The sequence below is a fragment of the Rhinatrema bivittatum genome, chromosome 1, assembly GCF_901001135.1.
Source record: "Rhinatrema bivittatum chromosome 1, aRhiBiv1.1, whole genome shotgun sequence".
In the NCBI taxonomy this organism is placed as follows: domain Eukaryota; kingdom Metazoa; phylum Chordata; class Amphibia; order Gymnophiona; family Rhinatrematidae; genus Rhinatrema; species Rhinatrema bivittatum.
Window position 1 is genome coordinate 829,720,161 of NC_042615.1, and position 62,951 is coordinate 829,783,111.

The 62,951-nt window shown below is 47.3% G+C and overlaps 1 long non-coding RNA gene across 1 annotated transcript; it reads right to left on the reverse strand.

The window, feature by feature from the left end:
* Positions 1-31,585: 31,585 nt before the first annotated feature.
* Positions 31,586-59,547, reverse strand: LOC115082540. The gene is made up of 5 exons (XR_003854192.1): positions 59,513-59,547; positions 56,947-56,976; positions 35,488-35,520; positions 34,574-34,603; positions 31,586-31,615 (listed from the first exon to the last, which is right to left on the reverse strand). It is a non-coding gene; the product is annotated as an uncharacterized LOC115082540 (long non-coding RNA).
* Between the last annotated feature and the right edge of the window lie 3,404 nt (positions 59,548-62,951).

The following is a 62,951-nucleotide window of genomic DNA, read 5'->3' on the forward strand; positions in this document are numbered from 1 at the left end:
CTCCTCTCCTGCGGTCCAAGCCACCGCCAAAGCCCTACATGCGGTTTGGGTTTGTACGACCACGATGCTCTAAGAGGCCAACAACTGCACCAAAAGGACCAAGGTTGCTCACCGCAGACCAGCACCTGTCTTCCACCTGGAAGATAACATGTGGCTGAGCACACTCCACATATGCCTGAAATTGCCATCGCAATGTCTGGCCCTCCAGTACATTGGACCGTTCCCGGTCACCAGACATGTGGGATCAGTCACCTACCAGCTCCGTCTTCCGCGCTTCTTGCACATAGAAACATAGAAACATAGAAATGACGGCAGAAGAAGACCAAACGGCCCATCCAGTCTGCCCAGCAAGTTTTGCACTTTTTTTTTTCTCATACTTATCTGTTACTCTTGGCTCTTAGTAACCTTTTGATTCTATTTCCATTCCACCCCTGCCATTAATGTAGAGAGCAGTGTTGGAACTGCCTCTAAGTGAAATATCTAGCTTAATTAGTTAGGGGTAGTAACCGCCGCAATAAGCAAGCTACACCCATGCTTATTTGTTTACCCAGACTAAATAATTCAAACCTTGTTGGTTGTTGTCTGTATATAGATCCACTTTTCTTCATTCTCCCTGCCGTTGAAGCAGAGAGTTATGTTGGATATGCATTGACAGTGAAGTATCTGACTTTCTCCCCTGCCGTTGAAGCAGAGAGTTATGCTGAATATGCATTGAAAGTGAAGTATCTGACTTTCTCCCCTGCCGTTGAAGCAGAGAGCTATGCTAGATATGTGTGAAGTATCAGTCTTTCTCCCCTGCCGTAGAAGCAGAGAGTTATGCTGGATATGCATTGACAGTGAAGTATCTGACTTTCTCCCCTGCCGTTGAAGCAGAGAGTTATGCTAGATATGTGTGAAGTATCAGTCTTTCTCCCCTGCCGTTGAAGCAGAGAGTTATGCTGTATATACATTGAAAGTGAAGTATCTGACTTTCTCCCCTGCCGTTGAAGCAGAGAGCTATGCTGGATATACATTGAAAGTGAAGTACCAGGCTTATTTGGTTTGGGGTAGTAACCACCATAACAAACAAGCTACTCCCCGCTTTCCTTGTTTCTCTATTCAAACTGCTGATCCTTTCGTGGCCGTCTCGCAAACCTCCCGAACATCCTCCGCTGTCCTCTGAACCAGATCCTATCTACCAGGTGTGTGAAGTCCTCTATGTCAGGAAGATGGGACGAAGGTGGGAGTAGCTACTCTCCTGGGAGGACGATGGCCCCAAAGAGAATTCATGTGAGCCAGTCTCCAACATTCTGGACACAGATCTCTTGAGGAAATTCCATGCGCTTCACCCCCAAAAGGCCCGTCCTCACCTCTTGGCACCCAGCTCGGGCCTCAATCTTTTTCATCCCGGCGGCATCCGATGGACTCAGTTGTGACTCTGCTGCTTCCTGGCTCAGCTCCAGCCAGCCCCTCAGCTCCTCCATAGCAGAGGGATGCTGCCACATTGACCTCCACGTGGGGCGCCCCCCATCATTGCAAGGGAGCTATGCCACACCGCATCATCTGGTTCAAGCCCCTAGGCACACTCAAGTGCAGCTGACCCAGATTCAAAGGGGTGTGGCGGGAAACCTTGCCGTGGCCCCTAGTAATGAAGTTGCATGCCCCAGGTATACAAGGCAATCTCTGACACTCAGAGCTTGCCTTGGCAATGGGTCTCCTCACTCTCACTTGCTCGAGTTCCTGTTGTTGCTGTTCCAGTTCTCCTGTGCCGGCTGCCTGTTTCTGACCTTGGACCGGATCTGACCTTACTTACCACTGACTGCCTCTGACCCTTGGACCATACCTGACTTCGCTCATCGCTGCCTGCCTCTGTTCTCCTGGACCAGACATGGCCATGCTCTCTGCTTAGCCTGGCCTACTGGACTGGATCACTGCCGCCCTTGGCGCAAGGCCTCCATCCTCCCTCTCTCCTGGTTGCCACCGAGCTCTCTCATCTACTCCCTGGGATCATCCATGCAGAGGTCCACCTAAGAGCAGCTGGTACTGGTAACCAAGGGCTCAACCTACGGGGATCATGGGATGGTAGTGGTGAAGCTCCAGCTGGCCTCTGATTCCCATTCAGCCTCACCACATGGCAGGTGGCAGCAATATCACCTCCGGCCAAGGGTCCATGGATGCAACAGTTATTTGCAATGTGTATTGCCTATGTTATCCATCCTTCAACGTGGATCAATGGAATGTCTTATGGAATTTTTGAGATCTTTCTAACCATTGAGATCGTTTATTTCCTCTTGATGTTTTCACCACTTTTCTTTTTCTTATTTTCATATTTTTCACATTTTTTCTTTATTATTTTATTTATTCTATTACTGTCTTTTCTCTGTTTTTGTCTTTTTTGGCTTGTTGATAGTCTTTATAGTCTGTTTATTGTTCTTTGTGAGAATGTTTCTATTTAAATAGATTTTTTTGTGAAGTTTTAATTGTTAACTTGATGTGTTTGCACTTATTGGGGCACGTTCGTAAAGCGCGATGCAACATTTAAATTTGGGGTCATGCAGTCAAGGAAGTGCTAGGGTTGATTAAGTGACCCTGGCACCTCCTTGACAGCAGAGGCCCGCGAGCTGTTGTTGCACGCCATGTCCACACTCGGCCCGTGCATGGGTCAGCTCACCTCCCTGGCTCCTTTGTTAGTCGTCGGTCAGCCTCCTCTGCAGCGGCTGAAAGCTCCACTATATCTCGTCCTTCGGCGGCGCCAGGCCTTCCTCTGCATATAAGGCCTCTTGATGGAGCTCGGCGTCCTCCGTGGCATTGGCCCCGCCCCTAGGCACACACATGGGGACCGCGCAGTCCCTTATAGGGCCAGGGGCAGGTCCTAGCTTTGCAGCGCGCCCGTATTGAACGCTTTACTTAAGGAAGTGACTGCCTGCACTTCCTAGCCTTGGCATTCGGGTCGATACCTTGTGTGTACTAGTTTACCTCTTTGTCTCATCGCCTGTTCCAGTCTTGTTTCAGTCTTGTTCCAGTGTCCACCTGTTCCAGCGTCCTTCTGTTCCAGCGTCTGTCTCCTCCTTCATCTCCCCAGGTAGTACCTCTTGGACTGACTCTCTAGTACTGACCTCTGCCTGTTCTGATTACATTGATCGCCTCCTGGATTCTGACCTCTGCCTGCTCTTGACTACGTTGATCACTGCCTGGATCCCGACCTCTGCTTGCCTCCGTGACTACTCTCAAACTGATCTCTGGAACCTGACCTCTGTTTTGTTTGACTACTCTTGCACTGACCTTCAGAACTTGACCCCGGCTATCCTTGACCTCGTTTCCTTGATTCTGGCTCTGCCCTTAGCCTTGCCATCGCAGACACTGTTCTGGCCTTCCTTGTCTCCTCTGGCCTCCAGTCTAGATGTCAACCACACACCTTTTATCCTGGTGGGCACACCCTTGAACTTCCTTTCTGGGAGAACCTGAGAGTTCCACCTAAGCCCAAGCGGCCTGGGACCCCAAGAGCTCCATCCGGGGGGACCTCGGGCATCCAGTGATGATGCTCCAGCTAGCCTTTGTCACCTCCTGTGCTCCACCTCCTGGTGGCAGGTGCTTCCAGGGTCCGACCTGGGAGCCATCCCACACTGCTCCAGGACAAGGGTCCACCAGAAGCGCTACAGCTGTTGGCTATCCACCGGTTTAGAAAAGGACACTGACATTATCGGTGTCTGTTTTCCTAATCGGCGCATTGCCCACCGGCACATTTTTTTAAAAATTTTTGGACATTTATTTTTCCTCCAAATTAAAATATCAAAGATATTATGTAGGCGGATGTACAGAAAATCAGTTTTTCCTGCTTTTCTGTACATCATTTGAGAGTGCCCAGCAATTAATGCCTGCTCTAGGCGCACTTTTTTTTGCATCGGAGGTGACTGCTAATATTTGAATTTGATGAATGATATTATGTGGGTTGTGCAGGCATTAACTAATCCCCTTATGCAATAAGGAGATTAGCACCAACAAAAAGGGCCAGATTTTCAAAGGGGTACACATGTAATATACGCGTGTACCCCCCGAAAACTTGACCCAAGCTCCCCCTGCGCGCGCCGAGCCTATGTTGCATAGGCTGCCAGTGCGAGCAAAGCCCCGGGACGTGCGTAAGTCCCAGAGCTTTCCTGGGGTGGCGTGTTGCGGCTGGTGCATCATCGGGGGTGTGTCGTGTCTGGCACGTCATCGGGGGCATTCCGGGGGTGTGGCCACGGCCTCTGGACCAGCCCCAGGACCGGACCATGGCGCGCCGGTGGCTGGCCCGGCATGCGTAACTTGTGCAACAAAGGTAGGAGGGTTTAGATAGGGCTGGGGAGCTTTCTGAGACAGTAACAGAAATTTAAGCCTATGAACAGTTAATGTGAATCATTATCAGGAGGTAATGATAAAGCTTACCTTAAGAATCGTAGAGACATAATTACGATTCTAAATGAAAGAAAACAAGGAGTGAGATTAGGGAAGAAGCTTTCCTGGGAAGGTCACAGAGTTTCAAAGTCAGTTTATAGGGGAGACAAAAGTGTGAGAAGCAAACCATAAGTCACCAGGAGACTTCAGTCCAGTTTAATGTTTTGTTTTTGCATTGAAACCTTACCATTTAAAGCCTCCAGGTGAGAAAGTCACAGTGGGATCTGTGTTACAGTGCATGACATGATGTGATCTCCATGTAAAAGTAACATCCCACATCAGGTAATATCAGACCCAGATCTGAGGCTCAGAAGTAAAAACTCCCAAGATCCACAGTAGGCGCTCTTACCCTCTCCTGGTTTTCCTATCATCTTCCTTTGTATTCTAGGTCCCATTCTGATTTAGCCTTATATATTAGGATGTAAAATATTTGCAAAATAATTCTTTATCATATCTAACACTGAATACCTGTAGTAGCATAAATGGTAAAAGTGCTTGGTGGTATTACTCAATATAATAGACAGCAGCATGTAACATTAATTAAAAATAAAATATTAAGGTAAACAATCTTATGAAGAGAGGAAAGTAGAGTTCAATCTCATAACCCAGTCTGTATTTATCAGGCTCTGGGGCATTGTGGAAGATCCCTGTGAATTCAAATGGCTGCAGGATCAATTCACGTAATTCAACTCCATAATACACTGTACTAGCATGATGTCTTTGAGAGCCTAGGGCTCAATATATGTAAATTTATGCATAAAACCTGGTTTTATGTGAAGATAACTGTATTAAAATATCGAAAAATTAAGTTTGTCTAAATATATGCATGTAATCTGGTTTTATGTGCATAAATCTCTGTAATAAAATAGCCTAGGGCTTAGTTTGTATAAATGTATTCCTGTAGTGTTGCGCCTCTGACCTGTGGACCATCGCTGGCCGGCCCCCCACTTACCGCGGGTTGCCTCGCGGCAAAAGCAGCATCCATTAGGCCTGCTTGGGCCTGGCTGGCTTTTCTTCGCGGCACTCCCTCTGCAAGGAAGACGCTACCGACGTCCTCTGGCTCCGCCCTCTAGGGACCAGTGCGGGAACCTGCTGCTCCACCCCCGAAGGACGTCAGACACCATCAGGGATTTAAGCCCTGCAGCCAGTCCTGTTCCTCACCTTGCAACGAGCTTCTCTCTGTTCTAGAGCTTGTTAGTTGCTGTTTCTGGTTCCTGATTTCGGCTCGTCCACTAGCTTCTGACTTCGGCTAGTCTACTGGCTTCTTACTTGACTTGTTCTCTGGCTTCTGACTTCAGCTTCTGTTCCTGGTCCGTGACTTCAGCTTGCTCTCGGTGTCCTGTTCTGCTACATCCAGGAGGTCTCGCCTAAGTCCAAGTGGCTCGGATCTTCACGGGCTTCTCCTGGGTGGACCTCAGGCTTCCAGTGGTGAAGATCCAGTTGGCCTCCTGGCTTCAGCTTCGGTACTCCTCAGGATCCCGGGATTCCTCTTTAGACTCATCCACAGGAGACCGCACGTAAGTACAAGTGGCCTATGTCCTCAAGAGCTCCTCCCAGGGGGACCTCGGCTTCCAGTGGTGAAAATTCAACTGGTCTCCTGCCCCGTACTGCCTCCCGGCTTCCACCTCCACTGTGGGTCCTCACACAGTGCGCCATCACCTGTCTAAGCCAGCTCAAGGATTCACGAAATCCAAATTCAACAGTTTGCAAGGCCATGGACCTGGCGGATGTGGCTAGCCTAAAGGCCATCCCCGGAATTGCCCAGCATCTACAGCAGCAGCAGCTCTGCCTAGATGTCCTGATGGCGACAGTAGAGAGACTGGCCAACTGCCTGGATGCTACACCTGCGGCAGCCCCTCCTGCACTAGTTTCCTTGCCTGATTCCAGACCGGTAACCCCACACAACTGCCAGTGCCGCCGGTACTCGGGGGAAGCGAAACAGTGTCGCGGATTCCTCAACCAATGCTGCATATGCTTTACCCTGCTGCTTTCTCAGTTTCCGACTGACCTAGTAAAGACCAGCTATATCGTGTCCTTGCTTGATGGGAAGCCCCTGGTCTGGGCCTCCCCGTTGTGGGAACATAAGTATCCCATTATTGGAAACCTGGAACAGTTCGTTTCCACCTTTTGACACATTTTTGACAAGCCTGCCCACCGACCTACAGCGATTGCTGAGTTACTTCAGTTACGTCAAGGCACCCGTTCCCTCGCAGAGTTTGCGGTTGAATTCCATACTCTGGTCGCTGAACTGGACTGGAGGGACGATAGTTTACATGGTATATTCCTGGAAGGAATGTCTTCACGTCTCAAGGATGAGTTAGCGGCAAGGGACCTTCCAGATGATCTGATAGCTTGATCGACCTGGCAGGAAGGTTCGACTGTCGAATCCAACATCGGTTCCAAGAAGGGAAGTCTGGCCGAAGAACTGGTAACTCAGGGTCTAGATTTCCTCGATCTGTACCCTCTTCTCCTGCTTCCACCAGCACCCAAGGGGTCGAACCCATGCAATTGGGATGTGGCCCAATCTCGCAAGAGGAAAGAAGACATTGCCGCACTCAGGGTCTGTGCTTATACTGCGGTAACAAGAAGCACTTCCTAGCCCAGTGTCAGGAGCGGCTGGGAAACGCCAGAACCTAGGTCTTTTCAGGGAGATGACCCTAGGTAATACCGCTTCCGCCTCCCCATGAACTATACCGGTTACCTGGAGGTACCTTCAATATGCTGGCCTTGATAGACTCCGGAGCAGGAGGGAATTTCATTCTCTATGACCTTGTTCGGTAGTTATAGCTTACGGTCCAACCTTGACTTCCTCCACTCCAAGTTTCTTCAATCCACAGCACTTCTCTTCTGGGGAGCATCTCCACTTGCACCAAACCGTTGATTCTATGTACCGGTCTCTTACACTGTGAAGAGACCTCATTTCTCGTACTGGAGAAATCCATTCACCCTATCTTCTTGGGTTTACCCTGGCTCCAGAAGCACTCCCTGTCATGCACTGGGACACTCTCCAGATTGCATCTTGGGGTCCATCCTGTTTTACCTCCTGCCTGGCAATGTTTCCTCGACCCAGTGTGCCACTTTTGACCATGCCTGTGTCGCTTCCACTGCAATATCAAGACTATTGGGATGTCTTCTCTAAGGAGAAGGAGACACTGGTCCCCAAACATCGGGCTTTTGATTGTGCCATAAACCTGGGCCCTGGTATTATGCCTCTCAAGGGGCGGGTTTACCCCTTGTCGCTCCCGGAGACCCGAGCCATGTATTCTTATATCCAAGAGAACTTGGAGAGGGGCTTCATTTGGCCTTCCAACTCTCTTGCTGGAGCTGGGTTATTCTTTGTTGCTGGGTTCTTCTTTATCACTCCAACCCTGTATAGACTACTGTGGCATCAACACCATCACACGATGGGATAGATATCCTGTGCCTCTGATTCCTGAATTGCTAGACCGGCTGCAAGGAGCTAAAGTCTTTACCAAGCTGGACCTCTGGGGCGCGTGCAACCTGGTAAGGATGCGACCCGGTAATGAATGGAAGACCACATTCAATACCAGAGACTGGCATTACGAGTATTTGGTCATGCCCTTCGGCTTATGCAACACTCATGCAATTTTCCAGAACCTTATAAACGAGGTATTACGGGATATATTGCATACCTCATCATAGTATACCTCGACGATGTATTGATTTATTCTAAGGACCTGTCCACGCACCACACACATGTGTGACAAGTGTTACAGAAGCTTCGGGACAACTGTCTCTTCACCATGATAGAGAAGTGTGAATTTGAACAGGAATAGTTACCCTTCTCGGATATATTGTCTGTTCTACGGGCTTCCATATGGACCCAGATAAGGTAGCGGCCATCAAGGATTGGCCACAACCAGTAGGGATCAAAGCACTACAACGCTTCCTTGGCTTTGCCAATTTCTACCGTCAGTTCATACCTCATTACTACCGAATGGTAGCTCTGCTCACTGCCCTTACCAAGAACGGTGCCAATGCCAAGAACTGGTCTCCAGTGGCGTTAAAGGCCTTCCAGGAACTTAAGGAAGCTTTTCTTCTAGATGTCTGCCTTCATCACCCTGATCCTCAGCGTCAGTTTATTGTAGAAGTAGACGCGTCTGACCACGCGGTGGGAGCTGTCCTGAGCAAGATATCCACGAAGGGTAAACCCATACCATGCTCCTAATTCTCTCGGAAGTTTTCACCTGCTGAGAAGAATTACAGTATAGAAGACAAGGAGATATTGGCCATCAAGCTCTCATTTGAGGAGTGGTGCCAGTGGCTGGGAGGGTCTCAACACCCCATGATTGTTTATACAGACCACAAGAACCTGGAATTCCTGTGCTGAGCCCAGCATCTCAACCCTCAACAAGCCCGATGGTCACTCTTCTTTAGCTGGTTCAACTTCCTTCTCCGATACAGACCAGCTTTCAAGTACGTCCGGGCAGATGCCCTCTCTCACACTGCGGAAACAGAGGATAACCCCAATCCACCTTGATATATCCTCGACCCCGCTAAGGTCCTGCTAGCAGCCTCAGAGGTGGTCCCTATGGGTAAGTCAGTGGTACCGGTTTGCCAGCGCAAGAATGTTTTATCATGGGCCCATGATTCTTTAACCACCGGCCATCCAGGGATCGCCCGGACCTTGGACCTGTTGTCAGAATACTACTTGTGGCCACAGGTCAAGAAAGATGTCCGCCTTTACGTTAATTCCAGTCCAATCTGTGCCCGACAGAAGCCCCTGCCAGGCCGTCCCTGGGGGCTTCTCCAACCATTACCCATTCCCACGAGCCCTGGACCCATTTCTCCACCGACTTCATAGTGAATTTACCGCTATCAGAAGAGAAGACTGTGATATGGGTCACGGTTGATAGATTTTCAAAGATGGCCCATGTCGTGCCCCTCACTAAATTACCAACGGTGCCCGAGCTCACAGGTCTCTTCACCCAGTACATCTTTCACCTGCACGGACTTCCTCTCCATATTGCCTCCGACCGGGGCTCACAATTCATGGAAAAATACTGGAGAGCACTCTGCAAGAAATTTGGGGTCCAGTTAGACTTTACAACAGCTTTTCACCCTCAAGGCCAAGCAGAGCGCATGAACCGGACCTTGAAAGTTTTTTTTCCGAGCCTTTGTGGGAGACCTACAATATAACTGAGTGGCTTTATTGCCATGGCCAGAATTCTCCTACAATCATCATAGCCATTCTGCCACCAGCATGTCTCCCTTCCAGATCGTCTATGGGAGATGACTCAGACCTCCTTTGCCCCTGCCTTTGGCAGTGCCATCGCCAGCTGTACAACTCACTGCCCAACAGTTACGGAATCTTTGGGGCTCCACTCGAGAGAAACTACAATGCACGGCAGCCACTGCGAAGAGATACGCTGTTCGTCTATGACGCCCAGCTCCTGCATTTCTTCCAGGAGACAAGGTATGGCTAAGTACCAGACATCTTAGCCTGCAGGTTGCTTCTATGCGCCTAGCTCCTAGGTACATTGCTCCATTTGCAGTATTGGAATGGGTGGGTGCTGTCTCCTACTGCCTCCGTCTTCCATCCACGCTAAGCATTCATAACGTCTTCAATGTATCCCTGCTCAAGCCTTTAGTCTTGTTAGTCTTCCATAACAAGTCCCTGAACCCGCCAGCTCTGTGGCTCAGGAAGACACCATCTATCAAGTGAAAGAGGTGTTGGATGTGCAATTTCATCATAGGCATTGGGAATACCTCCTTTCTTGGGAAGGCTATGGCCCTGAAGAGAATACTTGGGAGCCTTCCTCCAATATTTCTGATAAGTCTCTTCTCCACCAGTTTCATCTACACCACCCTGATAAGACAAAACCCCCAGGAAGGGGGCATAGAAGGGGGGTACTGTTGTGCCTCCGACCCGCGGACCCCGTGGGCTGGCCCCCCACGTACTGCGGGTTGCTTCACGGCAGCAGCAGCATCCATTAGGCCTGCTCTGGCCTGGCTGGCTTCTCTTCACGGTGCTCCCTCCATGAGGGAGACACCGCTGACGTCCTCTAGCTCCAGCCATCTAGGCATGGACGTGCGCTGGGGCACAAGTTTTAAAGGGACCAGCACAGGAACCGGCTTCTCCACCCCCGAAGAACGTCAGACGTCAGCAGGGATTTAAGCCCTGCAGCCAGTCCTGTTCCTCGACTTGCAAGGAGGTTCTCTCTGTTCTAGAGCTTGTTAGTTGCTGTTTCTGGTTCTTAACTTCGGCTCGTCCACTGCTTCTGACTTCGGCTTGTCCACTGGCTTCTGACTTAGACTCATTCACTGGCTTCTGACTTCAGCTTCTGCTCCTGGTTTGTGACTTCAACTTGCTCTCGGTGTCCTGTTCGGCTACATCCAGGAGATCTCGCCTAAGTCCAAGTGGCTCAGGTCCTCACGGGCTCCTCCTGGGGGGACCTCGGGCTTCCAGTGGTGAAGTTCCAGTTGGCCTCATGGCTTCAGCTTCAGTACTCCTCAGGATCCCTGGATTTCTCTTCAGATTCATCCACAGGAGACTGAACATAAGTCCAAGAGGCCTGGGTCCTCAAGGGGTCATCCTGGAGGCACCTCGGCTTCCAGTGGTAAAGATTCAACCGATCTCCTGCCACGTACCAACTCCCGGCATCGAACTCCACTGTGGGTCCTCACACAGTGTGCCATCACCTGTCCAAGCTAGCTCAAGGGTCCACGAAATCCAAATTTAACATGTATCCTGGTTTTATGTGTGTAAATATCTGTACTAAAATAGCCTGGGTCTCAATTTCTGTAAATGTATGCATGTAACCTGGTTTTATGTGAGTAAATGTCTGTACTAAAATAGCCTGGGCTTAGTCTGTGTAAATGTGTACTGATGTGGACCCTTGGTCAGGAGGGTACTCACCACGGAACAGTCCTGATGAACTCTCCTCCGTGAGGTGGAGTGAACAAAGTCCAGGCAATGGTCACGGCAGGCGGCAAGCAAGGCAAGTTTGGGTCCAGGCAGGGTGAAGGCAGGCAGCAGGCAAGTGGAGTCAGAGTCTAGGCAGGGTGAAGGCAGGCAGCAGGCAAGCAGAGTCGGAGTCCAGGCAGGGTCAAGGCAGGTGGCAGGCAAGCGGAGTCGGAGTCCAGGCAGGATCAAGGCAGGCGGCAGGCAAGCAGAGTCGGAGTCCAGGCAGGGTCAAGGCAGGCAAGCAAAGAGAACACACCCAGGCAACCACGAGGAACCTTAATCACAAGGCATCTGTTAATTCCCAGGGAGAGGTTTAAATCTCCCTGGGTGCTGAAGTCAATTTCCGGGGCCGGCCTGGTCTTCGCGCCGCGGCCCCTTTAAGAGACGGGGCCTGCCGCGCTCTTGCCGATGCTGCATGAGGGAACGCCGGGGGAATCGCACAGTGGCCCGCGCTCTTTTCGCCGCCTCAGGAGGGGGTCCCGCTCCGGTGCCCGGGTAAATGTAGGGATCCTGAGCGGGAGCTGCCCCAGCCAGGAATCGCAACAGTACCCCCCTTCGTACGCCCCCTTCTGGAAGGACTGGGTTTCGTTTACATGAAAATGCTGGAGTAAAGCTTTATCCAAGATGTTTGCTGATGGCTCCCACAAGTTCTCCTCCGGGCCAAATCCCTCCCATGCAATCAGATATTCCCACCTCCTGTGGTTACGACAGACATCCTGGATCTCGCGGACCTGATGAATTGGATCATCCTCAGATGCAACAGTCGGTTAGCGAGGTGGATCAGCATGGAACCGAGAGAGATGCACTGGTTTCAGCAATGAGACATGGAAGGAATTATGGATTCGAAGACTGGCTGGAAGCTGCAGGCGATAGGTTACCGGTCCCAGGTGTTTACTAATGAAGAAAGGACCAATATACTTGGGAGTGAGTCTCATGGATGGAGTCTAGGTGTCATACACTACATTTATGCTGACGACATTCAATTAATTCTACCAATTGAAGAATCAATTGAAAAAACTCTAAACTTCGCAATGCTATACCTAGACATAATAAAACAACTATTAAACCAAATGGAACTAGTAATCAACATTGAAAAAACAGAATTCATACATCTTGAACGAAAAAACATTGAAAGAATTCAAAATCCCATTCGACTTAAAAATGACAAATCAATAGACTTAACTGATAAAGCTAGAAACCTAGGAGTAATTATAGACACGGAACTGAGCCTTAAGCAACACATATCAATAAAAACAAGAGAAGGCTACGCCAAACTAATGATCCTTAGAAGACTAAAACCCTTATTAAATCAGGAACACTTTCGTACAGTACTACAAGCTTTAATATTTGCCAGCACGGACTACTGCAACACACTTTTCTTAGGATTACCATACACCACTATCAGACCGCTGCAAATACTACAGAACTCGGCTGCCAGAATACTTACTGGTAAAGGCAGAAGAGATCATATCACCCAAACTCTTGCAGATCTACACTGGCTCCCAATAGAACAGAGAATTCAATTTAAAGCACTATGCACAGTTCATAAGCTAATAAACGACGAAAACTCGGACTGGCTAAACACCGCATTACGACTACATGTCCCCCAAAGAAACCTCAGATCAGCCAATAAAGCTCTACTAACCATACCCTCAATCAGAACAGCAAAGTTAACCCAAGTTAGAGAGAGAGCACTATCTTTGGCAGGACCATTATTATGGAACACATTACCACTAGAATTAAGACTAATGAAAGAAATAAAACTCTTCAAAAAAGGCTTAAAAACATGGCTTTTCAAAAAAGCATTTCACAGTGAGGTAGCGGAATAACACAGGAATTCACCAAGAAAAAGCAGTATTGCTTACTTTTGTTATTTTCTCACAATTTAAGTATAAATTATAAAGACAGTTAATAGTAAATGGTAATCACACCCTTTCCCATTTAGAGTATATTATCGAACTATGTTACCGTATAATAATGGCACCCTTTGGATAAATTAGAAACCACATATTTGTGCCTATCTGTAAACCGTTGTGATGGTGCTCCACTATACGACGGTATAGAAAAGTTTTAAAATAAAAATAAAATAAACCCAGAGACGTATGTGGCATGTACTGAGCCAGACACGGTTTCCCGTGTTAAACAGTGGAGAAGGTCGACGATGTTTGTCCGCCATCCGCTTGGTAGTCTCAGCCGCACGTAGAAGTTTGGCATTGGTGGCCTCCCATAGTTCGTGCAGCTGTAGTGCAGAAAGATGAGCTGCCGGAGAGGCAACAGAGAGGGATAGAGGAAGAGGAGTTCGTGGCAGCTAGCTGTAGACAATTTGGAATGGGGAGTTCCCTGTAGCAGAGTGCTTGTGGAAGTTATGCGAAAATTTGGCCCAGGTCAACAGTGTGGACCAATCATCTTGGCGGTCATTCACAAATAGGCGAAGAAACAACTTCAATCCTCTGTTGATCCATTCCCTTGAGGGTGAAAGGCTGTGGTAAAGTCCAACTGCACACCAAATTTCCTACATCGCGCACCCCAGTATTTAGCGGTAAATTGTGGCCCTCTGTCCGACGTTATGTGGCGTGGGAGACCATGCAAGTGTAACACATGAAGAGAGAAGAACCCAGCCAACTCAGGGGCAGATGGTAATTTGGGCAATGGTACGAAATGTGCCATTTTTGAAAATCGGTCGACCACGACCCATATTACCCAATTCCCAGAGGAAGGAGGGAGGTCCACTACAAAATCAGTGGAAACATGGGTCCAGGGTTCTTGAGGCAGTGGAAGGGGTTGGAGGAGGCCCCATGGCCGGCCAGGTAACGGTTTTTGTTGGGCACACTTCGGGTAAGAGTCAACATAGGCACGCACGTCCCGACACATCTGGGGCCACCAGTAGTAGTGAGATAACAGTTCCAACGTATGTTGTCTTCCAGGATCACAAGCCGTAAGGGAATCATGTGCCCAAGAGAGTACTTTAGTACACAGACGAAGGGGGACCACCGTCAACCCTGGTGGCGCCGTCTCCGTAGTGGCGAGTATCACTTTAGCCGGGTCTATAATATAGTTAAGGGTTTCAGGTGTGTCCTCGGTTTCGTGTAGCCTGGAAAGGGCATCTGCACGGATGTTCTTGGTTGCCGGGCGGTATCGTAATACAAAATCAAAGCGGCTGAAGAATAGTGACCAGCGGGCTTGGCTTGGGTTCAATCACTGCGCCTTGCTAAGGTATTCCAAGTTTTTATGGTCTGTGTAGACCGTAATAGTGTGTTCCCTGTACGTACCAGGATCAGTCCAGACTCCTGGTTTTGCCCCCCCTCTAGCAGATGGAGACAGAAGTTTATAAACAAAAACTCCGCCTATAACTAGGCTGGTGCCACCTACAGTCTGGCAGTATTCTTCTGTCTCCTAGCAGGTGGAGAGGGTGTAAAACCTACAGTCTGTTAGGGCCTAGCTTAGGTGTTGTGTAAAAAAAAAAGATAGAAAATTTTTGATCTTAGATAAAATAGGTAATTTGTCTCTGACAGGTAGGTCAGGAGGGGAGGACCGCAGAGGCTTGCCTGCTGGTCCCAGTCCCCGCCTCCCAGGGGACGGTAGGGTCCTGAGGGGATTTCTCCCCCTGGTAGAGGCAGCCCAGGAGTGGAGGAGCCCCATGTACCGGCAATTACAGGGCTGGGGGTGATACCGGGGGTCCCGGCTCACTCCCCCCAGCAGGCTCCGGATCCGAGGTACAGTGTTTGGTTTTAAAGAAAAAAAAAAAAAAGTTTTTTTTCTCTGTGTGTTCCTGTCTGTGCTGCGTCTGCTTTCTTCTTTCCTCTGGAGGGCTGGGGCTCGGCGATCCGGGGAGCTTGCAGGGGAAACTTACGTTTTTGTGGTTGGTTCTTTAGGCTTCCTTCTTCTCCGCGGCGTTTTGTTATACCCAGGCAGGCAGCCTGCAGGGCCTGCGGGTCCGCGGCGGCACGGCTGTCCAGAGACAGCCTGTGCTCCGGGTGCGTGGGCAGCGGAGAGGGGAGATCGGCACTGGCTCCAGAGTCCCGGAGAGGTAGGCAGTCACGCGCGGGGGCGTCATCCACGGTGTCTGCCTTTCTGGAGCGGTCGTCCTTGAGGCAGCCGGGGGCGGCCGCTATTTTGTCCGTGTTTTCGGCAGGAACGGCGGCCATTTTCTCGGCGCGAACCGCCGAGAACAGCACGGGCCGCCGCGGCACAGAGGACTTGGTACCACCGTGTTTGTCTCCCCAGCAGGGCTCCGCGGGGGGGGGGGGGGACAGGCCGACAGGGAATATGTTTTCTGATGTTGATTCCCCCGGGGAAGGGGGCGATGAGGAGGGGTCTTCGGACTCCTCCTTTAATTCTCGATTCATTTTATTGATGCACAAGGCCTTTAAGGCCCGGAGATTGGCTAGAAAAAGGCCGCAGGGGACCCCAGCTGAGGAGTCTGGGGCTCCGGCAGAGAAGGTGCGAAAACCCGGCCCGGGGGAGGGGGGGCCGGCTCGCGTCTGACCCCTTCGCCCCCGGGAGACCGAGGTTCCCCGGGACTCCTCGTCGGAGTCGGAGGAGCTCGGGGAACCGGAGGAGGATCTGGAGTTCCCATCCCAGCCGCCGAGGGGGATTGAGGGGGATGGGGAGTCAGGCACTAAAAGTTCCGGCCCTCATGGAAAGGAGGGGGATGACCCGAAGGTGGTCCGGCTATTCCATAAAGAGGAGTTAGGACCCCTCATTCTGGAAATCTTGGGGGAGCTGGGGATCCCACTTCCCCAGGTTGAATCTCGTCTTGGCCAGACGGATCCAGTCATCCTGGGGCTCCGGGGCCCGTCTTCGGCATTCCCGCTCCATTTTTCGGCATTGGACCTGCTTTTTAAGGAATGGGATACTCCGGATTTGGGCCACAAGGTTGCAAAGGCCATGGATAAGTTGTATCCACTGCCTGAGGACGTGCTGGAGCTCTTGCGACTGCCACGGATTGATTCCGCGGTCGCAGCAGTAACCAAAAAGACCACCATCCCGGTTACGGGAGGTACTGCACTTAAGGATATTCAAGACAGGAAGTTGGAGGTCCAGTTGAAGCGCATTTTTGAGGTTTCGGCGTTGGGTATCCGTGCAGCGGTTTGTAGCAATTTTTCGTTGAGAGCAGGTCTTCGCTGGGCTCAGCAGCTCCTGGCAAATGAGTCTCTGTCACCGGAGGAGGCAAGACAGGCCAGTCGGTTAGAGGCAGTTATAGCCTACAGTGCCGATGCTTTTCATGATCTCCTGCGCACTTCGGTGCGGACTATGGTCTCAGCGGTGGCGGCGAGGCGACTTCTTTGGCTCTGCCATTGGGCGGCGGATGACACCTCCAAGGCTAGATTGGGCTCCCTTCCTTTCAAGGGGAAGTTGCTGTTCGGTAAGGAACTGGAAGATTTAATTGAGTCCTTGGGGGAGATTAAAGTCCACCGTCTCCTGGAGGACAGACAGCGGTACCGGGGGGCGCCGGCCTCTCGTCCCCGTTTTCGTGGTGGTCGTAGGCCTCGGGCGTCTCGAGGGTCGAACTCGTCGTTCTGTCATGGAGCTTCCCGCCAGCAGTCGTATTCTCAGTCCTTTCGTGGCCGCCGTTTCGGCCGTCCGGGAGCCGGTCAATCGGCGCAGGGCGGTAAACCAGCGCAATGATGTGAGGCCGGTCCATTCCCCCGTTCCCAAAATTGGCGGACGATTAAGCCACTTTTACGAGGAATGGACCAAGATCACATCGGATCAGTGGGTGCTCGAAGTGATAAAACAAGGCTACGCGTTAGATTTTTCTTACCGTCCAACTCAGTGCTTCCTGGTGTCCCCTTGCGGTTTTTCAGAAAAGCGTCAGGCGGTAAGAGTAACCTTGGCTCGGCTACGCGAGCTCGGGGCCGTAGTGCCGGTCCCTCCCGACGAGCTCCGGCGGGGCCGTTTTTCCATTTACTTCGCAGTACCCGTTTCGTCCCATTCTTGATCTGAAGAGTGTCAACAAGAGTCTACGGGTGCCGCGGTTTCGGATGGAAACCTTACGGTCAGTAATCGCGTCCGTAAGAAATGGGGAGTTTTTGGCCTCTCTGGATCTTACGGAGGCGTATCTCCACATTGGTATTCGTCAAGAGCACCAATGGTTTCTCTGGTTTGCGGTGATGGGGCAGCATTATCAGTTTTAAGCGTTGCCGTTTGGATTGGCGACGGCTCCGCGCACGTTCACCAAGATTATGGTGGTGGTGGTGGCGAGACTCCGCGAAGAGGGGCTGTTGGTGCATCCATACCTGGACGATTGGCTGATTCGGGCCAAGTCGAGGGAGCTTTGTCATCTGGCGGTCCAGCGAGTTCTACAACGGTTACGCTCGCTGGGTTGGGTGGTCAATGTAGCTAAGAGCTATCTGGTGCCGTCTCAATCCCTGGAATATTTGGGAGCTTTGTTCGACACGTGTCAAGGCACGGTGGCTCTCACGCAGGAGCGGATAACAAAGTTGCAAGCTCAGGTTGTCCGGTTGTTACGCAAACCAGTACCGGTGGTATGGGATTATTTACAGGTATTGGGCTCTATGAACTCCACGCTGGAGTTAGTACCATGGGCGTTTGCTCATATGCGGCCCTTGCAGTCAGCGCTGCTCTCCCGCTGGCGCCCCGTCTCGGAGGATTTTTTCCTCAGCTTGCCATTGACCCAAGACGCCAGAGACAGCTTGCCGTGGTGGCTCTGCCAGGACAACTTGACGCGTGGGGTTTCGTTGGAGACTCCATCGTGGACGGTGGTTACCACGGACGCCAGTCTGCTCGGTTGGGGAGCAGTCTGTCTCGGGCAGGCGGTTCAGGGAACATGGTCGGCTCGGGAGGCGTCGTGGTCCATCAATCGGTTGGAAACTCGAGCGGTGCAGCTGGCTCTCTTGAGGTTCCTTCCCCTTCTTCGCGGTCGGGCGGTCAGGATTCTTTCGGACAATGCGACCACGGTAGCTTACATCAATCGACAGGGGGGAACAAGGAGTCAGCCGGTGGCGGCCGAGGCTCGATCGTTGATGATATGGGCGGAGGCCCACCTGTCCAGTATTGCGGCCTCCCACATAGCCGGTGTAGAGAACGTCCAGGCGGATTTTCTCAGTCACCATTGGTTGGATCCCGGAGAGTGGGAGCTCGCGGAAGAAGCGTTCCAGCTCATCTGCGATCAGTGGGGCACACCAGCGGTAGACCTGATGGCTACATTGAAGAATGCGAAAGCTCCCAGGTTCTTTGCTCGCCGAAGGGAGACGTCAGCAGAAGGCATAGACGCGCTGGTGGTGCCGTGGCCGATGAATGTGTTGCTCTATGTGTTTCCTCCGTGGCCCCTCATAGAAAGGGTGCTGCGTCGCATAGAGAAGCACCCGGCACATGTGGTCCTGGTAGCCCCGGAGTGGCCAAGGAGACCGTGGTTTGCGGATCTGTTGAATCTAGCGGTCGAGGACCCACTTCGGTTTCCGTTTCTTCTGGACCTTTTGCACCAGGGACCCGTCTGTTTCGACCTGGTTCATCGCTTTTGTCTAGCGGCATGGCTTTTGAGAGGCAGCGGTTGAGATCAAAGGGGTATGCTGAGTCGGTGGTTTCTACTCTGTTGCGTTCCCGGAAGAAGTCTACATCCATGTCTTATGTGCGTGTGTGGCGACTTTTTGAGTCTTGGTGTTTGGCGCGCAGCGTAGTGCCTACCCAAGCGGCTATCCCGGATATACTGCTGTTTCTTCAGGAGGGGCTAGCCAAGGGGCTTTCCTGTAGTTCCTTGAGGGTGCAAGTAGCGGCGTTAGGTTCCTTCCGTGGTAGGGTGCATGGCGTTTCCGTGGGGGCGCATCCGGATGTAGTGCGTTTTCTTCGGGGAGCGAAGCATTTGCGTCTTCCGTTTCGGCAGCCGTGCCCGTCGTGGAATTTGAATGTTGTCCTTAAAGCGTTGTGTACGGCACCTTTTGAGCCTCTTCGCCATGTTACCCTTAAGGATTTGACCCTAAAGGTAGTATTCTTGGTGGCCATTGTCTCGGCGCGGCGGATTTCTGAGCTTCAGGCTCTGTCATGTCGGGAGCCTTTTTTGCGGATTTCGGATTCGGGAATTTCGTTGCGAACGGTACTGTCGTTTTTACCCAAGGTGGTATCCTCGTTTCATGTGAATCAGACGGTAGAGTTGCCATCTTTTGGGCAGGTACTGTCTTCGGACCCTATGGCTAAGGATCTTCGTAAGTTAGATGTGAAGCGCGTGCTGTTACATTATTTGGAAGTCACTAATGCCTTCAGGGAATCCGACCACCTATTTGTTCTCTATGGTGGTTCCAAGCGGGGCAAGGTGGCCTCCAAGACTACGATTGCTCGGTGGTTGAAAGAAACCATTCGCTCGGCATACCTGTTGCAGGGGAGGTCGTTGCCTGTGGGACTGAAAGCCCACTCTACTCGAGCCCAGTCTGCTTCCTGGGCGGAATGCCACCATATTCCTACAGAGGAGATCTGTAGGGCAGCCACCTGGAAATCGGTCCACACTTTTGCCCGGCACTATCGTTTGGATGTGAAAGCTCCAGGGTCGTCGGGGTTTGGAGAAGGGGTGCTTAGAGCAGGTCTCTTCGGCTCCCACCCTAAGTAAGGTAAGCTCTGGTACATCCCAGGAGTCTGGACTGATCCTGGTACGTACAGGGAAAAGAAAATTAGGGTCTTACCTTCTGCTAATTTTCGTTCCTGTAGTACCGAGGATCAGTCCAGAGTCCCACCCATTGTTGGGAATTGTCTGCCGGGAGAGGATGTGTGGTCTGTCTCTGTGTTCTCCATATCAGGAGGTTTGTTTTTTGTTTTTGTTCGTTACCTCGAGTTCGGTACCCGGTTGGGTGGAGTGTTTCTTGTTGGAGTTAAAATTTTTGGCGTTCTCAGGGTTCTATGTTACGATTGGTCCTGCTGCTTTGACATTTAGTAATACTGCCAGACTGTAGGTGGCACCAGCCTAGTTATAGGCGGAGTTTTTGTTTATAAACTTCTGTCTCCATCTGCTAGAGGGGGCGCAAAACCCAGGAGTCTGGACTGATCCTCGGTACTACAGGAACGAAAATTAGCAGAAGGTAAGACCCTAATTTTCTTTTGTGCCCCCTCCAGCCATTGCCTCCATTCTTCGAACACCATCTTTATAGCCACAACTCCTTGTCTCCAATGCCATAATTCTTCTCAGCCTGAGAAAACTTACGGGAGAAATAGGAGCATGGGAGGAGTGTATCTTGGTTGGAGTGTTGGCTAAGTACTGCTCCTACGGCCACGTCCGAGGCGTCTACTTCCACAATAAATGGTCGAGTAGGATCTGGGTGATGGAGGCAGGGTTCTTGTAGAAATGCTGTCTTGAGTCTCTCAAAGGCCTGTATAGCCTCGCTAGGCCAATTCCTGGGATCCGCTCCCTTCTTGGTCAAAGCCGTGATGGGTGCCACAATGTGCGAATATTGTGGAATGAAATTCCTATAAAAATTGGCAAAACCAAGAAAAAGTTGCACAGTGCGGAATCCCACTGGTTGCAGCCACTCCAGGATGCTAGCTAACTTATCCGGGTCCAAGCGAAAGCTGATGGTGGAGACAATGAAGCCCAGGAATGGTAAAGATTGCTTTTCGAACAAGCATTTCTCCCAGGCATTGAAGAACTCTTCGGACATCGGTGTGATGTGTGGCCAAATTCTTGGAATAAATTAGTATATCATCCAGGTAAACTAATACTCCTTGATGTAACAAGTCCCGAAATACTTCATTCATTAGATTTTGAAACACCGCAGGTGCATTGCAAAGTCCAAATGGCATCACTAGATATTCATAGTGACCGTCGCGTGTGTTAAACGCGGTCTTCCATTCATCTCCCGGTTTTATTCGAACCAGGTTGTATGCGCCGAGCAAATCCAATTTAGAAAATACTTTGGCTCCGTGCAGACGGTCTAGTAGTTCTGGAATCAGTGGGAGAGAATAACGATCCTTGCGAGTTATTGCATTGAGTCCTCTGTAATCAATGCATGGTCTCAAAGACCCGTCTTTCTTTGGAACAAAAAAGAACCCCGCCCCAGCCGGGGACGAAGATGGACGAATAAACTCCTGTTCAAGATTCTCTTTGATATATTGAGACATGGCAAGCGATTCTGGGCTATATAGTGGATAGACCCTCCCTCTAGGTGGACTGGTATTAGGGAGCAAATTTATAGCACAGTCAAACGGGCGGTGTTCTGGGAGGATCTCTGCCCTCTCTTTGGAGAAGACATCTGCAAAATCTGCATATTGAGGAGGCAGTTGGAGTTTGGTGGTAGCTAATTGAACCTTGGGTTGTGGTCTCTGGTCCAAACAGGATGTGAAACAGTCTGACCCCCAGGCTGTAACTTGGAGTCCTCCAGTCGATGACGGGCACGTGTTTTTGCAGCCAGGGGAGGCCCAGTATAACTGGGTGGACCGCTTTTTCCAAAATAAAGAAGGATATCTCCTCTTTATGCAGAATCCCCGTATGGAGGATTATTGGGGAGGTACAGTCAGTGATTTGGCCTGGAAGATTCTCCCCCTGGATCGAAGAAATGTATAAGGGTGATTTGCGATGAAGTAGCGGTAATTGTAGCTGATGGACCAGTTCAGCTAGGATGAAATTTCCCCCTGATCCCGAATCGATAAGAGGCAATGTCGTAAGAGATCCTTGGTGGTAATGTAGCGTGACTGAAACAGTACAGTGAGGAGCGAGATTGCTCCCTAGGGTCAGCCCCTCAATGACGCCTAGGTCCAATAGTTTTCTGGACGTTCAGGACAATGGGCCAGAAGATGTCCCTTGTTTCTACAGTAAAGACAAAGCCCCATCCTTCGTTGATACTGCTTCTCTTCGGTAGTCAAGTGGCTCCTCCCCAACTGCATGGGTTCCTCTCTGCCTTCGGAAGATGTTTCAGATGTAGTTGGGATGACCATGGGGTGGGAGAAGGTAGGGGCTAACGGAACCACGCGTCGGGCTGGTCTAGATTCTTTATCACACTGTTGTAATCATCGATCAATGCGGCCTGCCAGATCAATCAATGCCTCCAAGTTTTCTGGTATCTCCTGTGCAGCTAACTCATCTTTAATGCGGGGAGACAACCCCTCCAGGAAGATACCTCTTAGGCAATCGGTATGCCATCCTAGCTCAGATGCCAAGGTACGAAATTCCACTGCAAAATCGACCAGGGTGCGGGTACCTTGGCGAAGGTTGAGGAGTTCAGAGGAGGCGGTGGATAGATGACCAGGCTCATCAAATACTTGGCGAAAGATCTGAACAAACCAAGGCAAGTCATTTAAGATGGCGTCTCCGCGTTCCCAGATCGGGGAGGCCCAAGCCAGCGCCTTCCCATCTAGTAAGGAGATAATGAACGAGGTCTTCACACGATCTGTAGGGAATTGTTGTTCCTACAAGAGAACCTGATGAAGCAGTGGTTCAGAAATCCTCAACATTGTTTAGCCTTTCCGGCGAATCAAGGTGGAGCAGGCATGTGTTTCATGGAAATCGAAGGATTAGGACTTGCTGGAGGATGAGCGGCAGCCTCTACTCCAAGCATCGAGTCAAGCCGGCTTACCAACCGTTCGACGGTGGCCGTCAGAGTCTCTAGGCACTGCTGTTGTGTTGCTGTTGTTGTCACTGTTGCATGAGTTGTTGAGCCAGGCCCGGAATAGCTTGGAGACCAGTCAAATCCACCGGGTCCATGGCCTTGTGGACCCTTGGTCCGGAGGGTACTCACCACGGAACAGTCCTGATGAACTCCCCTCCGGGAGTTGGAGTGAACAAAGTCCAGGCAACGGTCACGGCAGGCGGCAAGCAAGGCAAGTCGGGGTACAGGCAGGGTCAAGGCAGGCAGCAGGCAAGCGGAGTCGGAATCCAGGCGGGGTCAAGGCAGGCGGCAGGCAAGCGGAGTCGGAGTTCAGGCAGGGTCAAGCAGGCAGCAGACAAGCGGAGTCGGAGTCCAGGCAGGGTTAAGGCAGGCAAGCTGAGAGAACACATCCAGGCAACCACGAGGAACCTTAATCACAAGGCATCTATTAATTCCCAGGGAGAAGTTTAAATCTCCCTGGGTGCTGACGTCAATTTCTGGGGCTGGCCTGGTCTTCGCGCCACGGCCCCTTTAAGAGGTGGGGCCTGCCGCGCTCTTGACGATGCTGCATAAGGGAACGCCAGGTGAATCGCGCCATGGCCCGCGCACTGTTCGCCCCTCGGGAAGGGGTCCCGCTCCAGTGCCCGGGTAAAGGTAGGGATCCTGGCCGGGGGCTGCCCCAGCCAGGAATCGCAACAAATGTATGCATGTTACCTGGTTTTATGTGTGTAAATGTCTGTACTAAAATAGCCTGGGACTCACATTGTGTAAATGTATGCACGTAACCTGGTTTTATGTGTGTAAATGTCTGTACTAAAATAGCCTGGGTCACACTTTGTATAAATGTCTGCATGTAACCTCGTTTTAAGTGCGTAAATGTCTGTGCTAAAATAGCCTGGGGCTCAGTTTGTGTAAATGTATGCATGTAACCTGGTTTTATGTGTGTAAATGTCTGTACTAAAATAGCCTGGGACTCACTTTGTATAAATGTCTGCATGTAACCTGGTTTTATGTGCATAAATGTCTGTACTAAAATAACCTGGGGCTCAGTTTGTATAAATGTCTGCATGTAACCTGGTTTTATGTGTGTAAATGTCAGCAATAAAATAGCCTGGGACTCACTTTGTATAAATGTCTGCATGTAACTTGGTTTTATGTGCGTAAATGTCTGTGCTAAAATAGCCTGGGGCTCAGTTTGTGTAAATGTATTCATGTAACCTGGTTTTATGTGTGTAAATGTCTGTGCTATAATAGCCTGGGACTCACATTGTGTAAATGTATGCACGTAACCTGGTTTTATGTGAGTAAATGTCTGTACTAAAATAGCCTGGGGCTCAGTTTGTGTAAATGTATGCACGTAACCTGGTTTTATGTGTGTAAATGTCTGTACTAAAATAGCCTGGGACTCACTGTATAAATGCCTGCATGTAACCTGGTTTTATGTGCGTAAATGTCTGTGCTAAAATAGCCTGGGGCTCAGTTTGTGTAAACGTATGCATGTAACCTGGTTTTATGTGCGTAAATGTCTGTGCTAAAATAGCCTGGGACTCACATTGTGTAAATGTTTGCACGTAACCTGGTTTTATGTGTGTAAATGTCTCTACTAAAATAGCCTGGGACTTACTTTGTATAAATGTCTGCATGTAACCTGGTTTTATGTGCGTAAATGTCTGTGCTAAAATAGCCTGGGGCTCAGTTTGTGTAAATGTATGCACGTAACCTGGTTTTATGTGTGTAAATTTATTTTATTTATTTATTTAATTATTTTCTATACCGGCTTTCACGACCAGCGGTTGCATCAAGTCGGTTTACATTTAACAAGTCGTGCATTGAACATAGAACTAGAGGTATTGAACTGGTGTGGAAAATAATAGTTACAATGAACAAGGAAGTTGACAACTGGGATAGGAGGAAAAGAGAGAAAGGGACAGGAATATTTACATAGTAAAACGCATTTACAGTGAATATTTACATAGTATGCTATAATGGATCTGTGTCTAGAGGACGTCGAGGGCTAAAAGAAGTTGAGGAAGTGGTAGACTATTGGTGTGGAGGGGTTTACACTAGGTTTATCCTGGGACTCACTTTGTATAAATGTCTGCATGTGACCTGGTTTTATGTGCGTAAATGTCTGTACTAAAATAGCCTGGAGCTCAGTTTGAGTAAATTTATGCATGTAACCTGGTTTTATGTGTGTAAATGTCTGTACTGAGATAGCCTAGGGCTCAGTTTGTGTAAATGTGTGCATGTAATCTGTTTTATGTATGTAAATTGATGTATTAAAATACCCTAGGGCTCAGTTTGTGTAAATGTATGCATGTATCCACAGCCAGTCCAGGGATCAGAAGCCAGAGAATATGCCACAGCCAGTCCAGGGATCAGAAGCCAGAGAATACGCCACAGCCAGTCAGGAGTCAACACCAAAGATCAGGATCAGGAACCATGAACAGGAACAGACCAGGAGCCGAGAGGAAGTCAAGGCATGGTCTGAGGTGCAGGCCTTGCCTTTAAATAGCTCCCTGGTTGCTGGCACACCAGGGGAGAGTCAATCCCGTCAGAGGAGGCTTCCTGCAGCGAATCCTAGGCAGCAATGTAAGCCCCTGAAGGGATCAGAGCCAGCAACCCGGAAGAGAAGATGAAACGCCGCTGCCATGTTGTGCCGCGGACCGCGGCCCCGGACCCAAGACCCAGCACTTCTTTAATGAAAACGCGGCGGTCTGCCGCGCTGGTAAGATGTGGTTTCCGGTCGCGGGTCACAGCGACCGCAGCTCATAACACTGGGTTGGTGTCAGTAAGCAGGCCAAATAAAATTGGTGCTTTTTTTGAAATGGATTGAGCATTAAAGGGAAGAATTGCTATGGTAAAGAGACCTAAGAATTGTGCAAGGGGAGATACCATGATAGGTATGAGGTGTTTGCTGTGATATGGGGCACGGGGATATGGGGGGGGGGGTGGGTTTAAGGGTTTATTGGGGGGGGGGGGTTGATGTATACGTGGGATGGAGAGAGGGTACATTATAGTATAGTGCAAATTGGTGAGGGATGAGAAGAGATAGAGGTTAACAGCAAAGGTTGCTGCAATGCTGGTGCCAGATAGGTATAGTCAAATGACACAATTCAGTTAACAAGGTGGGTGGGGTGCGAGAAATCTGTAGGAAATGCGGTGAAGCAATTAAATAAGCGAGTAATAGGATTGGCAATACTACAGGAAAAACAGTGCAGGGAGATTATAAATAATTGAGGCTGAGCCTAAATAAGCATATCACAGAAATTATTAAAATACATAAGGCAGAGCTATTATTAGGCTGAGTATAAGTGAGAGGACTGCAACTAAATACTCAGCTAAAAAATAACCAAACTGTCAAAGTAGTAATATAAATACCGGTGATTAATGCAGCAAAGGGTACAGTGGAGTGTTCATTCAGAAAGTGGTGACAATTGTATGTTACTTGTTGGAAGAGAGAAACAATTCTTACTGTGGGCAGAGGCAGATAGAGAAGAGTCCGATGGGTTGTGGTTGCAGGTGGTGCACAGTGAAAGGTCAAGGTCTTAGAGTCAATTGTCGGAGATGCAAGAAAGGTCTGAAAGGCTTCTGCGGAGAGGGTTGTACGAAAGGGCGCACCAAGGGGCAAACTCCTTGGTCGCGCTCCTTAGGCACGCGACGCAGGCGCGCGACACCTGCATGAGAGGAGAGAGGTGAAATGCAGAATCTGTTAGCTTCTTCTCTGATGTGTTCCAGCTGGGGGAGAGGCTAGCAACCACGAGGTGGAGGAGAGGAATGGGTCCGACCGGAGGGCTGGCGTCTGCCAGTAATGAAAATGGCCACCAAATTTATCGGTGGCCATTTTCAGTACTGGCAGTTGCGCGATTATGAAACCGATGCCAAGTTTACCGGTGTCGGTCTTCATAACTCAGCAGTCTCCCGAGTTTTTTTTTTTTTACTTTAAAAAAGAGGTACAGAAAAGCTGTTTTTTTCTGCTCTTAAACGGCAGGGGAGAAGAAAAAAGGGTTCGCACTCACAAAGCGGGGAGTAGCTGGCTTGTTACGGCGGTTACTACCCCAAACCAAATGTACCTGATACTTCACTCTCGACGCATATCCAGCATGGCTCTCTACTTCAACGGCATCGGAGAAAGACTGATACATCACGAATTTCCAGCATAGCTCTCTGCTTCAACGGCAGGGGAAAAGAAAAACTGATACTTCACGCATATCCAGCATAACTTCAACGGCAGGGGAGATGAAAAAAGGATTCACACTCACAAAGCGGGGAGTAGCTGGCTTGTCACGGCGGTTACTACCCCAAACCAAATGTGCCTGATACTTCACTTTCGATGCATATCCAGCATAGCTCTCTGCTTCAACAGCAGGGGAGAAGATAAACAACCAATAAGGGCTGTATAACATAATCTGGGTAAAAACAAATAAGCATGGGTGTAGCTTGCTTATTGCGGCGGTTACTACTCCTACTACCTCTAACTAACTAATCAAGCTAGATATTTCACTTGGATGCAGCTCCTCCACCGCTCTCTACATTAATGGCGGGGGTGGAAGGGAATTAGAACCAAGAGCTAAGAGAAACAGATAAGTATGGGAGAAGAAATGAGGGAAGCTTGCTGGGCAGACTGGATGGGCCATTTGGTCTTCTTCTGCCGTCATTTCTATGTTTCTATGTTTCTATGTTTCTATGACATACTGGGTCAGACCAAGGGTCCATCAAGCCCAGCATCATGTTTCCAACAGTGGCCAACCCAGTCCATAATGTTATGCTCAGGCTTGTGAACCCTTGGGCCGACGGGAGGATGGTAAACTTTAGGAGGAAGATCCATAGGTTCTCCCATCGGGTGGCGAAGCAGGAACAGAAGACGTGACCAGCTGACCCTCGGTACTGGAGACTGGAGCGACTGTGGAGGCAGACAAAGAGTCAAGATGTCGAGGAAAGGAACCCTGTCTTCGCCACTGGAAGCCCATGGTCCCCCCAGGAGGAGCCCATAGGGACCCGGGCCGCTGGGACTTAGGTGGACCTTTGAGAGGTCAAGGATTCAGGCGTTTGGTGCAAGGGCTGACTGGAGCTTCACCCCTGGAAGCCCGTGGTCCCCCGGGAGGAGCCCGTAGGGACCCGGGCCGCTGGGACTTAGGTGGGCCCTTGGAGACGATGGTCCAGAAGGTCACATGCCAGAGGGTCGCTGCTTACCAGTCCAAGGTTGTATACCGAGGGATCGCCACTTGCCAGTCCGAAGTCACACACCAGGAATCAAGACTCGCCAGTCTGAAGTCACACACCAGGAATCACTGCTACCAATCCAAAGTCAGGAACCAGGAACACCAAGACAAGACAGGAATGAGGATCCAAAGCAAGGAAGACTCACCAAAGCAAGCAGACCTGATGAACGAAGGACGTTGCCAAGTCAGGGAATGAGCAGAGGAAGTCTCCTTTTATACGTCCTCTGCTCTGGCTCATAGGAAACAAGTGAGTGTAGTTAAAGGGATCAGGTCCCTTTAAATCTGACAAGGGGGCACGGCCTCGCGCCTAAGGATTGCGGTGGCCATCTTGGATTTCCTCCACGAAGGAAACACCACTAGATGCCGCGAGGGAGGAGCAGGGATGGCTCCCCACCCGGCGACCAGCACTGGGGTTCAATGCGGAGCAAAGGGCATCAGATCCGGGGCTTCTTCCGGAGTTTCCGCGGTGGGTCGCCATCGTGGGCATGGTAGGGGACCGCGGTCGTGGCCTTCCACGGCTGCGGAACACAACACATAAGACCCTGGCAATTACCCAAAAATGAAGTCTATTCAATGTTACTGTTGCTAGTAATAGCAGTGGCTATTTTCTAACAGGCCGATACAGTAAAGTGGGGCCGCGGTTACCCTGCTCCTAACCCACTTTCTACTCACTTTCCAGCCGCGTTAGCCCTTCCTGCGATACACTATCCCATTTAACCCATCCTTACCGCCTCTTTAAATCCCCGGGTAACCCCTTCCGCACGCGGCATGTATATCAGATGTAAACGATCAAATTAGCTATTCCCTCCCATACAGTAACACGTGCCCCAACTATCGCTATTTTACCCTGCCATTTTGCCCCGCGTTTAACCTGCTAACTTACCGCCTACCCTTACCCCTGCGTTAGAGGCAGGGGTAATGGTAGACGGCAAACTTTACCCCAAAAGGAAACCTCTAAAAACCTAAAATCCCCTCCTCCCGAAGCGACTCGACATTACTTTTTGTTCTTTTCTTACCTTTTGTTGCTTTTCAGCCCCTTCCCTTCTCTGCTGCCCTCCGGAGGGGACAGCCGGCGGCGAAAGGGGCTCGGAGCGGCCCCCCCCGCGCAGGTCCTGGTTCTCCTGGCTCGGCAACAGCAACAGCAGTACAACAGCTAGGGCTCCATCTACCCCAATCCTTCCTTCTTTCCTGGCTCGGCCAAATTGTGAAGCGGCTTACAGCGTCCCCCCCCCCCCGCGCAGGTCCCGGTTCTCCTGGCTCGGCGTGAGGTGAGAGCCCACTGTTCTGTGTCCTCTCCGGCACGAGCAGAGCGAAGCGTTCTTTCGTTGGCCGGAGCGCCCGTCAATTTGGGTGCTCCAGCCAATGAAAGTACATAGACAGGCGCGTGTGACGCACGCCATAACGTCACACGCGCCCGTCTATGTGCTTTCATTGGCTGGAGCGCCCAAATGGATGGGAGCTACGGCCAATGAAAGCAGATAGACGGGTGTGCTTTCATTGGCCGGAGCGCCCATCAGTTTGGGCACTCCAGCCAATTAAAGCACATAGACGGGCGCGCGTGATGTCACGGCGTGCGTCACGCGCGCCCGTCTATGTGCTTTCATTGGCTGGAGCGTCCAAATCGACGGGCGCTCCGGCAAATGAAAGAATGCTTCACTCCGCTCGTGCTGGAGAGGGCACAGAACAGTGGGCTCTCACCTCACGCCGAGCCAGGAGAACCGGGACCTGCACGGGGGAGAGGGGGGAGGAACGCTGCAAGCCGCTTCACAATTTGGCCGAGCCAGGAAGGAAGGAAGGATTGGGGTGGATGGATCCCTAGCTGTTGTACTGCTAGGGGGGGACCGCTGCGGGGGGGACCGCTGCGAGCCACTTTCGCTGCGTTCGCCGCCAGCTGCACCCTCCGGAGAGCGGCAGAGAAGGTAAGGGGCTGAAAAGCAACAAAAGGTATGTTGGCACATGTCGAGCCGCTTCGGGAGGAGGGGATTTTCGGTTTTTAGGTTTTCATGGGTTAAAGTTAGGATCCACTTCCTGGTGCCTGTCATTTCAAATGTCATTTGAAATGACAGGTACCAGTGCACCCAGGATACTGTATAGGCGCTGTATTAAGTGCCTACACAGTAAAATAGGTTGCCCGGGCCTAACGCTTCGCCTAACACTTTGCAGACGCGGCTTGCATTTGCAAGCAATTTAAATAGAGTATCGAGCAGTGTGTGATCAGAAATGTGCGTGCGGCAAACAAAGGTGCGCCCGGCACTGCCGCACTCTTACTAACGCGGCCTTACTGTATCGACCCGTAAGTCAGCTTAATTAATAGAAGGTAATGGACTTATCCTCCAAGAACTTATCCAATCCTTTTTAAAACCCAGCTATACTAACTGCACTAACCACATCCTCTGGCAACAAATTCCAGAGTTTAATTGTGCGTTGAGTGAAAAAGAACTTTCTCCGTTTAGTTTTAAATGTGCTACATGCTAACTTCACGGAGTGCCCCCTAGTCTTTCTATTATCCAAAAGAGTAAATAACCGATTCACATCTACCCGTTCTAGACCTCTCATGATTTTAAACACCTCTATCATATCCCCCCTCAGCCGTCTCTTCTCCAAGATGAAAACTCCTAACCTCTTTAGTATTTCCTCATAGGGGAGCTGTTCCATTCCCCTTAGCATTTTGGTCGATCTTCTCCAGGCAGGCGTTAATATCTGAGACGCACATTTATCTTTTTGCATGCGGAGTGAATGAGCAATAGGCTCCTTCACATGCATTTGCATGTGATGAGTGCTATCTCATTCACTCCATATCGGATGAACGTTAAATATGCCCTAACCCCCTATTGCATTAGGGGATGGATTAGCGCCTATATATCCCACATCCGACTGCGGGATGTACAGTGCGATTGGTTGAGTGCAGTGTATTGCATCGGCCCCATTGTCTTTAATCAATTTATTTTTAGTGGACAATGTTTAGGCTCATTCGATTTTTAGAATTTGTAGTTTGAAAACTCTCAGTTATGAATTTATGGCTTATTTGAAATTTAAAATTTGTTCTTTTGAAGATTTGCTAGTATAGCTTATTTATGTATAATTTTTGGTTTTGCTGTACTATGTTTTTCATCTCTTCATAAGTTTTATTGATGAAACATGCAAGAGAGAACAGAAAAAGAGGTTATAAAACGGATCTTTCTGAGGCAGTAACGCATTTGATTTCCTTGTAAATACAGTCATTTTTCCTTGTACAGCATATATAGTTACTTCTCCCTGTACAGTATTTTATCACCTTGTATAAAAAATTACTTCTCCGTGTTTCTTTGGACACAGCTTTCTGTGTCCCTTAATTTCTCCTGTTCTCCCCTCCTTTGTAACTTTAATTTCTCTGTAAACCGATATGAAGTACACACGAATACCGGTATATAAAAACAGTAAAATAAATAAATAAATAACACAAATTTAAGCCTATGAACAGTTATTGTGAATCATTTTAAGGAGCTGAATATAAGGCTTACCTGAAGAATCCAAGAGACAATTTCAGGAGTCTAAATAAAGAAAAAGAGCAGAGAGATTAGGGAAGAAGCTGGGAAGATCACAGAGTTTCAAAGTCACTTTACAGGGGAGTCAGAAGTGTGAGAAGCAAACCCCAGGTCACCATCAGGCCTATCCTGTAAAGTGCGGCCGCGTTTACCCTGCTCCTAAGCCACTTTTAACTCACGTTCCGGCCGCGTTAGCCCTTCCTGCGATCCCGAATCCCATTTAACCTACTCCTACCGCGTCCTAAATTCCCCGGGTAACCCCTTCCGCCCGCGGCATGCATATTGCATGCAAACGAGCGAATTAGCTCGATATTGCATGCAAACGAGCCAATTAGCTATTCCCCTAGCATCCCGTAACCCGCGCCCCGACTAACGCTACCTTTCCCTGCCGTTTTGTCGCGCGTTTAACCTGCAAACTTACCGCCTACCCTGACCCAGGCGGTAGAGGCATGGGTAAGGGTAGGTGGCAAGCTTTCCCCCAGCCCCCGCTCACCTGACCCGGCCGCGATCGTGGGTGCCGGTCCCCGTGGCAGCCCCAGTCCTCTCCCCTGCTCCCGAAGCAAAAAAAAAAAAAAAAGCGAAAAAAAAGTTGCAGCCCCCCTCCGATGTCCGGAGGGGGCTGCAAAGTTTTTTTCGCTTTTTTTTTTGGCTTCGGGAGCAGGGGAGAGGACTGGGGCTGCCACGGAGACCGCTTTCCCCGTGCAAGTAAGTTGTTTCGCCGCTTGTATTTTCTCCCCCCTCCCGGAGGGCGGGGGGAGAAGAGACAAGCGGCGAAACTGAGCGGCAAAGCCCGAACCCGACCCGGACCCCCAACCCCCAACCCCCAACCGGACCCGGCCTGACCGCTGTCAGTCTGTTCTCCCTCCTCCCGGAGCAAGGCTGCTTTTCGCGCCCTGCTCCGGGAGAGGGGAGAAGATGACAGCGGCGAAACTGAGCGGCAAAGCCCGAACCCGACCCGACAAGCGACGAAACTGAGCGGCGAAACTAAAAAAAAAGAAAAGCAATTTTTTTTTTTTTCAAAATTGACAATTTGGGGTTTTTTCCAAAAGCGACTTACTTTTGGGATCTGTCAAGATCCCAAAAGTAAGTCGCTTTTGGACGCAAGCAAAACTTACTTTTTGCAGCGTCAGTAACACGACCTGGCTCCGTAGCTCCTCCCGAAGACAAAGATGGCCGCCTGCACGGGGAAAGCGTGCAATTGGCCGCTGAAAACGTGACATCGTGACATCGTGACGTCACGTCTTCAGCAGCCAATTGCACGCTTTCCCCGTGCAGGCGGCCATCTTTGTCTTCGGGAGGAGCTACGGAGCCAGGTCGTGTTACTGACGCTGCAAAAAGTAAGTTTTGCTTGCGTCCAAAAGCGACTTACTTTTGGGATCTTGACAGATCCCAAAAGTAAGTCGCTTTTGGAAAAAACCCCAAATTGTCAATTTTGAAAAAAAAAAAAATTGCTTTTCTTTTTTTTTAGTTTCGCCGCTCAGTTTCGTCGCTTGTCGGGTCGGGTTCGGGCTTCGCCGGGTCGGGTTCGGGCTTTGCCGCTCAGTTTCGCCGCTGTCATCTTCTCCCCTCTCCCGGAGCAGGGCGCGAAAAGCAGCCTTGCTCCGGGAGGAGGGAGAACAGACTGACAGCGGTCAGGCCGGGTCCGGTTGGGGGTTGGGGGTCCGGGTCGGGTTCGGGCTGGGGGAAAGCTTCGCCGCTGTCAGTGTCTCTTCTCCCCTCCTCCCGGAGCAAGGCTGCTTTTCGCGCCCTGCTTCGGGAGGAGGGGAGGGGGACTGGCAGTCCCGACTTCTGGTATCTGTCATTTCCATTTGAAATGACAGATACCAGCGTGGCGTGAAGCCTTAGCCCCGCACACCCAGGATCCTGTATAGGCGCTCTATCCAGTATCCTGGGTTGCGCGGGCCTAAGGCTTTTTGGACGCGGCTTACATTTGCATATAATTAGGCTTCAGGATCGAGCGGTAGGTGAGCTGCACTGTGCGGGCGGTAACCGCGGGTGCCGTAGGCACTAACGCAGCTCTTCCTACCGCTCGGTACTGGATCACCCTGCATGAAACTTCAGCCCTGTCTAATGTTTGTTTTTGCATCAAAACCTTCCCATTTAGAGCCCCTAGGGGAAAGGAGTCAGAGTGGGATCTCTGTTACAGTGCATGACCTGACCTGGGATACACATAAAAGAATAGCAAAGTCACTTTATAGGGGAGACCCCAGGGTGAGAAACAAACTCCTGATCACCAGGAGACTTCTGTATTTATTAAAACAGTCTGAAGTTATGCCCTGCAGAATAATCACTGACTGAGTTATTTGCAATGTTTATTGCTTGTGTTATTTGTCCTTCAAGTTGAAGCAATGGAAGGTCTTATGGAATTTTTGAAATCTTTAAAATTATTGAATATTTTTCTAAATATTTTACTCTTGATGTTTTCCCCTCTCATTTATCTTATTTTCATATTTATCACATTTTTGTTTATTATTTCATTTATTCTATTTTTGCCTTTTCTCTGTTTTTGTCTTTTTTGGATAGTTGATAGAATTTATACTCTCTTTATTATTTCTCGTGTATTTCTTTGTATTTATTTAATAGATCTTTTTGTATTTCATGTGAATTTTTAGTTGATAATATAAGTGCGAACAAATCAAGTTATTTATATAATGTTTGTTTTGGTGTGAGTGGCTCATGTTTAAGCTCATAAGATTTTTAGACATTGCAGTTTGATAACTTTCAGATATGTGTATATAAGACTTAGTTGAAATTCAATATATTATACTTTTGAAGATTTGCCAGTATAGCTTATTTTTGTATAATTTTTGGTTTTGCTGTACAATGCTTTTCATCTCTTCATAAGTTTTATTGATGAAACATACAAGAGAGAACAAGAAAAGAGGTTATAAAAAGGATCTTTCAGAGACAGTAACACAAATTTAAGCCTATGAACAGTTAATGTGAGGTAACGTTAAGGCTTACCAGAGCTTCCCTAGCGGCAGGATCAGAATTCTAAATGAAAGAGAAAGCTCAGTGAGATAGGGATGAAGCTCTCCTGGGAAGGTGAAACTTTGGTCCTGGGTAACATTTTGATTTGCATTAAAACCTTCCCTTTTACAGCCCCTAGGTGGATGGAGTCACCGTGGGATCTGTGTTACAGTGCATGACCTGATGAGGTTTACACATAAAAGTAACATCCCACATTAAGCTTTATCAGACCCACAGCTGAGGATCAGAAGTAAAAACCCCCAAGATCCGCAGCAGACGCTCTCACCCTCTCCTGCTTTTCCTGTCTTCATCCATTGGTTTCTTGGTCCCATTCTGATTTTACATTATATTGTAGGATGTTTAATATTAGCAAAAGTAATCCTTATCATATCTAACAATGAAAGGCTGTAGTAGTATAAATTGTAACAGTGCTTCCTGAAATTACTCTAAATAATACACAAAGAGCAGAATGTATCAATAAACAAAAATAAAGCAGTATGGTAGACGCTCCTAGGAACAGAGGGAAAGTGTAGGTATATCTCATACCCCAGTCTGTATTTATCAGGCTCTGGGACATTGTGGAGGAGATCCAATCCATATGAGTTCGCATGGCAGCAGGAACAATTCATGCAATCCAGCTCTATAATACACTGTACTAGCAGGATGTCTGTGAGAGCCTTGAAATTTAATAAATTGTACTTCTGAAGATTTGCCAGTATAGCTTATGTTTGTATAATTCTTGGTTTTGTTATACTATCTTTGTCATCTCTTTATAAGTTTTATTGATGAAACATACAAGTGAGAACAGAAAAATAATTTATAAAAAGGATCTTTCTGAGGCAGTAACAGAATTTAAGCCTATGAACAGTTAATGTGAATCTTTATCAGGAGGTAAAGTTAAGACTTACATTAAGAATCAAGGAGACAGCACCATCAGGATTCTAAATGAAATAAAAAGAACAGTGAGATTAGGGAAGAATCTCTCCTAGGAAGATCACAGAGATTCAAAGTCACTTTACAGGGGAGACAGAAGTGTGAGAAGCAAACTCCAGGTCACCAGGAGACTTCAGTCCTGTCTAATGTTTGTTTTTTGCATCAAAACCTTCCCATTTAGACCCCTCCCAGGTGAGGGAGTCACAGTGTGATCTGTGTTAGGGATGTGCAGACAAAAAGTTTATGTTGATAAGTCGATAAGTTGAAGGTGAGGGTCGATTTCGGTCAATATGGACATATGGAGAATTCCATAAGTTGAGGGTCTGTCCATATGTTCACCGGTTCCCTAAATAAAAATTTAAACCCCTCACCCTCCTTAATCCCCCCCCAAGACTTACCAAAACTCCCTGGTGGTCCAGCGGGGAGTCAGGAAGCCATCCCTGTATTCCTTTGAGAGGAGCACGTCACGTCGGAGTGACGTGTACGTCACGTGCTTCTCCGCGCCTCCACTCCCGGACCCCCGTTGGACCCAACCGGAACTTTTGGCCAGCTTGGGGGGGTCAGGAGGCCCCCCCAAGCTGGCCAAAAGTTCCGGTTGGGTCCAAAGGGGGTCCCGGAGTGGAGGCGCGGAGAAGCACGTGACGTACGTGTCACTCCGACGTGACGCCGACGTCACGTGCTCCTCGCAAAGGAATACAGGGATGGCTTCCTGACTCCCTGCTGGACCACCAGGGAGTTTTGGTAAGTCTTGGGGGGGTCAGGAGGGTGGGGGGTTTAAGTGTTTATTTAGGTTTAACGTATTCAACAAAGCTATGTTGAATAAGTTGAAAATCGCGATGTGTTGCGCATCACCACTTTTTTAAGTTTAAAAAAAAAAAAAGTTGCGTTTTACATATGCGTTCAAAACGAATGCACACCCCTAATCTGTGTTACAGTGCATGACATGATGTGATCTCCATGTAAAAGTAACATCCCACATCAGGAGATATCAGACCCAGATCTGAGGATCCGCAGCAGACGCTCTCACCCTCTTCTGGTTTTCTTTCATAATGAATTGGTTTATACGTCACATTCTGAGTTTGAATTTTATATACTAGGATGTAAAATATTAGTAGTAGAAATATTTATCATATTTAACAATGAAAACTTGTTGTAGTATGAATATTATCAGCGACTTGTGGAATAACTCAATATAAGAGTCACATAACAGTGGTGCACCCTTTAGTGTGCCCCCATCTAATACGCCAGGATATTACACATGAGCTACTAACTAGATCCACTCTGGACATCCGGACATCATCCACCACCACCTGCAGCTACAGACTGGACTGTAATTATTCCTATGTTACATTTTTGTTAATCTCTGCTACTGCCTTCTACTGCCTTGCTCTGCAATTACCTTGAGAACCATAGTTAAGTGCTCCTCTCTTATCTCCTCCTGAATTATCACCTCTACATGCTAACCCCCATCCCCGTCCTCCTCTATTTAGTCCTACTAAATACACAGTTCCCCTATCTCTCTATGCACGACTTGCAACATGCACAGTAACCCCATTCCCAAACTCAAACACAGCTATAGGCCATACACGGACACACCCATTAAACCGCAACAACTAAACAGACACCTCATCCCAATCATGCTCACACCTCTCACGCAATTCTTAGGCCTCATGACTCTAGCTATCATGCTGTTCAATGCGCAATCTATCACAAAAAAACCCAACATACTATATGATATACTCACTGATGAAAAACCAGATATCTGCGCCATAACAGAAACCTGGTTAAAGGAAACAGACGCCATCTACTTAACCTATTACCCAATGCCAGATATGACATCTACTCAATTCCAAGACCAAAAAAAAAAGGAGGTGGGTTACTACTCACCATAAAAAATGAACTGCAGTTAAGATCATTCACTGTACAAATTGCCCCAAAATTCGAAATCAAATTATTTAAATCCCCACACCTTCAAATTTGTCTAGCATATATACCCCCTGGAATCCTTGCAAAAAATCCATCTCCCTTCATTGAATTTATAGCACAAAATATTGAAATCGACACACCTGCTATCATTATGGGAGATTTCAACATGGATGTGGACACCTTTCCACTCTCCAATACCTGTGAAACCTTTTTTTATTTATTTATTTAACAGCTTTTAATATACCGGTGTTCGTGCAAGCACATCACGCCAGTTTACAATAAACTTGAGAAGGAGGAAATTACAAAAAACAGGGAGTGGGGGAATGGAGCAGGAGCGAAAAAGGGGGGGGGAGGGGGGGAGAGAGGTAAAGGAGGAAAGACAGCAGTTGAGAAAGGTACAAGGAACGTATCAGTATTTACAAAAAAGGTTGCTTAACATGGTGGATTATATTGATAACTTATTAAACAATTAAACACATATATATAAACTCATATGTATAAACTATTAGCTTATTTACAGCAGTTATAGCAAGTAGTAACGGTATCATGATTTAAACATAAAGGTTGTAAGTTTTAACTGGGGGTACAGTGGGGCACGGTAGATAGGTGGGGATGGGGTGATAGGTGGGCGGGGGTATAGGGAAAGGGTGGAGGGAGGGTGGGTATGGGTGGGTGGAAGGTGAGACTAGGGAGGTTTCAGGGAGGTGAGACAGGGGAGAGACAGGGGGGAGCAACTAGGGGGGTTTCAGGGGGGTAGACTACGAGGGGCTGGAACAGTGGTAAGCCTGTCTGAAAAGCCAGGTCTTAATGCCTTTTTTGAAGATGGTTAGGGAGGGTTCAAGACGGAGGTGTGTGGGGAGGGAATTCCAGAGGGCGGGGCCTGCGATGGTGAAGGCTCTTTCTCTGGTGGTGGATAGGCGGGCAGTTTTGAGGGGGGGAGTGTGGAGGGTGCCTGTGGAGGTGGATCTAGTCTGTCGGGTTGAGAGGTGGAAGTGGGGCATTTCTTTAAGCCAGGGGGAGTTGTTTTTGTAGAGGGTGTTGTGAAGAATAGTAAGGGTTTTGTATTGGGAGCGGAACTGGATGGGCAGCCAATGTAGGTCTACTAAGATGGGTGTGATATGCTCTCTTTTACGTGTGTTAGTAAGAATACGAGCCATGGCGTTTTGAAGCGTTTGTAGGGGTTTGATGGTGGAGAATGGGAGGCCTAGTAGGAGGGCATTGCAGTAGTCCACTTTGGAGAAAATGGTGGACTGTAGGACTAATCTGAAGTCTTGAGTATGGAGTAAGGGCTTAAGTTTTTTGAGGATCTGGAGTTTGTAGAAACCTGCTTTGAGGAGGGACTTGATGTGTGGCTTGAAATTCAGGTGTTGGTCAAGAGTGACTCCCAGGTCTCTCACGGAGGGGGGTAGTGTGGGGGAGATGTAGGGGTGCGGTGGTGTGGTGGAGGTGTCGTGTTCAGGTTGCTTGGATATAAAGAGTAGTTCGGTTTTGGTGGTGTTGAGAGCAAGGTGTAGGTCGGTTAGTAGGGAGTTGATGGAGACTAGGCAGGATTCCCAGTAAAGGATGGTTTCATTGAGGGTTTTTTGAATGGGTATGAGTATTTGTACGTCATCGGCGTATAGGAAAAAGTCCAGGCCTAGGTTTGAGAGTAAGTTGCAGAGGGGGAGGAGGTATATATTGAAGAGGGTGGAGGAAAGGGATGATCCTTGGGGAACGCCTTGTCTGAGGGGAACGTGGCATGATTCAAAGTTATCAAGTTTTATGAGGTATTCTCTGTTAGTAAGGTAAGAGGTGAACCAGTCTAGCGCTGTGTCGGCGACTCCTATCTCTGTCAAGCGTGTGATAAGGATTTGATGATTGACAGTGTCGAAGGCTGCCGAGATATCTAGAAGGGCCAGTAGGTAAGATTTTCCTTGGTCTAGTCCGATGAGCATGGTATCAGTGATGGCTAAGAGGAGATTCTCGGTACTTCGGCCTTTCCGAAAACCAAATTGTGAGGGGTGCAGAAGGTTGTGGTCCTCGAGGTAGTCGGTGAGCTGGGTGTTGACTACTTTCTCGTACATCTCTCAAAGCTATGGGCTACACACAGACCATAACCAACCCTACACATCAAAATGGTCATACTCTCAACTTGATTTTCATCAACGACCCCTTCACCGTGAGTAACCCCACCAGTACAGCTATCCCATGGTCGGATCACCACCTCCTACACACTACCCTCACCCTACAGCAAACTGCCTCACCCAAGTTACCAGAACCTAACACCATACAGATACGTACGTCTTGTTCCATTGATGACCTTACCGATGCACTCAATAAAGAAATGCATAACCTTGACCTATCAGACATCAACTCAGCAATCACATCATGGTACTCTCTCACTGTTAATATCACCAATGTCATCTGCCCTTTGCACACAAAAAGCATCAACCACTGCAAAACATCACACAAACCATGGTATACACCCGAACTAAAACCTTTGAAGTGCACCCTCAGAAAATTGGAGAAAGATTGGCATAACAACCCCTCGCTCACAAGACAAAATACTTACAGAGCAATCCTACGTATCTATCGTGAGGAAACCTTAAACGCAAAAAAAAACCACCATGCAAAAGAATTACATGACCTACAATTTAATGCAAATACTCTCTTTACATATGTAGCACAAATGACTAAAACCAACACTACCCTCTCCTCCAGCAAAGATGCCCACATCAAAAGTGAGAAACTAGCCACATTTTTTCACGAAAAAATAATCAAAATCATGGCACGTTTCCCCAACAATAATCCTCTAATCAAAACCATCCCTCAAGTCCCACTTGCAATCTTCAACTCTTTCGAACCCACCTCCACTTTAGTGATTCAAAACACCATCAAAAAAATGAAACCCGCCACACATCACAGTGACATTATACCCACCAAACATCTTCTTTCCATCCCAGAAATTATAGCATCCCCAATTGCTGAAGTAATCAATTGTTCACTAGCTTCCGGTGAAATCCCCACTACCCTTAAACAAGATATCATTAAACCTATACTAAAAAAGCCCAAAGCTGATGACTCTGACCTTACGAATTACCGACCCATTTCCAACCTTCCCTTCCTAGCAAAAATTCTCAAAAAAATTGTAAACACGCAGCTCACAGAATACCTAGAAAAACATGAACTTCTTTCACCTTCACAATTTGGATTTCGTAAATTTATGAGCACCGAAACCTACTCATCTCCGTCTCCAATGCCATACTCACTGGGGTAGATTTTCAAACCGCGCGATTAGGCGTACTTTTGCTGGCGCATCAGGCGCAAGCAAAAGTACGCTGGATTTTAGTAGATACGCGCGGAGCCGCGCGAAGCCGCTAAAATCCGGGATCGGCGTGCGCAAGGCTATGGATTGTGTATAGCCGGCGCGCGCCGAGCCGCGCAGCCTACCTCCATTCCCTCCGAGGCCGCTCCGAAATCGGAGCGGCCTCGGAGGGAATTTTCTTTTGCCCTCCCCTCACCTTCCCCTCCCTTCCCCTACCTAACCCACCCGCCCGGCCCTGTCTAAACCCCATCCTTACCTTTGTCGGGGGATTTACGCCTCCCGGAGGGAGGCGTAAATCCCCGCGCGCCAGCAGGCCGCTAGCGCCGGGACGCGACCTGGGGGCGGGTACGGAGGGTGCGGCCACGCCCCCGGACCGCCCCGGGCCGTAACCACACCCCCGGGCCCGCCCCCAAAACGCTGCCGACACGCCCCAAAAACGGCGCTGCGCTCGGCCCTGCCCTGACACGCCCCCGACACGCCCCCCTCTGAAAACCCCGGGACTTATGCGAGTCCCGGGGCTCTGCGCGCGCCGGTAGGTCTATGTAAAATAGGCTCACCAGCGCGCAGGGCCCTGCTCGCCTAAATCCGCCCGGATTTGGGCGGATTTAGGTGAGCAGGGCTCTTAAAATCCGCCCCACTGGGTTTGATAAGGGACAATCATACCTACTAGCCATGCTCGACATATCCGCAGCCATTGACACCCTTAACCACAATATTCTCATTACACGGCTCAAGGAGATCGGCATAACTGATACCCCTCTACAATGGTTTAAAGCCTAACTGCAAGGACGGCAATATAAAGTCAATTTTGAAAACCATGAATCACAACCATATAACATAAACCATGGAATATCACAAGGATCTGCCCTCTTATCAACCCTCTTTAACATATACATCCTCCCTCTCTGTCACCTACTATCTGAACTTGGCCTACAGTACTGATGATGTACAAATCATTTTCCCTTTCTCGGACACCATCCAAACTGCTCTACACAGCTGGGAATCCTGTCTTTCCTTTATCAACCAGCTCCTAAAAGACATTCACCTAGCTCTTAACTCCAACAAAACTGAGCTTTTAATAATATCTAATAAGCAACCGCTCCCAGACATCCCTCCTGCCTACTCTGCTACCAACTTCCCATCACACACTCGCAACCTAGGAGATATTATTGATAATCACCTCTCTTTCAAACCATTCATCAAATCCATCATAAAGGATTGCTACTTTAAACTGCAAACAATAAAGAAACTCAGACCCTTGCTACATTTTAATGACTTCCGTACAGTCCTTCAAGCTATTATTTTATCGAAGATTGATTACTGTAATGCGCTCTTACTTGGCATTCCTGCAACACACATTAGACCACTCCAACTCCTACAAAATGCCGCCGCCCGAATATTGTCCAACACAAAGAAAAGGGATCACATCACCCCCACACTTATTGAGCTACACTGGCTCCCTATACAGTCACGAATTCTTCATAAAACCCTCTCGATCATACACAAGAGTCTATTAAATTCCAACCTCAACTGGTTTAACCCCCCCCCCTCTTACCCCGTACCTCCATGAGACCTACACGCCCAGCACTCCAAGGAACACTCCATGCCCAATCTATCAAATCTTTTAAGCTCTCCTCCACTATTAACAGAGCCTTTTCTCTTGCCGGCCCCACTATATGGAACTCACTGCCCCATGATATTCGCATTGAGACCTATACCCCCGCCTTCAAAAAGAAACTTAAAACCTGGCTCTTCCAGCAAGCTTACTCCATCACACCCCCTATTACATAAATCCCCCCTACGAATGTTACCCTACCAATGTTACTCTGATATCCTGGTATGAACGCCTTTATGTCTGCCGATTTTGTACTGTGCACTAATCTGTATATAGTTATTGTTATAGTTCAATCCCATAGCATATACCCATAGCATCTAATCATTGATGTGTGTTTTATGTAAGGGCTCCTCCCAAAATTTATTTATATGTTGCCTAGTTCACTATGTTATCTGTTATATGTAAGGGCTCTGCCCAATGGTTTTTTGTTCACTGTAAACCGATGCGAGGTGCGAACGGTCATCGGTATAAAAGAAACGTTAAATAAATAAATAAATAAATAAATAAATAAATAAATATGCGGATGATGTACAAATCATTATCCCCATCACTGACTTCCTCAATAATGCCCTCAAGACATGGGACTCCACCCTCACAACTATTAGCAACTTCCTTACAAACATCAACCTGGCCATCAACCCAGATAAAACTGAGCTTATGATCATTACACCCCAAAACTGCAAAAACATGGTTGATGCCAACACACCACTCACATCTTCTGCCACCACACATAATTTTAAAAGCCTTGGAATCACATTAGACAACCATCTTAATTTTAAAAGGCACATCAATAATACTATTAAAGATGGTTACTTTAAATTATATACCCTAAAAAAACTAAGACCATTATTATATCAACATGATTTCCGCACAGTACTGCAATCCCTTATATTTGCAAAAGTCGATTACTGTAATGCCCTCCTTCTGGGCCTCCCCAAAACTACCATGCTGCCCTTGCAAATGCTGCAAAATGCAGCAGCGTGCATACTCACCAACACTAAAAAATCCGAGCATATTACCCCCATACTTAGGGATCTGCATTGGCTCCCCATTGCACAAAGAATCATGTTCAAAACCTTATCATTAATACACAAAACCCTACATAATGAAAATATGACATGGCTCAAAAATGACCTTCGCTTCCACAAGCATTCCAGACCCCCCAGACCACAACATGCTGCCACCCTCCACATTCCCCCTCACAAAGCGACAAATCTTGAGTCAACTAGAAAATGTGCAATAACCATAGCTGGTCCGCTTTGTTGGAACAACATGACACCAGAGTTACGTCTAGAAACATGCCCAATAAAATTTAAACAAAAACTCAAAACATGGCTATTCTCTCAAGCCTATACTTATGCCTTCTTCTTGCCTTCATCCCCGCAACTTTTCTCAACAGAATATTTATTTTATTTATTTATTTATTTATTTATTTATTTGTTTGTTTTTATATACCGACATTTGATCGAGATATCACATCGGTTTACATAAAAACATAACAAATAAGACAAGAACTGCTTATTCTTACATTGTAACAAGTTAACTAGGGGTAAGGCTAAAGGAGGAACATTTAGAACTTGGAGAACATTTCTAACAAGGGGGATACATTATCACTTGGGGTAAAAATAAAAGAGTAGCATTTATAGAAAGGATTATAGTATTCTGATGTAGAGAAGCAGTAAAGAGAGGTTAACGTCACGAACTACAAGTAGCAAATAAACACTGATGATGTTAGAGTGTGGGTAAGCTTGATAATAAAATCTATTGGGGAATAGCAGATATCAGGCGGCAGGGGGGGGGAGACAGGAGGGGGAGAGGGGCAATGGAGCGAATATGTGAGCGGGAGGGCCCGGGCAAGGGGCGGGGCTAAGTATCAGGTGGGAAGGCTTTACTGAAGAGCCATGTTTTGAGTTGTTTCTATTCCTAAGATCTCTACTGCAGTTTCATGCAGTCTACCCCCTCTATTGTTTTTTCAAATTATCTTACAATTATTTTTCTGAATTACACAATATGACAATCTTCTCTGCATCCCTACTCTCCTATTGTATCCCACAATCAAGTATCTAAGTTCCACTAGTTAACAAGTCGCCTTCAATTGCCTTTCATTTATTTATTTATTTAAAACTTTTTATATACCGGCATTAGTAAGCATACATCATACCGGTTCACATTGTAACTGAAAGGCTGAAATTACAATCAACGGGGAGGGGAAACAGGGAGGAATATACATAGAGCAGAGGGCAAAGAAATTGAAGCAATAAAACTGTAACAGGCTATATACAGGTCTATATATAAAGGCTTAAACGGGTTACTTACAGGAGTCTATATACAAAAGGTTCAATGGAGGTATGGGCTGAAGGGGGGGGGTGAAGATTAGACTGGGTAGGCTTGTTGGAAGAGCCATGTTTTAAGTTTTTTTCTGAACTTGGAGTAACATGGCTCAAGCCTGAGCGTGGTAGGGAGGGCGTTCCATTGTTTGGGACCTGCAATGGATAGTGCGCGATCTCTGGTAGAGGAGAGGTGGGCTTTTTTCAAAGGGGGAATGGAGAGGGTACCTTTTTTGACAGATCGAATGGGTCGTTCGGAGCGTATGGGACAGAGGGGTTCATCAAGCCAGTTAGAGTTGTGAGAGTGGATGGATTTGTGTAATATAGTTAAGAATTTAAAGAGAATACGAGATGCGATGGGGAGCCAGTGGAGTTCTTTGAGTATGGGGGTGATATGATCGGCTTTCCGAGAGTTGGTGATAACCCTGGCGATTGCATTTTGGAGCAATTGTAAGGGTTTGGTAGTGGAGGAGGGTAGACCGAGGAGGAGGGCATTACAGTAGTCAAGCTTTGAGGAAAGGGTAGCTTGGACGACAGTACGGAAATCATGATAGTGGAGGAGGGGTCTGAGCTTCTTCAGTATACTGAGCTTGAAAGAAACCTTCTTTGAGGATGGAGTTGATCTGTTTTTTTAGATTGAGTTGTTTGATCAAGAATTACCCCAAGGTCTCTTACAGTAGGTTGGGATGTTATAGTATTGAAAGCTGGGTCATTAGAGATCAAGGGTTTGGGGGGGAGGTGGGGAGAGATAAGGAGCAGCTCTGTTTTAGCGGAGTTTAGGGCGAGGTGGATGTTGGTGAGGAAATTGTTTATGTTGGCAAGACATGTGTTCCAGAATGTGAGGGCGTCTGAGAGAGAGTTGTGGATAGGAATGATGATTTGCACGTCATCTGCATAGAGGTAGAATTTGAGGCCGGGGTCTGTGAGGAGCTGGCATAATGGTGTGAGATAAATATTGAAAAGGGTAGAGGAGAGGGAGGAGCCTTGGGGAACACCTTGAGCCAGGGGGTAGAGTGTGGAATTGGCGTTTCCTATCTTGACAGAGAACTTTCTGTTGGATAAATAGGATTTAAACCATAGCAGGGCTAGGCCTGAGATGCCTATTTCGGTCAAACGGTTGATGAGGAGGTTGTGATTCATGGTGTCAAAGGCAGCTGAGATGTCGAGGAGGGCGATGAGGTAACAGTTGCCTTGGTCCATGCCTATGAGCAAGTGGTCAGTGAGCGAAAGCAGGAGTGTTTCGGTGTTGAGGTACTTACGGAAGCCGTATTGGGCTGGGTGTAGTATATTATTGTTTTCTAGATATTCTGTAAGTTGGATGTTCACAATCTTTTCCATAATTTTGGAGAGGAAGGGCAGGTTAGAGATAGGGCGAAAGTTGGCGGGGTCTTTGGGGTCTAATGCTGGTTTTTCTAGGAGGGGCTTAACAATTGCTTGTTTGAGGGCATCTGGGACAGAGCCTGAAGAGAGGGAGGAGTTTATAATGTCTGCAATGGGTTTGGAGATAGAATTTGGGATGGAGAGAAGGGATTTTGTGGGGATGGTGTCTGAAGGGTGGGATGCGGGTTTGAGTTTTCTGAGGATAGATTCCACTTCTTTAGAGGAAGTCAGTTCGAGGGTTTGGAGGGTGGGTGTAGTGGGGGAAGGTTGGAGGGGGAGGAAAGGGGGGTTGAAGGAGATGGGAGTTGAAATCTGCGGAGGATGTTAGTAATTTTTGCGAGGAAATATTGGGCGATTTCTTCGCTCTTGGCAGTGGCTTCATTTTCAGGGATAGCGGGCTGGGAGGACTTGGTGAGGTTGGCAACATAATTGAAGAGGGCTTTCGGGTTGTACATGTACTGGTGGATCTTGGAGGCATAGAAATCTCGTTTAGTTTTGAGGGTGGTTATTCTATAATGGTGAAGGGCGGATTTGTAGCTTGAGGTGAGTTGGGGTGAGGGGGCTTTATGCCAGATTCTCTCTCGCTGCCTGAGGGTATGTTTTAAGGATCTTAATTCAGTCGTGTACCAAGGTTGATGGTTTTTTGTGGATTGGGGTAGGTTACGTCTGGAGATGGGACATAGTTTGTCAGCGATTTCAAGAGTTGTGCTGAACCAGGATGTGATGGCAGTTTCTGGAGTGGAGCAGTCAAGGATAGTAGAGGCGTTGGAGATAGCAAGAGCTAGTTCATCTCCTGAGCAGGGTTTTCTAAAGGTAATGGTAGTGTTGTTTGTGGGGGTAGGGGTAGTAGGGAAGTTAAGGGTAAGCAAGGCTTCTATGAGGAAGTGGTCCGACCAGGGTACCGGGGAGCAGGTGGGGGGGTGGGAAGGTAGGAAGCATTGGTTGATGAATATGAGGTCCAGGGAGTGTCCAGCTTGGTGGGTGGGGGAGGCAACGATTTGTCTGAGGCCTATTGCATGGAGTGCCGTGAGGAATGTCTCACAAGAGGGGGTAAGGGGGGTGGCATCAACATGGAGATTGAAATCTCCTAGAATGATGGAAGGAATTTCAGTGTTGATGTTGGCGGATAAGAATTCAATTAAGGGGGAGGGGTCCTGTTCAATGGAGCCAGGAGGAGCATAAATAAGACAAATCTGTAGCGAGGGAGACTTAAAGAGGCCAATTTCTAGTTTGGTGGGTGAGGTGGAGTGGGTGAGTTTGAGATTAAGGTGCTTCTTGAAGGCTAGGAGGATGCCACCTCCTTTTTTCTTCAGTCTTGGAATGGATAGGAATTCGTAGGAGTGAGTCGGTAGCTGGTTCAAGAGGACTATGTCAGTTTCTTTGAGCCAGGTTTCCATGATCGCACAGGCGTCTGGGTTGGCATCAGTGAGGAGGTCATTTAGAATGGGGTTTTTTTTAGAGAGTGATTGGGCATTGAACAAGATGATAGAGAGGGTAGTGAGTCCTAGAAATTGGTTGAGGGGGGTCGAGAGGATAGGAAGGAGGGACTTGTAAGAGGGGGGTGGTCGGAGGGGGAGGAGATGGGGGCGTCTGTTGTGGGGGAGGTGAATGCGGCGGATGTGTTGTGTGGTCATTGTGGTTGAGGAAGGAAGGGGGTGAAAGGAGAGAGAGAGGGGGTAGGCAAGAAGGAGGCAGAGTAGGAGTAGGCGAACACGGACGGGGATTAAGGTTTCAGTAAGTATTGCTGAGGGAGAGAGCACAATGCAGATTAAACAGTGCAGATTAAATAAAGCAACTTGATGCAGATTAGACAATGTAGAATAAACAGTGCGGAAGGTGCAGATGGTACAGGTGGAATACCAACACAACAGATTAATGCAATTTAGACAATGTGGATTAATGCAGATTACACAATGTGGATTAAACAGTGCAGATAATACATCATGCAGATTGGACAATGCAGATAGTACAGTTTAGGATATATGATGAGGAGATAGGGTGCAGGTTGAATGATTTAGGAGGTATGTTGAGGGTTATATATGCTATATAAATAGTGCAGATTATACAGTGCTATGGGGCACAGGTTGTACTATAAAGTTATACAGTGCAGTAAGTACAGTACTAGTTAGGCAATGCGATTAGAGGAGTTGGGTTGGCTAGTATGGCAAGGGGGGGAGTAGTCCGATGGCTGGGGGCGGGATAACGAACTCCTGTGGAGGAGGAGATAAGTTCTATGGGGTGGTGCCTACTCACTCCAGGTTCCAGGATCCAGGTGGGTCTTGGCTGAGGGCTGGCAGGCAGGCAGCTATACTTCGGACCGAGGACAGCTGTTCGGCGAACGGGTCCGGTTGGTGCCTCAGGGGTCCTTGGGGGTCCTTCAGGGCGGTCCGAAGGGGCTGCCCGAAGGGGCGCACAAAGAGGCTGGCCCCTTTGTTGCGCTCCTTCACCGCGCCACGCACGCACGCCCTTGCCATACTAGCCCTTGCCATACTAGCCAACCCAACTCCTCTAATCGCATTGCCTAACTAGTACTGTACTTACTTATTGTTTCTTAAGCTTATTTAACTAAATTCTCTATAGGCATTATGCTTTGCATCTCTATTCTCTTAATATTTCCTAATAGGGATGTGAATCGTTTTTTGACAATTTAAAAAAATCGTCAGATATTTTTTAAATCATGAAAATCGTAAATCGGGGGAGGGGGGGAAGGCGGGAAAACCAGCACACCAAAACAACCCCTAAACCCACCCCGACCCTTTAAAACAAATCCCCCACCCTCCCGACCCCCCCCAAATGTTTTAAATTACCTGGTGGTCCAGTGGGGGGGGGGGTCCCGGTGCGATCTCCCACTCTCGGGCCATCGGCACCATTTTGGCTGCCACTAATATAAATGGTGCCGATGGCCCGATAAAAAAAACACCCACCCGACCCTTTAAAATGACCCCCTCCAAAACTTTTTACACATACCTGGTGGTCCAGGGGGGCCGCGGGGAGTGATCTCCCGTTCCCAGGCCATCGGCTGCGCTAAAAAAAAAAATGGCGCCGATGACCCTTTGCCCTTACCATGAGACAGGGCAAAGGTAGCGCCGGCGCCATTTTGAATATTGGCAATACGGCCTGAGTGCAGGAGATCGCTCCCGGACCCCCGCTGGACCCCCAGGGACTTTTGGACAGCTTGGGGGGTCTCCTGACCCCCACAAGACTTGCCAAAAGTCCAGCAGGGGTCCAGGAGCGACCTCCTGCACTCGGGCCGTATTGCCAATATTCAAAATGGCGCCGGCGCTACCTTTGCCCTCACAATGTCACAGGGTCCGACCCCGCTGGACATTTCGCAAGTCTTGTGGGGGTCAGGAGGCCCCCCCAAGCTGGCCAAAAGTCCCTGGGGGTCCAGCGGGGGTCCAGGAGCGATCTCCTGCACTCAGGCCGTATTGCTAATATTCAAAATGGCGCCGGCGCTACCTTTGCCCTGTCACATGGTAAGGGCAAAGGGCCATCGGCGCCATTTTTTTTTTAGCGCAGCCGATGGCCTGGGAACGGGAGATCGCTCCCTGCAGCCCCCCTGGACCACCGGTATGTGTAAAAAGTTTTTTTTGGGGGGGGGGGTTGGGAGAGTGGGGGAGGCTAAGTGGTAATTTTAAAGGGTCGGGGTGGTTTTTTTTTATCGGCGCGGGCCTCACTAAAAAAATTAGTGATGTGAATTGGAATCGGAACTGATCCCAATTACACATCTCTAACAATCAGATTCCCCCCCCCCCCCCCCCCAGCCGAACCCGATCGTTAAAACGATCGGGCACACGATTCACATCCCTACTAAACAGTATTTCCTATTGCACTGGTTCCCGCGCCCCCCCCCCCCCCCCACATTTACTTGGTTGAATCATTATTTAAGCATTAATATTACTTGGTTAAACTATTCATTTGTAATGTGCTGATGATAACCTCCTTTCTGCTTTAGCACTGCTGCAATTTTCTGTTGTCTGTAAACCGATGTGAGGTTACTAAACAAATGTCGGTATATAAAAACTGCAAATAAATAAATAAATAAATAAATAAATACATAAAAATAACAAAAAATAAAGCAGTATGGTAATCACACTTATGAACAGAGGGAAAGTGTAGGTATATCTCATACCCCAGTCTGTATTTATCAGGTTATGGGACATTGTGCAGGATCCAAGTGAATTCAGAAGGCAGCAGCAACAATTCACACAATCCATCTCTTTAATACACTGTACTAGCATGATGTCTTTGAGAGCCTGGGGTTCAAAATAAATACATATATACATGCAACCTTTTTTCTGTGTGAATATATCTGTATTAAAATGTCACAAAACTAAGGGGGTCATTTACTAAGCAGATCGCACGTGATAAGGGATGTTTCAAATGTAACCTGGATTTATGTGTGTAAATGTCTGTACTAAAATAGCCTGGGCTCAGTTTGTGTTAATGTACGCATGTAACCTGGTTTTATGTGTGTAAATGTCTGTACTAAAATAGCCTGGGCCTCAGTTTGTGTAAATGTATGCATGTAACCTGGTTTTATGTGTGTAAACGTTTGTACTAAAATAGCCTGGGCTCAGTTTGTGTAAATGTATGCACGTAACCTGGTTTTATGTGTGCAAATATCTGTACTAAAATAGCCTGGGCCTCAGTTTGTGTAAATGTATGCATGTAACCTGGTTTTATGTGTGTAAATGTCTGTACTAAAATAGCCTGGGCTCAGTTTGTGTAAATGTATGCATGTAACCTGGTTTTATGTGTGTAATGTCTGTACTAATATAGCCTGGGGTTCAGTTTGTGTAAATGTATTATTATTTATTTATTTATTTATTTAAGGTTTTTTTATACCGGCATTCATGAAAACTCACATCATGTCGGTTTACATAAAAACAGGGGTGCGATGAATACAACAAAGAACATAAATAAATGTGATGAAGAGATGCAGTTACAATTAACAAGGGCTATTGAACTGGGGTGGAGGAAATTAAAGAGAGATAGAAGAAGAAGTTAATTATATACAAACAAGCCGTTAAGCCCGTTAAAACGGGCTACATCCCTCTGTCTCTCACCTCCCCCTCATTCTCTCTCCCCTCACTCTTCACCACCCCCCCTCCCCCCACCCACTCCTCCCACTCAGTCCCTCCCTCCCACTCAGTCTCCCTCCCCTCCCTCCCACTCTCTCCCTCCCTCCCACTCAGTCCCACTCCCTCTGTCCTCTGCCCTCAGTCCCACTCCCTCCCTAGTCCCACTCAGTCCCCTCTCCTCCCTCTCACTCAGTCCCCCCTCTCTCCCTCCCACCCTCTCCCCCTCAGTCCCACTCCCTCTGTCCTCTGCCCTCAGTCCCACTCCCTCCCTCTCCCCCCTCAGTCCCACTCACTCTCACTCAGTCCCTCCCTCTCACTCTCTCCCTCCCTCTCACTCAGTCCCACTCCCTCTGTCCTCTGCCCTCAGTCCCACTCCCTCCCTCTCACTCAGTCCCTCCCTCTCCCCCTCAGTCCCACTCCCTCCCTCCCCCCCTCAGTCCCACTCACTCCCTCTCACTCAGTCCCCCCTCTCCCTCCCTGAACTCACTCCCTCCCTCCCGCTCTCTCCCTCCCGCTCTCTCTCTCCTCCCTCCCTCGCTGCTGCCACCGCCCGCTGCGAACCGCCGCCCGCCGGCGCTGCGAACCGCCGCCGCGAACCGCCGCCGCGAACCGCCACTCGACGCCGCCATTGTTTTCCCTGACGCTGCCTGAGGCCGACGTGCTCGCCCGCACATGCGCGGTAGAGCTGGTCTCTACTGCGCATTTGCGGCACGTCAGTCAAGTGTCGTTTATATATAATATATACAGTGTACAGTATATACAGCTACTGTGTCGAGTGTTTGCTGCTGAGGCCTGTTAGTTTGGGTTCGGGAAGGTTGCCTGAATAGCCATGTCTTGAGTCTTTTCCTAAAGGTTAGGAGGCATGGCTCGTTTCTGAGATCTGGGGGGATGGAGTTCCATAAAGGTGGGCCTGCTGTGGAAAAGGCTCGGTCTCTTAAGGTGCTGTGATTAGTGGTTTTGGTAGGTGGAACATGGAGGCATCCTCTGTAAGCTTCTCTGGTCGGTCTTGTGCATTTGTGTAGGCGGAGGGGAATTTGTAGGTCGATTGTGGTATGTTGGTGAATAATTTTATATATCAGGGTGATGGATTTGTAGATGACTCTGAAATGTATTGGTAACCAGTGAAGGTCTTTTAGGACTGGGGTGATGTGGTCTCTTTTCCTGGTGTTTGTTAGTAGGTGGGCTGCAGTGTTTTGAACCATTTGGAGCGGTTTGGTGTATGAAGAAGGGAGACCAAGTAAAGTAGAGTTGCAGTAGTCTAATTTAGAGAAAATGAGAGCTTGGAGGATGGTTCTGAAGTCTTTGGCATGGAAGAAGGGTCTTATCCTTTTTAAAACTTGCAGTTTGTAGAAGCAGTCTTTGGTAGTTTTGTTGATGGAGGCTTTGAAGTTCAGCTTATTGTCGATTAGCACCCCTAGATCCCTCACTTGAGTGGTTTGTGGGTTGGTTGGATGACAGGCGGTGAGATTGTTGTTGTCAGGAGTTATGAGTAATATTTCAGTTTTGGAGGAGTTTAGTACAAGATTTAGGCTGTTGAGGAGGCGTTTGATTTCTAGGTGACAGGACTCGCAGTAGTTGAGGGTTTTTGAGTATGAATCTTTAATGGGGATGAGGATCTGGATATCGTCTGCATAGAGAAAGTGTTTTAAGTTGAGGTTGGTGAGGAGTTGGCAAAGTGGTAGGAGGTAAATATTAAAGAGTGTAGGGGATAAAGAGGAGCCTTGTGGGACTCTAATAGTTGCGTCGTGGTGTGATGATTCTTTGTTTTGGATTTTATAACCTCTGTTGGTGAGAAACGATTTGAACCAGGAGAGAGCCGATCCAGAGATTCCTATCGCAGCTAACTGGTTGATGAGGATGGAGTGATTGACGGCATCAAAGGCTGCCGAAAGATCCAGAAGGACCAATAAAAGGGATTGGCCTTTGTCGAGACCTAGGATAAGGAGGTCTGTAAGGGAAGTAAGGAGGGATTCTGTGCCTAGATTTTTGCGGAATCCATGTTGCGAGGCAGAGAGAAGTTTGTTATCTTCAATGTAGTCTGATAGTTGAGAGTTCACCAGCCTTTCCATAATCTTAGCGATGAAGGGGAGATTAGTTATTGGGTGGTAATTGCTGGGGTCTTTTGGTTCCAAATTGGGTTTTTTTAGGAGAGGTTTGAGTGAGGCCTGTTTGAGGTCTTCTGGGAAGGAACCGTGGGAGAGCGAGCAGTTGATGATGTCCGCCAGTGTTTTGGGATTGAGAGGTGTCTGGGATTGAGAGGAGAAGTTTGGTGGGAATATGGTCCGCTGGGTGGGAACATGGTTTCATTCTTCTAAGGATGGTTTGAATTTCGGAGGAGGAGGTGGGTTCAAAGGTTTCGAGGTGAGTGTTTCTGATGGGAGGCAGCAGAGCCGATGGTAGGGGGGGATCTTAGAGGGTAGTTGAGTGAGAAGATTTGTGGTTTTGTTTTGAAAAAAGAGAGCGAGTTCTTCTGCTTTAGATTGAGCTTGATTACTGGGGCATTCTGGAGAGGGTACTTGAGTGAGGGAGGAAACATAGGCGAATAGAGCTTTAGCGTCAAAGACTATGTTGTGTATTTTGGCTGCATAAAAATCCCTTTTTGACTTAGAGGTGGAGGCCTTGTACAGGTGTAGCGTGAGTTTGTAGGCAGAGAGTGTACTGGCGCTTGGAGTTTTCCGCCAGTTAGTCTCCTTTTGTCTTAAATTTTGTTTGAGCCTTCTAAGTTCATTGGTAAACCAGGGTTGTCTTTTGAAGGCGTTAGGGTGGGATTGTTTTATTGTTAGAGCTTGTTGGCTATAGTTTCTGTGATTGTATTCCAGGAGCGGAGAGCAGTGTTGGGGTCGGTGAGATCTATAGTGGGAAGGTGTTGGGCCAAATGATTGTTGAGGTCATCAGGGAGGCAAGATTTCCTGTAGGGAAAGGAAGGTGAAGGTGTATGAGGGGCACTAGATTTTTCCAGCAAGAATGAGGTAGATATCAAGGAGTGATCCGACCAAGGAACCTTCATATTTTTTGGAGGGGAGGACGATTTTATGCCTTTGATGATAAAGATCAAGTCCAGCATATGACCTGCTTTATGTGTAGGATTATTGACTATTTGCGTAAAGCCCATCGCTGAGAAGGCTAGGAGAAGTGTTTGGCAGCTGGTGGAGAGAGAAGGGTTGTCTATGTGTAGATTGAAGTCTCCTAAAATTATTGCTGGGATGTCCAGGTTGAGTAGTGTTGTGGTTAGTTCTATGATGGGTGAGACATCAGATTCTAAGAGGCCCAGGGGGGCATAGACGAGTAGGATTTGAAGTTGATGTGATGTTAAGAAGCCGATTTCAAGTTTGCTATCGGAGTGGACCGGGTGGTGCGAGAATCTGAGGTCTTTTTTAGTTGCCAGGAGAATTCCTCCTCCCCTCTTTTTCAGTCTAGGAAGGGAGAAGATGTCGTAAGTTAGCGTTGGTAACTGGTTTATTATTGCAGTATCTGAGGGTTTCAGCCAGGTTTCAGTTATTGCGCTAATATCCGGATTAACATCGGTGAGGTAGTCATTGAGGATTAGGGATTTTTTGGTCAGAGATAGCGCATTGAATAGTGATAGGGTAAATAGGGTGAGGCCTAGGAGATGGGTTATCGTAGCGACTAGGATTGGTGTAATTGTTTTTAGGTTGCGGTAGTGTGCTTGTCTGGTTGGAATTCTTTTCTGTGATAAGCAGTGATGAAGAATTGGGATTGGGAAGGTTGGATACATTTTAGATGCTTGATCTATTTTAGATGTTGGAGTCGTCTGAGCGGGTGCTGGGGTTGTCTGAGTCAGGATTCGTCTGAGTGGTCTGATTAGTCTGAGTCTGGAGATGTTTGAGTGGTTGCTGGATGTTTGAGTGGTTGCTGGAGTCCTGGTGCTTCGAGTAAGTCTGGAATCGTCAGGGTCTGGAGATGTTTGAGTGGTTGCTGGATGTTTGAGTGGTTTGTTTGCTGGATGTTTGCTGGATTTTTGCTGGATGTTTGAGTAGTTCCTGGAGTCCTGGTGCTTCGTATAAGTCTGGAATCGTCTGAGTCGTCGGTTGTTTTAGGGGTGCCCTTCTGGGGCGCACATCTGGGGCTCACGAAGGGGCTAACAAAGGGGCCTGCCCCTTTGTTGTGCTCCTTTGGCGTGCGACGCCCGGCGCGCGGCACCGGAGTTCTGATCTGGCCTTAAAAGGCCTGTTTGTCGCTGGAGAAAGGGGTCACCGGGGCGCTTGTTCCCCGATTGGTTGCTGCGGTATGGGGCATGGGTTAGGCCGGTCTTGGTGGCTGTCGGCGGTCACGTGGTTGGAGCGGGCCCGTCGGAGGTAGGGGCGAGTGTAAAAGAGCCTTACCCCGATGGGCCTAGCGCCGGCTGCGAGGCTCTCCCTCCCAGCTCCCATTGAGTGTCCTCCTTCTAGGGTATCGCCGCGTGGGAGGCCGGAGGACGAGACGGAGGTAAGAGGGCGCCGGAGTTCTGATCTGGCCTTAAAAGGCCTATTTGTCGCTGGAGAAAGTGGTCACCGGGGTGCCTGTTCCCCGATTGGTTGCTGCAGTATGGGGCGTGGGTTAGGCCGGTCTCGGTGGCTGTCGGCGGTCACGTGGTCGGAGCGGGCCCGTTCGAGGTAGGGGCGAGTGTAAAAGAGCCTTACCCCGATGGGTCTAGCGCCGGCTGTGAAGCTCTCCCAACCAGCTCACTTTGAGTATCCTCCTTCTAGGGTATCGCCGCGTAGGAGGCCGGAGGACGAGACGGAGGTAAATGTATGCATGTAACCTGGTTTTATGTGTGTAATGTCTGTACTAATATAGCCTAGGGCTCAGTTTGTGTAAATGTGTGCATGTAACTTGGTTTTATGTGAGTAAATGTCTGTACTAAAATACCCTGGTGCTCAGATTGTGTAAATGTATGCAGGTAACCTGGTTTTATGTGTGTAAATGTCTGTACTAAAATAGCCTGGGGCTCAGTTTGTATAAATGTGGGCATGTAACCTGGTTTTATGTGTGTAAATGTCTGTACTAAAATAGCCTGGGGATCAGTTTGTGTAAATGTGTGCATGTAACCTGGTTTTATGTGTGTAAATGTCTGTACTAAAATAGCCTTGGGCTCAGTTTGTGTAAATGTATGCATGTAACCTGGTTTTATGTGTGTAAATGTCTGTACTAAAATAGCCTGGGGATCAGTTTGTGTAAATGTATGCATGTAACCTGGTTTTATGTGTGTAAATGTCTGTACTAAAATAGCCTGGGCTCAGTTTGTGTAAATGTATGCATGTACCCTGGTTTTATGTGTGTAAATGTCTGTACTAAAATAGCCTGGGGCTCAGTGTGTGTAAATGTTTGCATGTAACCTGGTTTTATGTGTGTAAATATCTGTACTAAAGTAGTCTGGGGCTCAGTTTATTGTTCCTTGAGTATATGTTAATATTTATTTAAATAGATATTTTTGTATTTCAAGTGAATTTTAAGTTGATAACTTGTCTGTTTGCATTTATTGCATTTATACGATGTTTGTTTTGGTTTGAGAGGCTCATGTTTAAGCTCCTAAGAATTTTAGATTTTGTAGTTTGGTAACTTTAGGTTATGTATTTATGACTTACTTGAAATGTAATAAATTGAAAGTCTGAAGATTTGCCAGCATAGCTTATGTTTGTATAATTCTTGGTTTTGCTATACCATCTTTGTCATCTATGTTTTATTGATGAAACATACAAGAGAGAACAGAAAAAGGGATCTTTCTGAGGCAGAAACAGAAATGTAAGCCTATGAACAGTTAATGTGAATCACTGTCAGGAGGTAAAGTTAAGACTTACATTAAGAATCGAGGAGGCAGCATCAGGATTCTAAACGAAAGAAAACAAGGAGTGAGATTAGGGAAGAAGCTTTCCTGGGAAGGTCACAGAGTTTCAAAGTCACTTTACAGGGGAGACAGAAGTGTGAGAAGCAAACTCCAGGTTACCAGGAGACTTCAGTCCTGTCTAATGTTTTGTTTTTGCAACACAACCTTCCCATTTAGCAGTCCCATGGGGGATCTGAGTCACAGTGCATGGCATGATGTGATCTCCATGTAAAAGAAACATCGCACATCAGGAGATATCAGACCCAGATCTGAGGATCAGAAGTAAAAACCCCCAAGATCCGCAGCAGATGCTCTCACCCTCTCCTGGTTTTCCTATCATCATCCTTTGGATTCTAGGAGAAAGGAGGTGCTATTCGGCGCGTTACTGCCTATGAAAATGTTAGAAACATTATCACCAGCAGTGAAAACACTGGCAAGTCCACCCCTCCCATCCACAACTCCTCCCCTCCCCCTAATTTGCACTATATCTCAAGTGATAAAGCTTTAGAAAATAACCCCATAAGTTTGTCTAAATGTATGTATGTAACCTGGTTTTATGTGTGTAAATGTCTGTACTAAAATAGCCTGGGGATCAGTTTGTGTAAATGTATGCATGTAACCTGGTTTTATGTGTGTAAATGTCTGTACTAAAATAGCCTGGGGCTCAGTTTGTGTAAATGTATGCATGTAACCTGGTTTTATGTGAGTAAATGTCTATACTAAGATAGCCTGGGGATCAGTGTGTGTAAATGTCTGCATGTAACTTGGTTTTATGTGTGTAGATGTCCATACTAAAATAGCCTGGGACTCACATTGTGTAAATATGTGCATGTAATCTGGTTTTATGTGTGTAAATTTTAGTAATAAAATAGCTTGGATCTCAGTGTGTGTAAATGTATGCATGTAACCTGGTTTTATGTGTGTAAATGTCTGTACTAAAATAGCCTGGGGCTCAGTTTGTGTAAATATATGCATGTAACCTGGTTTTATGTGTGTAAATGTCTGTACTAAAATAGCCTGGGGATCAGTTTGTGTAAATGTATGCATGTAAACTGGTTTTAAGTGAGTAAATGTCTGTACTAAGATAGCCTGGGGCTCAGTGTGTGTAAATGTATGCATGTAACCTGGTTTTATGTGTGTAAATGTCTGTACTAAAATAGCCTGGGGCTCAGTTTGTGTAAATGTATGCATGTAACCTGGTTTTATATGTGTAAATGTCTGTACTAAAATAGCCTGGGGCTCAGTTTGTGTAAATGTCTGCATGTAACTTGGTTTTATGTGTGTAGATGTCTGTACTAAAATAGCCTGGGACTCACATTGTGTAAATATGTGCATGTAATCTGGTTTTATGTGTGTAAATTTCAGTAATAAAATAGCTTGGAGCTCAGTGTGTGTAAATGTATGCATGTAACCTGGTTTTATGTGTGTAAATGTCTGTACTAAAATAGCCTGGGGCTCAGTTTGTGTAAATGTATGAATGTAACCTGGTTTTATTATATGTAAATGTCTGTGGTAAAATAGCCTGGGGCTCAGTTAGTGTAAATGTCTGCATGTAACCTGGTTTTATGTGTGTAAATGTCTGTACTAAAATAGCCTGGGGCTCAGTTTGTGTAAATGTATGCATGTAACCTGGTTTTATGTGTGTAAATGTCTTTACTAAAATAACCTATGGCTCAGTTTGTGTAAATGTATGAATGTAACCTGGTTTTATGTGTGTAAATGTCTGTACTAAAATAGCCTGGGGTTCAGTTTGTGTAAATGTATGCATGTAACCTGGTTTTATGTGTGTAAATATCTGTACTAAAATAGCCTGGGGTCAGTTTGTGTAAATGTATGCAGGTAACCTGGTTTTATGTGTGTAAATGTCTGTACTAAAATAGCCTGGGGCTCAGTTTGCGTAAATGTCTGCATGTAACTTGGTTTTATGTGTGTAAATGTCAGTATTAAAGTAGCCTGGGACTCACATTGTGTAAATATGTGCATGTAATCTGGTTTTATGTATGTAAATTTCAGTAATAAAATAGCTTGGAGCTCAGTGTGTGTAAATGTATGCATGTAACCTGGTTTTATGTGTGTAAATGTCTGTACTAAAATAGTCTGGGGCTCAGTTTATTCTTCCTTGAGTATATGTTAATATTTATTTAAATAGATATTATTGTATTTCAAGTGAATTTTTAGTTGATAACTTGATCTGTTTACATTTATTGTATTTATATGATATTTGTTTTGTTTGAGTGGCTCATGTTTAAGCTCGTAAGAATTTTAGATTTTGTAGTTTGGTAACTTTAGGTTATGTATTTATGACTTACTTGAAATGTAATAAATTGAAATTCTGAAGATTTGCCAGTATAGCTTATGTTTGTATAATTCTTGGTTTTGCTATACTATCTTTGTCATTTCTTTATAAGATTTATTGATGAAACATACACGAGAGAACAGAAAAATAAGTTTGAAAAGGGAGCTTTCTGAGGCAATAACAGAAATTTAAGCCTATGAACAGTTAATGTGAATCATTATCAGGAGGTAAAGTTAAAGCTTACCTTAAGAATCATAGAGACAATATCACGATACTAAATGAAAGAAAACAAGGAGTGAGATTAGGGATGAAGCTTTCCTGGGAAGGTCACAGAGTTTCAAAGTCACTTTACAGGGGAGACAGAAGTAAGAGAAACAAAACCTTCCCCATTTAGAGGTCCCAGGTGGAAGGATCTGCAGTGGGATCTGTGTTACAGTGCATGACATGATGTGATCTCCATGTAAAAGTAACATCCCACATCAGGAGATATCAGTCCCAGATCTGAGGATCAGACGTAAAAAACCCAAGATCCGCAGCAGATGCTCTCACCCTCTCCTGGTTTTCCTATCATCATCCTTTGGATTCTAGTTGAAAGGAGGTGCTATTCAGCGCATTACTGCCGATGAAAATGTTAGAAACATTATCGCCGGTAGCGAAAACACTGCCAACTCCACCCCTCAACTCCACAACTCCTCCCCTCCCCCTAATTTGCAATATATCGCATGTGATAAAGCTTTAGAAAATAACCCCATAAATTTGTCTAAATGTATGTATGTAAACTGGTTTTATGTGTGTAAATTACTGTACTAAAATAGCCTGGGGCTGTTGTTTGTGTAGACTGTATTATGTTTGTGAATATCTGTAATAAATTAGCCTGGGGCTCATTTTGTGTAAAAGTATGCCTGTAACCTGGTTTTATGTGCATACATGTCTGTACTAAAATAGCTTGGGGCTCAGTTTCTGTAAATGTATGCATGGAGCCTGGTTTATGTGTGTAAATATCTGTACTAAAATAGCCTGGGGCTTAGTTTTTGTAAAGGTATGTACCTAACCTGGTTTTATGTGTATAAATATCTGTAGTAAAATATCCTGGAGTTCATTTTGTGTAAATGTAGGCATGTAACCTGGTCTTATGTTTTAAATCTCAACCCTAATGACCTCTCTAATTTCTGTCCCATCTCTAACCTTCCAGTTCTATCCAAAGTACTTGAAAAAATAGTTAACACTCAGCTATCTGAGCATCTTGAAAAACATAACATCCTCTTCCCTTCTCAATTCGGATTCCGAATACTATACAACACTGAAACCGTCCTACTCTCCCTCTCTGACACCATTTTAAGAGGCTTTGATAAAGGTCACTCATTCTTACTGGCACTTCTTGACATCTCTTCAGCCTTTGACATGGTAAACCACAACATTCTCCTAACACATCTCTGTGAAATTTGTATTTCTGGCACCCCTTACTATGGTTCAAATCATACCTCTCCAATAGGCTCTACAAAGATAAATTGATGACCATGAATCCAAAACAATCCACCTCCACAGAGGCGTTCCACAAGGATCCTCACTGTCTGCCACCCTTTTCAACATATATCTACTTCCCCTCTTCCAATTCCTCTCTGACCTTGACCTCGCCCACTTCATTTATGCGGATGACGTTCAGATACTCATTCCCATTACTGACTCCCTAACCTCCACCCTTGAAAGATGGGAAAACGCACTATCTTCTATAAATAGCCTCCTCACCTCCCTTCACCTATCCCTTAATTCCTCCAAAACTGAACTTCTCATAATTGCATTGCCTCATCATTCCACCATAACCCCCACCCAAAACATCTCCTTCTCACTCAAAGCACGAGATCTAGGCTTCATAATAGATAATCGTCTCAACTTCCAAAAATTAATTTGCTCGACTATGAAAGACTGCTACTATAAACTGATCACTTTATAAAACTCAGACCTCTCCTCCACCTTGGTGACTTCCATACAGTCTTGCAAGCCACTATTCTGTCCAAAATTGACTATTGTTATTCCCTCCTACTTGGTTTACCCAAAGCCACAATTAAACCGCTTCAATTGCTTCAGAATGCTGCCACCAGAATACTCACCAATTCACCCAAATTTGACCACATTTCCCCCATACTCAGAGATCTTCATTAGCTCCCCAGATACCACCATATAACAACAAAACATTCACCATCATATACAAAGCCCTCCACAACCAGAATATGCACTGGTTGAAAGACTCAATACACTTCCACACATCCAATAGACCTACCAGATCATCATACAAAGGTACCCTCCACACTGCCTCTAAGAAACATATACAACTCAACTCCACAAAAGAGTGTGCCATATCCATCGCTGGCCCTCATGCTTGGAACTCCAAGCCACCTGAACTCAGACTGGAGCAGTGCGAAAACAGATATTCAAAATAAAACACAAAACATGGCTATTTAAGCAAGCCTACCATTAACCTCCGTACATATTAATCTTCCCATGGATTTCCTACCATTAATATAACTTGCTCTCTTCTCGAAATCCTTAACTTTCCTCCTTTACTTCAGCTTTCCCTCCTAAAACCAGGAAACATGTATTTTTTTGCATATAACTTTTTACTGTGATAAGTTTCGGCTACATGCTACTTAAGATTTGGAAACATGACTTATATATAATTTTACATTGTTACTTCCCTCTAGTATATCCTACAGTATCAGTTCTCATATTACCGTTCTAATGCCTTTCCTCCAATCTATATGTATCTTTCATTCACAACTCCCAGTTTACTACGTCCTTCTTTTTTGTAACTAATTTTTTACTTTGTTACTCTTGTTCCATGTAAACTGGCATGATGTCACTGATGAATGTCGGTAAAGAAAAACCTTAAATAAATAAATAAAATAAATAAATGCCTGTACTAAAATAGCCTGAGGCTCAGTGTGTGTAAATGTGTGCATGTAACCTGGTTTTATGTGTGTAAATGTCTGTACTAAAATAGCCTGGGGCTCAGTTTGTGTAAATGTATGCACGTAACCTGGTTTTATGTGTGTAAATGTCTGTACTAAAATAGCCTAGGGCTCAGTTTGTGTAAATGTATGCACGTAACCTGGTTTTATGTGTGTAAATGTCTGTATTAAAGTTGCCTGGGGCTCAGTTTGTGTAAATGTATGCATGTAACCTGGTTTTATGTGTATAAATGTCTGTATTAAAGTTGCCTGGGGCTCAGTTTGTGTAAATGTATGCATGTAACCTGGTTTTATGTGTGTAAATGTCTGTACTAAAATAGTCTGGGGCTCAGTGGGTGTAAATGTGTGCATGTAACCTGGTTTCATGTGTGTAAATGTCTGTACTAAAATAGCCTAGGGCTCAGTTTGTGTAAATGTATGCATGTAACCTGGTTTTATGTGTATAAATGTCTGTATTAAAGTTGCCTGGGGCTCAGTTTGTGTAAATGTATGCATGTAACCTGGTTTTATGTGTGTAAATGTCTGTACTAAAATAGTCTGGGGCTCAGTGGGTGTAAATGTATGCATGTAACCTGGTTTTATGAGTGAAAGTGTCTGTTCTAAAATACCCTGGGGCTCAGTGTGTGTAAATGTATGCATGTAACCTGGTTTTATGTGTGTAAATGTCTGTACTAAAATAGCCTGTGGCTCAGTTTGTGTAAATGTGTGCATGTAACC